This window comes from Mesocricetus auratus, unplaced genomic scaffold (genome assembly GCF_017639785.1).
Source record: "Mesocricetus auratus isolate SY011 unplaced genomic scaffold, BCM_Maur_2.0 Super-Scaffold_100003, whole genome shotgun sequence".
Taxonomy (NCBI): domain Eukaryota; kingdom Metazoa; phylum Chordata; class Mammalia; order Rodentia; family Cricetidae; genus Mesocricetus; species Mesocricetus auratus.
The window spans coordinates 35,047,859-35,119,947 of record NW_024429188.1 but is presented as its reverse complement, the minus strand read 5'-3'; the positions used below and the strand labels follow the sequence as shown (position 1 = coordinate 35,119,947).

General features: G+C 40.3%; 2 protein-coding genes and 1 pseudogene across 2 annotated transcripts; all 3 read left to right on the top strand.

Moving 5' to 3' along the window:
* Positions 1-25,237: 25,237 nt before the first annotated feature.
* Positions 25,238-26,266, top strand: LOC101831875 (melanoma-associated antigen B4-like). Its single transcript, XM_040743955.1, has one exon. The coding sequence runs from the start codon at positions 25,238-25,240 to the stop codon at positions 26,264-26,266; it is 1,029 nt and encodes a 342-aa protein (XP_040599889.1).
* Positions 26,267-43,107: 16,841 nt separating this feature from the next.
* On the top strand, positions 43,108-43,913 carry LOC101831604 (annotated as a pseudogene).
* Positions 43,914-57,993: 14,080 nt separating this feature from the next.
* Positions 57,994-62,497, top strand: LOC121139827 (melanoma-associated antigen B4-like). The gene is made up of 2 exons (XM_040743826.1): positions 57,994-58,068; positions 61,093-62,497. The coding sequence occupies exon 2, from the start codon at positions 61,132-61,134 to the stop codon at positions 62,131-62,133; it is 1,002 nt and encodes a 333-aa protein (XP_040599760.1). The 5' UTR covers positions 57,994-58,068; positions 61,093-61,131; the 3' UTR covers positions 62,134-62,497.
* Positions 62,498-72,089: the final 9,592 nt, after the last annotated feature.

Below are 72,089 nucleotides of genomic sequence, written 5' to 3'. Positions count from 1 at the left end.
GGCACTGAGGTTTTCATTTAATAATCTGGGGGTAGGGGAGTTGAGACAGAGTTTCTCTGTGTAGCCTTGGATGTTCTGGAACTTGCTCTACAGACCAAGCTTCAGACTCATACAGATCCACCTGCCTCTGCCTCCCAAGCCCTGGGATTAAGACGTATGCCACCACCACCACCAGCTTCATTCCATAATTTTATGGCCTCTGAGACTGTCCATTTCCATCCATGCAAAGTACCTTTTTTTTTCCTTTTCAATTGACCCACGTACACTAGAGTTGTAATGTAGGTGAAAATAAACATTGCATCTGGTTCTCTCTCCAAAGGCTGATTTGCAAATCTGAAAAAGAAAACATTCAGGGGTTAGCATTATGCCATTAATATACCAAAAACAATTTCCAAAGGATGGGCAGGACAAGACAACATCCTGAACCACCATCCCATAACAAATCGTGGGATAACAAAGATAACCTTGGTAAAGCATTCTCAAAGTCTGTTGTTCTAGCATCTGACCAAGTATCAGGTAATTCGAGAAGCTCACAACTAAGAAGCCTCTAAAGTGTAAGCAAGGTCTAACACAGAATGGAAAGGTTCCATATGTTTGTGTGCATTACTTCTTCCACAGATCAAGATTGGGTACAAAACATGGATAGAAGGTATAATGGTTTGATTAAGAATGCCCCCCTTCCCTTAGGCTCATAGATTTGAATGCTTAGTCCTCAGGGAGAACTGTTTGAGAAGGAGTAGGAGGTATGGCCTTTTTAAAGGAAGTATGTCACTGGTGGTGGGCTTTGAGGTTTTAAAGACCAAGCCAGAATATCTCAATCTCTCTCTCTCTCTCTCTCTCTCTCTCTCTCTCTCTCTCTCTCTCTCTCTCTCTCTCTCTCTCTCTCTCTCTCTGCCTCTCTCTGCTTCTCTCTCCCTCTCTCTCCCTCCCTCCCTCTCCCTCCCTCCCTCCCTCCCTCCCTCCCTCCCTCCCTCCCTCTCTCTCTCTCTCTCTCTCTCTCTCTCTCTCTCTCTCTCTCTCTCTCTCTCCCCCACCCTTGGATCCATATGTAGCTCTCATTTACTTCTCCAGCACCATGGATATGGCCATGCTCCCCACCCTCATGACAATGGACTGAAACTATAAGTCCCCAAGTAAATGCTTTCTAAGAATCGCCATGGTCATGATGTCTCTTTATAGCAATAGAAAAATGACTAAGGTGGGAGGTACTGACTTAATTTTCTCCCCACAATCCTCAGCCATTCTCTCTGAGCCATTGCATTTTGTATTCTGGAACTCTTCCATGGAGCCTCCCTATATTTCCGCAGGCCTGATGAACTCAGTGTGTCTTATTTTAATATGCCTACTCAGGGCCAAAGACAAACATGGCCTTGCTCTCCGCACTACACCTCCTGGCTCCTTGGGTCTAAGAGGCCCTGGGTTGGCACTGTGGTTATAGTTGTATCTCTAGGTGTTGCTACTGCACTTGGCTGTTGGGGGTGCTGATTGGCAAACTATCTCCAACCCTAGCATAGCCTTTAGCTCAAGGTAAATGTACCCCTTAGTCTGGGGGGAATTACCCACCCCTGGGACAGGCTTGATCTTGTATTATTCTATTACGGGTGTCTTCTGTGAGCTGTTCCTCTGGTTTTAAAGCCTTCCAGAAGCCCCCGAGCATGCAATTTGGCTTTCTATAATTTTTTTCCTTAGAAACTCTGGATTGACATAAATCTTGCTGTTTGTCTTTGAGAAACCCAGGCAAACCTCTTTCTCTGTTTTGCCTTGTTTTTCTATCCACTAGGTTGCTTTCTCACTTTCTCAAATGACTTTACACACCGGTCTAAGTCAATGAGATCTGCCAAAGCCATTCCAGCATCTTACAGATCTTGTCCCATCAAGGACTCAGAGCTCCATGCCTGCCATAAGATCAACCTATTTTTTAATGCCTCTGGGAACACAGTTCTCTAATCCTTAGTTTCCTCAATAGTGTCTGTCTCTTCTCCATTGTTTTCCATTCCTGGGCATTTGTGGGGACTTCAGATGAAGATACCAAATGAGCCTAATGGCTCTGAGAAACCAGTCTATCAGGGAGGGACTTATTTCCCTCACGCAGTCTCAGATTATAGAGCTTTTGCCTTTAGGAGGGATGGGCAGTTCATTACTCAGTTTTTCTGCCTCTACAGCAGTCAGACTGATCCCATCCATTCCCACATCTCATAGCCTCACAAGCCAGGCTGTAACAAGCTTTCATTGCTTGATTAAGTCTTCCCTAATTCTAGCAGATCAAGTGCTGAGTATTTCCTGATTATCATACTTTCTTGTATGGGATCCTTGTTAAGGCCTTCATCCTTTTTCCAGGTCACAGATTTTCCTTCCATTTCTACTGAAGGTCAGAGCTGCAGAATATCGTCTATGGCTTTTGCCACATTTCTCTTATCCTTTTATTTAATTTACTTGGCAGATCAAAGGCTAACATGTAGGATACCAACTGCATTTCCCTTTCTTGATACAATTGCTCCTTTAAACAAACAAGCTCATGCTTGGTCTACATCTCAGACAACATTGGCCAGATAATCCCCACCACTGCCTGCCTTTGTGTACTAATATCAAAGACTGCAATATTTCCTCTAAACCTTTAACTGTTTTGGGGGCACCTCCATATCCACATGGTGGACCCCACTTAGCAAGCAGGAATGCCACCCCATACCACATAGACAAAGACTGTCATCCTGGTATTCATCCTACAGACAGTCCTAATCTGGATGACTCAACCTTAGTTGCAGTCACTGTTATACAACAAAGGCACATTAACACACACCATATAGGAAAGGAAACTTATCAGAATATCTCCCACAGATGCGCTTCTGTCTGTTCATCCTCAGTTGCATGTCTTGCTAACTGTAGTCAGGACTTATGCATTCCTTTCTCCTCTTTGGTTCTGACAATACTTTTCCTGGGGAGACACAATACATGTCTACTCACCCTAGATAGGGAGTCTACAACAGACAAATATATGGATACCACCAAAGTTAAACTTGGGGAACCAATAAGTTTTATTGGGGTTATTTACAGAAATATGGGTGAAGGGTTACTTATAGGATCATAAATGATTCAAAGACAACTACATCACCGCAGCCTAACCCAGCATACTTGACAGTTTACCAAATCTGGGAACCTGAAGCACACTTCACAACCTACAAGAAGCTCAACAGGTTGGAGAATATCCTTCTCAAGTGCTCAGTTCATCTAAACCACTTCCAGGCAGTACAGCTCCCGGTGTCTGGTCTCCTGTTAGAGTCTTCTTCACAGCTTGGCTTGCATAAGAATCTTCTTTGCCATTTGACTCATTTGAAAGTGAATTCCATTTCTCTTCGTTGCTTACTCTGGAAGAGAGGGGCTGCCTAGTGAATCTGGTCATTTTCATGGATTTCCTGAAGCAATTTCGAACTGTTTCCTTTCAGTTTAAGGCGCTTTCCAGGAAGATGGAAAGTTTCACTCTTGGAGGAAAGTGCTCTGTAACAAGAATGAAAGTAAGAATTAGAAATACCATAAGTATTATTTGTCCTATCCATGAAGCAACAGTATAGTGTTATTACAGAGCACCATTGGATCAGTTTTAAATGCATATTGTAAACTCTGTGAAATCCACTGAAGATTTTAAATGTAAAATTGATATTCTAAGATAGGACATAAAATATTAACCCATAAAATGCTCAATAAAAATGCAGTAAAAGTGTCAGAATATGGTGATACATGCCTGTAGCTTCAGCATTTGGAAAGTGGAAGCAGCAGGTTCAGGAATTCAAAATCATCTTCCACTACATAATGAATTCAAGGGTAGCCAGGCAGTTTGAGACCCAATTTCAAAAGAAAAACAGCAATAAACAGGCAGCAAACACAGAAACTAAAAGACAACAAATAGAAACCAGTTATACGTAATATAAACATTAATATAACTATATTAAAATCATTTCATATGATACAGTTTAAATATAAAATTAATTGTTATTTTTTAATAAAAAGACAATCATTTTTTTTGTAAAGGATAGGGGGTTGGATAGATGCCTCAGAGTTTATGAGCTCTTGTTGCTCTTGCAGAGGACCTGGATTTAATTTGCAGCATCCACAAGGTGGTTCACAGCCACGCTTACTTAACTCAAGTTCCACGGGGCTCCAATGACTTCTTCTGACCCTCTTGGAAACAAAGCACACCTGTGGTGCAATACACACCTATAGGCAAAGCACAATTAAAACAAAATAAATATATTTAATTAAAGAGTTTTTTAAGATTAGAGAGACATGAAATAGGAGTATTAATTTGATGACAAAGTAATAATTTTCAAATGAGATCTGAAAGCAGACAATCAAATATATTGGTCGAAAACTGATCAGATGCCAGCAAAAAAATAAATACGTTACTGTAATTAAAAACTTAAATACTCATATATAAGGAGTTGAGAGTTCCCTAAGGTAACAAGTAAGTGTGGATATATTTTAATTTAATCAGTCAACCAACAGGATCTAATTGATATTTACAGAATAATTAATCCAAGAAGAGCATAATGCACGTTCCTCTGGAACACTCACGAAATGTTCACCCTTACCTGTATTGTCTTAGTTAGGGTTTCTATTGCTGTGAAGAGTCACTATGACCATGGCAACTCTTATCAAGGAAAACCTGGCTTACAGGTTCAGAGGTTCAGTCCATTATCATTGTGGGAAGCACTGCGGTTCACAGGCAGACATAATGCTTAAGAAGGAGACAAGAGCCGGGCGGTGGTGGCACACGCCTTTAATCCCAGCACTCGGGAGGCAGAGGCAGGCAGATCTCTGTGAGTTCGAGGCTGGGCTGGACCGACAGCCTCGAAAACAATACAGAGAAATCCTGTCTCGTAAAAACAAACAAAAAAATCAGTGCAGAGACAATTTAAATTAAGAGAGGAAAAGCAACAAGAAAATCAATGAAAGTAAAAGTTGGTACTTTGAACAACAACAAAAAAACAACAATAAAACTGGTAACATATAATCAAACTAATGACACAAAAGGAGAAAAAGGACAAATAAATAATAACAAAAAATAAACAAAATTCATAATTGTTATTGGTAACATTAAAAGTATACTAAAATAATATTTTTACAACTAGATGACCACAAACTTGTTAAATAAAAGGAAATGGTTTATTGCAAGGCATAACGTGCTAAAACTCACATCAGGAGAAATGTATAATCTGAATAGGCTCATCTCTATTAAATAGACTAAATAAATGATTAGTACCTTCCTAAGTACCAAGTACTTGTTCATTAATGTTTTCACTAGTAATTTTAAAAAACATAAAAGGAACAATGCCATTGCATTCCTATGATCTGCTTCCCCAAATCTAGCACTCTTGAGGCCTACCCATTCTTTGAAGTGAGCATCATCCTCAAACAAAACTAAGAAAACTACTGAGAAGTACTTCACATGAACACAGATGCAAAATTCCTTAATAAAATATTAGCCAAATAAATTAAGCAATGTAATCTAATCAGATTTATTCCAAGCAGGGTAAGTTATTTCAGCATTGAAAAATCAATCGGTATATCCCAGTATCAGTAGACAAAGGATTAAAAAAGTATACCAACCTATCAAATAGATGTAGGAAAAAAAATCTGACAAAATCTAATGCCCATTCATGATTTAGAATAATTGCCAATGAACAAGTAATAATTGAGAAGGGATAATAACAGCAAAGAAGCTGAGAGCAGTAGAAATGTTCTCTATGTTATAATCATGGACACATGTCATAATGCATTTAGAAATGCCCCCTCAAAAAAAAAAACACTATGTAACACAAAAATATTCCCTCAAATGGACCTGGTGTTACAAGCCTGTAATCTTAGTTACTTACACAGCTGAAACAAAATCTCAAGTTCAAGAACAAACAGAAGAAGTCTGTGAGATTATGTTTCAAAATTAAAAATAACAAAAGGGCTGCAGTCACAACTGAGTAGTAGGGTGCTTGCCTAACATACCTGAGGCCCTGGACTCAATTTTGATTGATTTGATTTGATTTCCATGTCTTCTTAAGCGAATTTTGAATTTTCCTTAATAACAATGTACAAAGATTAGATGACATTATGATGATGTCAGTATAAACCAGTACAAGGTGTTATAGAGGATTATTTCTTGGATGGAAGAGGATATGTGAAAACTGTATTTTCTATTAATTTACAGCAAACATAAATGTATCTCAGGAGGTCCACCCTCACACACATCTAAAGTAATTTTCAAGGCTCCTAGAGAGATGACTCAGAGATTACAGACACTGTTTCTTTTTCAGAGGAACCAGGTTTGGTTTACAGTACCCACATCTCAACTGATAACCAACCAATGACCTCTGCTGCCCTCTGTGGGTACTGCAAATACATGGTGCACAGAATGTAAAACGAAATTTCTTTAGCTGTAAATCAGTATCAAGAATTTGGTAGACAACTCATACCCTTCCTCTGTAACTAGCAAAGCAAATTGATCTTTGATTTTGACATGTTCCAGAATATGTCAACCTGTTCCCCTCATCTTTTTTCCTTCTCATGTGGGAAAGACCTTTATCTTCTTCAAGATCAAGTGCTATATCCCCATAAAAACTATTTCTAATTCCCCCAAATCTTAGGTAACAACATGCTCCATTTATTCTTATATTATTTTGAAACATGCATTTAATATTATATTATTAATTACTGTCTATTTATTTTTCTAGTAGTTCATAAGTTTCTCATTTGAATATTTTTATACTTAACTTGTATAATTTACTTGATATTTGGGGGAAAGCCTGAATGGAGAGGAAAACAAAAAGCTTACCACATGTCCTCCATATTCTAGTCAAATAAGGTTCTTTGAGCATGTGATAGTCCAAATAGATATCAAGGTTAAGCCAGAGCATTCTTTTACTTAATATTGTGTCTATCAAAATGAATTATATCATTGTTTATTGAAAAGATGTTTTCACCAGTCAGCTGAGGATTCTTTTTCTCAATTCAAACAAAATTTCTTTTTTTTTAAAGTACAGCTCTTTTTGATGGCTCTAGCTTTCAGCTCAAAGTGTTATCAGCTTTTAGTTTTACCAGCTCAGCTAGGAGTTCTATCTCTTCAACTTGAGATAAAAATCATAAAAGATGATGCTTGTACTTGGGCACAAGGGAGGCTTTGGGGGGGAAAGGGAGAGAGGGAGAGAGAGAGAGAGAGAGAGAGAGAGAGAGAGAGAGAGAGAGAGGGAGGGAGGGAGAGAGAGAGAGAGACAGCGAGAGACAGAGAGAGACAGAGAGAGAGAAAGAGAGAGAGAGAGGAAGAGAGAGAAAGAGAGAGAAAGATACCCCAGATAAGCTATCTGAGAATACAGGAAGTAAAACATATATAGGCAAAGAGGCCAATCTCCTATAGGCAGAGGGTAACTACACAGGATCACAGAATTTCTACTGTCCTGTCAACTTTTTTGCTCTCAACACCGAAGTTTGCACTTGCCTCAACAAACAACTCATGTATATTGTGACTGTCTGGTCATGAGCTGCAAGTGATGATACAAGTGTGCACCTTAGGAAGCTAAAAGAAAGCTTCAACGATTTTGTCAAACCTCAAGGGATTTTTGTCTACCAGATTAGTGACAGTGGCAGTTGTTAGAACAGAAGTAGGGGTAGCACAATAGTAGCAGAAAATGCCACATCAGAAAGGATGGTGAAAGCAGTGGCAACAGTGGCTGCAAAAGTATGGGACCCACAGCCTGTAGTGGTGAAATTCTGGCATATATTCCTTCCCATCAAAGCCTTTGAGAAGTGCCTGTATCTGACGCTCAGTATCTCAGTAGCATGCCCTTAGTCTGGATCTCTACTCCATCTTCATCCCATTCTGAAGGCCAGTGGGAATAGAGGCTTTACATAGGGTCACCTATGTAAACATGGGAAACAATCCTTTCTGGGAGATGAGACCTCTCCTACTTTTTCTCAGATTAGTGTATGTAATTTACCCATATTCTTACAGCATTGCATGAAAGTGAACATTTTTAACTAAAACATGTCATGAATAATTGAGACTAAATAGGTCATTTAGCATATTACCGGCTTTCAATTTTTTATTCTTTGAATTCATAAACATTTATTCAACATATCCCTAATCCTTAGCCACCCCACTCCCTTTCTCCAACACACTTCTCTCAAGACATCATGTCCTTTTAAAATATATAACCCAAAGTTCAATTATTATTCCCCACATAAACATGGATGTAGGACAATCCACTGGAACTTGGCTAACTCTTTCTCTTCCAGTAGCCATCAATGCTGCACACCACATAGGTACAGAAACTCATCACCTGAACTCCCATGCTACACCAGCTTTTTGAAGGCAGGAATAAGTAATACAAGTGATCTGACCCATTACAATCTAACATTCACTTAGTAAAAACAAAGATGAATAATTAAGGCAGAAGAAAGAAAGGAGAGGAAATCAAAGGAAAGGAGAAATTTGTATAGATTAATATAATCCAATAGAAATTTCAGTACTGATAGACATTTTCTGTATTTGTGCTGTCAAATATGAGAGATACATATGATATACATATGATCATAAAACATTTAAAATCTGCAGAGTAAAACTTAATAGAAAAATGTATTTAATTATTTTTATTCATTGAGAATTTCATAGTATATTTTGATCATATTTATACCCTGCTCTGTTGGGGACTGCTAAGAACCTTGAACAAAATGGAGTCTGTCAGCCATTTCTTGGCCTTCTGCCTACATGACTGCGGGCACACATGCCCTTGAGACAAAGGAAATAGCTAACCACAAAAGTTAAATTTACACAGGGCAGCCCACCCACCTAGCCAGGGGGAAGTAACCCTTATAGAACAATTACCTTTGTTAACAAAAGGTTAATGTGTTCCTTTGGATGCATTTTATCCCTCCCTATTTCCTGCACCTGGCTTACGCTGATAAGCATTTGCGGAATGCAACTGATGGAATATTACAGCTTCGTTTTTACCTTATTTGGTGTATATTTGAATTGAGACTTGATTGACATGCTTGTACCGCCCCCTGAGTTGCTCTACCTATAAAAGCTATTTAACCCCCAAGAATAAAGGCTCTTGATCAGCGAAAGTTGTCTTGAGTCTGTTTCCCTTAACCTCTTGAAGTTTGCTTTTTAAGATCAGATCTGTTCGTGAAGACCCCCAAATTAGTAGCGACCCTCATCACTTCATCCCCGCGGGTCGGGGGACCCCTCTGGGGGTCGCACTGCTCCTTCCAAATCTACCTCAACATTCCTCAAGACCACTTTGTAGTCTCTGATTTTTCTTTCATTAACACATCAAGTCTAATTTTTCCTGCCCATATATTCATTGGTATGGGATCATCCATTGAAGCATGGTAAACATTGCATGAGGTTTACATTTAAGGCTGATAGGTAAAAGAACACGCACACACACACACACACACCCCTACACTGTCAACCAAACCCTAAGCTTAAATAGTCTGTAGCAATAGAAAATAGGCCAAGGCCAAGATGCTTATTAACAAAGAAAAAGTGTAGAGGATGAGGCCATAATGTTTTATTGTTTTAAAAACTATAGTTCATGGAGAATACTTACCTCACAGCATCTTAAAAAGAAAGTGCTGGATTTAAACCGTATGATCAAAGAACCAGACACCTGTTGCTTGAATTTAGGCTCTACTATTATTAGTTATGGATCTCAAATAAATTATTTAGCTTCTCAATGTCTCGAAGGCCCTCAGAACAGGTTTCATGAATACTTTATCATGCATGCATTAATTTTCTCTTATTAGAAACATTTGTGGACTAGAGATATGGATCCACAGCTAAGAGTGTTTCCAGTTCTTGCAGAGGCCTAAGTTTGGTTCCCAATACCCACATGACAACTCACTATAAATTCAGTAGCAGGGAATCCAATACCCTCTTCTGTCCTCTGTGTGTACCAGACACACAGACAGGCAAACACTCATACAAATGAAGTAAACAGTTAAAAGTCATAAAAACATTTTGCTATTTTATCTTTGTAGAGTAATTAGTTGAACTTTAGTATAGAAAGAATATTGATCCTGACAGAATTTTGATGATTAAGAAACTAAGTTCTGGAAATGATAATAACCTTATGTCAGTGCACAGTCCTAAAACACTATATGAAGATTTCTAGTCATCATTTGAAAAATCAATAAGAACGATCAGTGATAAAATTGTTCAGTCCTGGCTATGGAAAGTGGTAGCATTAATCCCCTACTCCCTGTTTTGGGCCTGATAAATGAATCTTCCAGGGGCAGGAGGTGGCTCAGCAGGTAGAGACACCTGTTGCTGAACCTGGTGAGTGGAATTTGACCCCATAGACCCACATGGTAGAAAGAGAGAACTAACTCCCTCAAACTGTTCTCTGATTTCCACACATGCATCATCACATTCTTGCTAACAAAAACTAAGAAACTCACCTGGGACTTCTCTCTATATTCTAGAATCTCCCACTTCACTATTTCTAAAAGAATTTCAACATTCCCACAGAAGTACACCTAGTTCTGTAAGAACCAGCGTATAAATCAGGGCTCTTTACTTATTTTCTACATGTGACTCTTTTTACATGCGAAATTTCTATATGACCCCAGGAAAATAATATACATTGTAGGTGTACAAATCAAACATTTACTGATAATTTAGCATAAGGAAATTTATTTTAATAATTTTGTTTATTTATTTTATTTTAATTAATTTTGTTATAAAATGTTAACATTAAAGAATAAAGCAAATTAGCATATACACTTGTATATTTCTGCATAAAGAACTAAATCATTGGTTCTGCAAAAAGGCTCAGCGGGCATCTTTATTGGGCACCTACCACCAAACTTAGTAGCCCAGTTTCATTTTCAGGAGACTCATGGTGAAAAGAACCACATGTGAAGAGACAACCAAATTTCTCAAGTTGTCCTCTGACCTCCACACATGTGCCTTGGTGTTAACTCACACAAAATAAATCTATAAAATGTGAAAACAAGAAATAAAGAGATCTATAGAAATGCTGCAATTGGGATAGTCTTCCCCTGGGATGAGCACACTAATTGGTTAGACAATGACAAATGGTTAGCCTTGAAAACTTACATACATACAACTTACTTTATACAGACTGAGCAGCTTGTATTTATATTACATGGTACTTGAAAGTGCCATGCATACTGCTGTACTGGGAAATGCATGGAGTGAGTCACCTATAGTCGAGTTTAGCTTGAACCTTTTGAATTGCAATAATGACCTACAAGTTTCGGTAGTTATGTTGGTGAGACTTTATGGGTGTGGCTTCAGACAATCTCACAGCAAATTCCATTATCCTCTGCCTCTTACAATCTTTCTACCCCCTCTCCTGCAATGATCCCTAAGCCTTGGGTGGGAGAGTTGGATTATATATATATATATATATATATATATATATATATATATATATATATGTAATCTTTCTGTGAAATTCCATCTATTGCAAAGAGAAGTTTCCATGGTGTAGAATGAGAATTACATTTATCTGTGGATATAATAACAATATTTACAGTGTAGTTGGGGATTATGCTGGTTTAGTAAACTTCTCTTCAAAGATTCATGACTCTATCAGCCCTAGATAGTTGGCTATGGTTTCATTACCAGGCATGATTTCCCTGATGCTGAGTGGGCATTAAGTACAATTAGAGAACTATTTGTTGTGGTGAAGGTATGGATATAGCTACTGCCCTCTTAGTGTTAACATATCATGCTGTGTTGTGGTTCATAGGTGTCATACCTAGTAGGCAGGGTGTTTGGTTGCTTCCCTCCTTTGGAAGCTTGTATAGCACCTCCTGGTACCATGAAAGCTAGTCCTCGTGGAGGAGGCTTTCAAATCAGTTCCAATGCAGGGGCCTCTAGGTCCTGTGTCTGAAGCACACAGTGTCTTCAGCAATAGCTACTTACCTTCCACCTCTGTGGGACAACGAAGGGTGATAACAGTAGCCTATAATGTTATGGGAGTCTCCTGAACAATCCTGACCAACAACTTAAAAGAGGGCTTTCTCGTTACTTGACTTGGGTTTTTTAAGATTTTTTTTTAGCTATTGGAACATTGTCAGCACAGAATCACTTCATTTAAACTATATATGAATATTTATACACAGATTTATACTTATCAAAAATATTTTAGGTAGATATATAATAGTATGATTTCTTATGACTTTTTTTCTAGACACCATTGATGTTATTTTAGCCTCCTCTTAACTTTTTCTGTATATATCTTCCCTCCCAAAATAGAGGTCCTCTATTATTCCATTTCCCCTATCAGAACAATTCTATTGAGTTCTTCCCCCATCTCTATTGTTCCCCCAACCTCCAACCCTGGTAATGGTATCTTTTTATTTTCCTGGTTTCTGTCATTACTCCAGGATACACTTACCTCTGAAGATTTGTAGCTAGAGGCTCACATGAAAGAGAACATGTGACACCTGTCTTTCTGAGTCTGGGTTACCTCTGTCAAAATGATCTTTTCTAGCTCTGTTTTTGATACTACTTTCAATTGCAGTTAAGGCTATAAAGAAACTTTGTCAAAAGTATAGATGTGAAAAGACGGTGATAAAAATATGAAAGGGCCTTAAAATTGAATGAAGAAAAGTATCCTATGACCTAAAATCTGTTTTACTCTTATCTACCAAAAAACCTACAAGTGTTGATAGTGCTTTAGGTGGGTTCAACTAACATTTTGAGCCAATATTGCTTTATATACTTCTTTGATACTATATGAGAAGTTTAATGCCTGCATTTTAATAAATGTCCTTAGCCAGCTTTAAAAAACATGATTACTGAAAGTCTCAGAAATGGAAAATGATTGCTAGAACATATAATATGTTCCAGGATATCTATGAGCTTCTGATCATTACATTTAAATTTTTAAAAAATATTTTTCCATTTCTAAAAGTGCTGTCAAGTTATAAGAGAGGGTAACAGTGTGACTTTCTGGGACACAAGTCTATATAACTGAGATCCCTTTTTTTCTTTTTATTGAAAATGGCTTTCCCCTCATCATACAATATATCCTGATTATAGCTTCCCTTCCCTCTACACCTCACTGTTACTCCCCACTTCTCCTCCCATCTGGATCCACACCAGAACAGTACAAAAAAATACAGAAGGAAAAGAATCATAGGAAAGACACAAGAAACAGAAATGCAGAGACCCACTGGTTCATACACTCAGCAATCTCATAAAAACACTAAACTCTAGGGTACGAAAGAGAGAAAAATAATTGACTCTGTGGGCCATGTTCTCCTGGTGTCTTTGACCCTCTGGCTTCCTTCCCCTCTTCTGCAGGGTTCCTCTAGCTCTGCTTAATGTTTGACTGTGTGTCTCTGTATCTGTTCCCATCATTTGCTGGATGGAGCCTCCCTAACGACAATTGGGCTAGACACCAATCTGTGAGTAGAGCAGAGTATCATTATGAATCATTTCATTTTTTGCCAGTCGTGTTTAGTTCTATTCTAGGTCTCTTATCTACCCATCCTCTGGGTCCTGGCCTGGCAGACAGTGTCAGCAATAGGCTCCCTTTCATGGCATGGGTCTCAAGCTGAACCAATCATTGGTTCGCTGCTCCCACAAGTATTCTGTCACCATTACCCCAGTACATCATACACTCAGGACAAATTGTAGGTTAAAGGTTTTGTGATTGGGTTGATGACTCAGTCCCAGAAGCTGACAGAAAAGAAATAAACAGAGCTCATAGGGGCTCATAGAGTCTGATGCAACAACCACAGAGCCTGTATGGGTCTGAGTTAAGTCCTCTGCATATATTGTTATGGTTGTTTAGCTTGGTGTTCTTGTGAGACTCTTAACAGTGGGAGTGGGAGTGTCTCTGATTCTTTGATGGGAGTGGAGCATTTAAGTCTCCCACTATAAGTATAAGAGGATAAATATGTGATTTAAGCTGTAGTGGTGTCTCTTTTACTAATTTTGGTGCCCTTGTATTTGATGTATAAGATGTTAATAATTGCAGTGTTCTCTTGGTGGATTTTTCCTTTAATGACCATATAGTATTCTTGTCTAACACTTTTTCTGGGGGGAGGTTAGAGACAGGGTTTCTCTCTGGCTTGTGGAGGCTGTCCTGGAACTAGCTCTTGCAGACCAGGCTGGTCTCGGGCTCACAGAGATCTGCCTGTCTCAGCTTCCCGAGTGCTGGGATTAAAGGTGTGTGCCACCTACTGCCTGGCTTCTTGCCTAACCCTTGTGGTTAGCTTTTGTTTGAAATACATATTGTCAGATATTAAAATGGCTATACCAGGTTGATTTTAGGTCCATTTGCATGGAGTATCTTTTCCCATCCTTTTACCCTGAGGTCATGTCTATCCTTGATGCTGAGGTGAGTTACTTGTATACAACAGGAGAGTGGATCCTGTGTTTGCATCCATTCTGTTAGTTCATGTCTTTTACTGGGGAACTGAGACCATTGATGTTGAGAGATACTAATGAGCAGCGTTCATTGATTCCTATCATTTTGTTGTTGTTGTTGTTATGGTGGTGGTGGTGGTGGTGTATGTGTTTCCCCTCTTTTGATTTGCTAGTCCAGGACGATTTATTCCTTTTGTTTTCATGGGTGTGATTAACATCTTTAGTTTGAAGATTTTTCCCCCAGTGCCATCTGCAGTGTTGGATTTATAGATATATATTGTTAGTATTCAGGCATCTGTACTGACATGTCCTGGGGGTTCTAACAGGACAGGCCCTCTGCTGCAGCCAATAACAGCACTACCTGTGCATATTCACTACATTTCTTTTTGAAAGGGTCCTTCCCACCTCCTATCTTTTTCTCTTTCTCTTCCTCCCTTCCTCCCTCCCTCCCCCCCACCTCTCTCTCTCTTCCACCACCCTTGTCTCCCAGGACTGATATCTGCCCCCTCATGGCATTTTAAAAAATTACAACATATCTCTTAATTTGTTTTTATCATGGAATGTCTTATTTTCTCCATCTATGGTAATTGAAATGTTTCTGGGTACAGTAGTCTGGGCTGGCATTTGTGACTTTTTAGAGTCTATAGAACATATATCCTAGCCTTTCTGTCTTTTTTTTATTCTCCATTGAAATGCCAGGTGTTATTCTAATAGGTCTGCCTTTATGTGTTATGTAGCACAAATTCTAATTGTTCTTAATAATAAAAACAAACACTCAGCTGTCAGGGTATGAAAGCTGAAGAATTAGAGAAGCAGAGCCAGCCACTAGAGTTCTTATTTCTGCCAATGCTCAGACCAAAGGGACAACCCTGTCCTCAGGCTGCATTCTCAGAATGACTACTCCTCAGACTGAAACGAGCTCCTGTCTCCTCCCACCTTATATTCCTCTCTCTATGCAGCCATAACCTTTCCTGTCTCCACCTCCTTAGTGCTGGGATTAAAGGCATATGACTCCCAAGTGCTGGGATTAAAGGTGAGAGCCACCACCACCTCGTCTCTTTGCCTAACTAGTGTGACTAACTCCACACCCTGATCTTCAGGCAAGTTTTATTTGTTAGATCACAAACAAAATATCACCACACTTCCTCTTTTCTGTCTAAAATAAAAAGAAGGTTATGACTAATATAAGAAAAACTATATATAAGTGCAATAACTATATAAAATATATACAGGCAATAAATACATCAACAATGCCCAGTCTGCTTGAATTTGACAAATTCACAGAAAATACTGCATAACTATCCTATCTTGGTGAGTCCAAAAGGTTGTAATTCACTTTCTACTCTAATTTGCATTATAAAAATTATCTTTTAATGTCTCCCAATCAGGATATGCTTAGCCCACTGGGAACAGAAGCAGAGGGTGAAGAGGGGCACCAACAGTCCATCTGCCACTCCTGGGATGAAACTGGAGGATTATATTTGGAGGAGAATAGTGAGAGTGAAGATTGGAAGTCCACCTACCTGCTTTACTGGCCTCTTTGCTTCTCTGGCAGGTTTGGCAGATAGGCTCTCAGGGAGTGCCTGCTGGAATTGGGTGTGGTAGAATACTATTTTCAGGTATGTGACTTTGGTTTATGCTTCATTTATTTAACTCTGTGAAGAACATGATTCTTTGCCTGTATAAAACACCTGATTGGTCTAATAAAGGGCTGAATGGCCAATAGCAAGGAAGCAGCAAGGATGGACAGGGCTGGCAGGCAGAGAGTATAAATAGTAAGAGAGCAACCGAGAACAAGGAGAGGAGGACCTCAGGGTCCAGCCACCCAGCCACCAAGCCACCCAGCCACCTAGAAAACCACTGAGAAAGAAGGAAAGTAAGATACACAGAAGTAAGAAAAATGAAAGCCCATAGGAAAACGATAGACAGGATAATTAAACATAAAAGCTGACTAGAAACAAGTCAAGCTAAGGTCAGGCATTCATAAGTAATAAGACTCTGTGAGTGATTTAATTGGGAGCTGGGTGTTGGGGCCCCCTGAAAGCAAAAAGAGTACAAAACATAGTACTACAGTTGGATGCTGGCATAACAGGATGGATGGGGAGGAAGGTTGTAGGAAAAGATCTTTATGACACCAGAGATGGATGCAGAGGAGGGAGAAGCTGCCCAGGGTGGTCTGCTACAGTTGGGGATGCGAGCGCTTCCCTGGATTAAGTGGCCTGTGGGATTCCAGGAAATGCCTGCTATAACTGAACTTTCATGTCAGTGGCATCTGTTTCTCATTGATATTTTTATAGGTCTTGCATCTTTTGCTTGTCATCTAATATGTTCTGGATTTCAGGTACTCATTGGGCTTTGTTATCAAGGAACAACTGGTTTTGCTTACTCCTTTCATGAACTCTGTTTTGTTTTCCGCATTTTGATATAAACTATCTTCAATCAAGAACTTAAACCCATAGACAACTTAATTCTATGAATTCTTGGCTTGGTTGATACGTTTGACATAATCCAAAGTTTAAAGCCCCCTCTAACTCATAGGCATTTAATCTCAATATCTTAACTTTCAGTTAAAATGTCACCTCAAATCCACTTCATTAAATAAGGCTATAATGTGTTTAGGTTACCTGGCTATTGTGTGTTTAATTGATGTTAAAACTTGGAGGGAAAAATAATATTGGTTCCCTGGTGGTCTAGTGGTTAGGATTTGGCACTCTCACTGTCACAGCCCGGATTCAATTCCCAGTCAGGGGACTAATGCCATTAAAATGTCTAAGTTTACCCAGTGAGTCACTGAGTCCCGTGGGGGCAGGGAGTTCCTACACATGCATTTTATATATTATTTTCTCTGTCAATCACTGACAAAATTCAAATTGTGATTGAATTTTTTTGTTTTGTTTTGTTTCCTTTACTCTTTGAGTATTCTATGAAAATTTTGCGCAATTTTCTCCATAGGGGTCTTTCTTAAAAAGGAGAATTATTGCTAACAGCTTAAGCAAAACTTGCAACAGTCAAATCAATGCATACTCAGTGGAAGAAGAGGAAAAGAAGCAAGGAGCTGAGTTTCTTAACCCATCTACAAACTGAAAAGAAGAACCTCAATGGCAGGGTTCTGTCACTATTCATAGCTAGCTTGCTTATGCCAAGTTCTTTGTTCTAGACGTCTTCTAAAGTTTCCTAGTCACAAACACAAAAGAACTTGAAAATAGCAGCTTCCTCAGAGTGGGAAAGATTATGCTATTTTGGTTATTTGGCTTTACAGTTTGTTTTAAAATGTCCTGCCTCGTTTCAATGATAATTTTGAACTACAAACATTAATACTTTTGAAGAGCCTTTTGCTATGACGTGCAAAACTTTGGTAGAAGAAATATAAAAGAATTCTGTACATTTATGTGGCACTTTCAAAAATTGAAATCCATTTATGCATTGATGTTTAAATTTCTCCGTTTAGGTTCTTACTCTATGATGAAAGAATAGCATGTGGTTGCACAAAATTATAAAACTTGAAATTGCTTCCTACTTGAAGTGCTTACTCTGTGAATCTGTTTCAATGGCAACATTTCTTTTGTAAAATTGCAATAGTCTGCTGCAATTCCCTGATACTTTTCCAACATGTTGAAACTTTTTCTGGCCAAATATTATAAAGGAAAATTGTAAAACACTAAAATCAATGGAAGAGACACTACTAAAATGTATGCTGGAGGAACAAATTTTAGAAATGGTTATATTTAATATTTTTATTAATTAGATAGACTATTTCTAAAACAATATACTAACAAACATTCATGGATTTTATTTCACTGGGTGATGTAGGCATCAACATCACTAATATCGTCCAGCAGATGTGAAATTAGAGTCTTAAAAATCTTATTCATGACCCAGGCATTGGTAGTGCACGCCTTTAATCCCAGCACTTGGGAGGCAGAGGCAGGCAGATCTCTGTGAGTTTGGAGCCAACCTGGTCTACAGAGCGAGTTCCAGGCCAGGCTCCAAAGCAATACAGAGAAACCCTATCTCAAAAAAAAAAAACAAACAAACCAAAAAGAAAAAAGAAAAAAAACTTACGCATCTGCTGTTTTTTTAGTTATTAAGTTTCCTTATATTTAATAAGCCACCTAGTCTTTGAGAACCCTCGTCCCAGGGACCCCTGTGCCTTGATCTGAAGGAAGATGGTTTCAGGTCACAGAATGAATATCAAAAGAACTACCTGGAAATCACAAAAAGTAAAACTTACAAACCTGCATAGAATTCAAATGTTTGCTTTAGTGTTGATTTCTCGAAAAATCTGCAGATGGCTGGATAAGAACATCAAAACAAGACTTCTTTCTTCCTCCTTTAATACTTAGGGTGGCAAAACTGGAGATGAATTAGTCAGAGTCAACACAGATGAATGCACTAGCTAAAGCTAGTCACCGAATACTTTCCATTAGGCTATCCTCTCCCTTTTCCATGCTTTCAACCCATACTTCTGACTGTGACCAACCAAAAGATATCATGAGTATGCAAGCAACATTACCAACTATATGTACAAACAGCTGGTTCACAGGGTGATCTGAATCCCAGAGTGCCTGTGGTCGTATGTAGTGCTTGGCAGACGAGTACTGGCAGTTCAGGAAGAAGAAGTAGAAAATCTAAGAAACATGCAGGCTTCATCAAACAGAATTTTCTCAACTCTTCTAAATTAGAAAATGGTTTTATCATTTATGATTTCTTCCCTGTAATTCAATGAAAGAGGCATGTTAAAATGTCATAAAAATATAAAGGACACTTTCTGAGTTCCCTAGGAGAATTTTCAAGCTTACTCACCTGGTCTTCAAAGATGTAGTAAAAGGAGGAGGCCATTCTGTTGCCACTATCAGAAAACAGGACTTCATCTAGAGAATAGAATTTCCTCTTATTACAATGACAAAACTAGCTTCCTAATCACTGTCTTGAGTCTCATATTTGTATAGGACAATGGAGAAGATAATCTTGGAAGAACTAAATATAATGACAGTACACTTTGGAGAGCAGTATTTCATCTTTAGAGATCCCAGAAAGCTAAAGATTTGGTTCAGAAAAGGTCACTGGAGTATCAGCAAATATGTAATAGCGACCTCGCACATTTACAATTACTGTGGTGTTCAAGAACCCATACTCAAGGCAGGAAAATGAGAGGATTTAAAGTTACTGACACGGGACAAGTATCATAAGTGTATCTTGACATACTGGTCAAAGAATTTTCGAGGGATAGGGGAGCTTGAGACAAATTTTGGAACAAGCTTGGCATTACTGTCAAAACTGAAGCATGTTCCAGAACCATGTCCATCAGCTCCTTCTTTGTCTATTAAAAGCTATGGAAAAGTTTTTTAAACTATTTTTATTACTTTAATTTTAAATAGCTTGCTTCACATGTCAATCCCAGTTCCCTCTCCCTCCCCTCCTTCCGCACCCCCACCATCCACCCAGCTTCCCACCCTATCCCCACTTCCTTCCACATAGGGGATATCCAGAGTCTGTCATTTTGCTCGGGGCAGGGTCCAGGCACTCCCCCTAAGAGTCCATGGTCAGAGAGCCTCCCTCTTTGTGTTATGGACACACAAAGTCCGTTTGTATACCAGGGTTAAATATTGATCTACTGCCCAGGGCCCCATAAGTTGCCCAGGCCTCCTCACTGACTCTCACACTCAGGGGGTCTGGATCAGTCCCATGTTAGCCTCTCAGCTGTCAGTCTGGGGTCCAAGAGCTCTCCCCTGTTCGGATCAGCTGTCTCTGCTGGTTTTGCCAGCCCATTCTTTGCCAATTTGCTCATCGCTCCTTTCTCTCTGTCACTGGGTTCCTTGGGTTCAGTTCAGTGTTTAACTGTGGGTGTTTGCCTCTGCTTCCATCAGTCACTGGATGAAAGCTCCAGGATGGTTATAGACATCAAGTTCATTATCAGGAATGGGCATTCGAGGTGGTCTCTCCACTATTGCTTAGCTTGCCAGTTGGGGTCATCCCTTTAGATCACTAGAGGTGAGACCACTGGTGCCAGATCTCTCTTGTAACCTATGACTCCCTCTATTATGGTATTTCTCATCCTGTTCTGCCTCCCACTCAACCTTCCTGTTCCCCCATAACCTACTCTCTCTTCTTCTTCTCCCTTTCTAAGTAACACCTTCTTGGTTTACAGTTCTTTTGCTTTGGGGTTAGAGCATGTGATCAGGTTCACAAGACTAGTTAGTTAGCAGCAGTAATAAGACTAGATTACCAGTGTGAATTCTTCTTTATCCCACACTGTTCACTGCATACCCTCTGCACCCGAGGCACAGCTTACATCCCTTAATTCACATCTCTTTACAATATTCTCAAATAGAGCTACTCCCTTGTGGAGTATCCAGCATCTTACAGGAAATTGACAGTATTCAAAAAGCCAGCATGTCCTCACTTAATCTTAGTTTAACCTCCTTAAATGATTCTGAATATTTCTGTTTTTTATTCCGAATAATTCTATTCATAAAGCATTGAATTAGAGTACAGAGCTAAAGGAAATAAAAATATTACCATAAATGAAACTTTCAATAAAACATAGAAAAAAGATGATACATTGTGACAGTAGCATTACTCACATATATAATGCTAAGTAATTGCAAATTTAGGGATCACACAAAAAATTCTGCATACAGGTATTTTCCATGACTGAGGTAAATCAATTAAAATAGGGGTAGTATCAAATCCATGCAAATTGTTAAAAAGGAGTATACATTGCCAGCATTTTTCTCTGACACCTCAGTACCTGTAGCTCAGAGCCTGGCAACTTACATGGGGTTTTCCACACTTCACATTAGTCCCAAAGTGCCAGTGGTCAACTTCACTGCAGGGACAATATTCAAGAGGTTTCATGGACACTTCATTATCCAAGAATTCTCTAGGGAAAGTGAAAAAGAACTCTATAAATGAAAATTAAAAATATACCAGCACATCTAAAAATTATAGCCTCATTCAGCAATCCATCTAAACCTGCACTCAGTCCTCAAATGCCTAAGGCAGGATATTCAAACTAGGCATCTCCCTTGAGCCGAGACAGAACATTGGCCTAAGGTGGTAACTACAGTTTACCAGAGCTATGATCCTCAGGTTGTTGGATATTCAGTAAGAAACCTAAATTAACACTACTTGAGTAAGATGAAAAGTTGGGCCCCTTGTAATACTGACTCTACTATCATCTCTGGTAAGACATGAAGGTTCCTAGTCTAATGTGCCTTACCCAACAGGAGAATAGAGGGAAATCAATCCTACTGGGAAAGAACTCACCCGAGAGACAGTAAAGAACACATGGCCAGGCCCTGTTCTTAACTATGGAAGAACTCATGTGGGGGGATGACTATGTGCTTAGTTTTTTCTGGATGGTGTTTGGGAATAATGAGCAAGATGTAATAGTGTGAATTTAATTCTTCACAATCAGAAAGATGTCACTATATGGTGTTAAGGTGAGGAGCACCACCAGGACTCATCACCTTACACACCCTGAAAAGAGTGCTATACCAAAAGCATCTGTCCTAAGTCAAACAATAAAGCAAAATGTCCTGAAATGGACAAGTAGGGGGGGAGGGGGTGTTTATAGGGGCAGGAAGGAAGTAGGAGAGGGGCGGGAGAGAGTAACGAAGATATATTGTATATGGATATGAAAATGTGAAAGAAAATAACAAAAAGAAAGACAGGGCTGTTACACTGGAAACCCTGTCTTGAAACTCCCCTCTCCAAAAAGAAAGAAAAAGACAAAGCCTCAACTCTATTTCTGTACCATGAGGGTTGAGAAAACAGTCTTAAATGAGGCATGTGCACACTTCCACTCACATGAGTGAAAAGGTGAGGACTATGTTAATGGCAGGTGGCCTCAGGGAAGTAGAAGAAATCTCAGAATCCTCAGAATCTACTGTTGAGCCAGCACATAGAGTATGGGGTGCTTCCTATTTCTGCCTTGAAGATCCTGGCAAGGAGACTAATAGAATGCAAGGAGCAGGGCCTCAATTGTGCAAGGGAGAGTTCGTTTGAATCTCCAAAGACCCTAAGTGGGAATGAGAAGGACTGCCCCCAAACAGGGCAACTCAGAGTCCTGCTGTCAGGCCTTAGAAACAAAAGTTGTGGATTCATGTAAGGCTTGGCTAGAGTGTTTGTTCTGTGACCTAGGGCTTCCTGTGGAGGCTGGAGGGCTTAAATAAGTACAATGAACTGGGCAGTGGTGGTGCACACCTTTAACACTAGCACTCAGAAGGCAAAGGCAGACAGATTTCTGTGAGTTCAAGGCCATCCTGGTCTACAGAGCAAGTTCTAAGACAGCCAAGGCTAAACAAAGAAACCCCGTCTCAAAAAAAAAGTACAATGAAAAATTACTTGGGTCTGCTAGACCACTTCAGAATGAAAAGAAGACAACAAAAGTCCTAACCGTTTTCAGCACTGTGAGCCAGAGAGTAATCTGTTAAACTTTATGTCATATCTAGACTTCCACTCTGAGGATTAAGAAATGGGATGGTAACGTTTGCTGCTGGCAAATTTGAATCAATAGAGGAAAGGATTCTAGGACAAGAAAAAAACTGTTCCTAATTGTGATGTACCAGACAACATTGCAACCTTGTTGTTCTCGTACCTCTAGGAAACCAAAGAGGTTTATCTGAAAGCTGAGAAGAAAGCTCCAATTGGGAAGGGACAAACAATATAGGACAAGGCATACAAAATGAGGTGGGTTAGGAGGCTTTGAGAAATTGATGGAGGCACAGTGGGCAAAGTGGGACTTATGCTGCAATGGACCTCAGAGGCTCAAACAAGGAGCTTTGTGTGTCGTGGACTGAAAAGAGTGTGAAGGTTTGAGGAAGCTCGAGTACAGTGAGTAACTATACATTGCCTTCCATACTGAACTTTCAGTGGGGTTCCTTAGCAACCCGGCCCTGCTGTCAATCTTCAGAGCCAGCCCCTGCCCAGATGTGATCTACTCTCACTTCCTGTTGGAAAGGGAGAAACTGGGTTGTTGGTGCTCTTGGCAAAGGTGCTATGTGAGTGCCCATAGACCGGCTGTCAGCAAGTTCAAAAGGAGCCTTCAGTCAAGGCAAGGAACCTCAATTTGTACTAAGAAGAGCATACCCCTTGGATAAGCAAACAGGTTGCACTCAATTCCATCCCTGAGTCAGCGGGCTTACTCTGAGAAAGCCGTAGATTGCAATGTATCTTGGAAGGTCTCAGAACAGAGCGGGCATGATCTTGGAAAGGAGCCCTGACACTGAAAATGCCCTGATGATATCCTAGACCACAATTAAAGCCAAATTTGGGACCCTAAGTGATAAGGAATGCTCATTCCAAACAGTTGTGTTTCCACACTCAGCCCCACCCCACACCCTGCCCTTGAACTGAGCTCTAGAAGACACCATGCAGATTAGGCAAGTGAACATGGAGCAAGCTGACCTAATCTTCAGGTATTAGGGATTTTGTAGCACCCCCTCAACGCCCAAAAGAAGAAGAAAAATAAAACCCAAACAACAATAGTAAAGAGAACATCGTTTAAAAAAAAAAAGAAGAAAACTAAAAAGCCCCAAATATTTAGACAGCAAGTGTGTGGGAGGGATGTAGAGGCAGGAAAAGATAGCTTCAAAAGCCAAGGTCCTGCTGAATTGTGTAGTGATACAATGTTTTGAGTACAAGGCACAGAACAAGGAAAACACAGAAGGTTTTAATCCTTTATTTAAGAAACACATACAATTTTACATATAAGAGGTTTATGAGAAAAAGTCTCTAAAGAAAAGGAGGCAGGGCAAGCAGAGGACAATAGCCAATGAATATGCAATGAATATGATCAAATTCATATATATACACACATACACACATACATATGCGTGTGTCTATGTAAAATTCCATGGTAAATTACATTTTGTTGTATAATCAAAATATAGAAAAAAGAAAACAAGCATTAATTAGGACTGTTTAAGCATAGTAGTATGTTACAAGGGCTGAAAGACAAAATGAAGTATTGAAAGCAGTAAAGGACTTATTAAATCTTGTGATGGATCTGACAAAATAAAATATTGCCTCATTTTTCCCAGAGGTAGTTTCACAATATCAACTACCTTGGCCCCATGGAGTAGGTTCGCTTAAGCATTGGTTTGCAGTGCCTGACAGGAGCAAAGTGTATGACAATGAACTATGATGAGAGGACCACTTTCAGAAAGAAGAGGCCCATTTAGAGCCCCAGATTTGTTGTGAGCTGTGAACATGCTGCCATTATTAGCCATAATCATTGCTCTCAAGGCATTTTCACCTTCAGAAAGCAAAGAGACGAGCTGCCAGTTTCAACACTTCCCTCATCTCTTTATGTTAGCCCAAAGGGTGAATCTCCTCAGCCTAAAAAGTTTAACACAGAGTGGGTGATGCCAGAGCTTACTGGGAGCTGAGGCAAGGAATCTAAAGGAAGGTTGAAGACCCCAGAGAGCCCAAGCTAGAAAGGGCTTGCTAATTCTCAGCACTCAGTGTACCCAGTTAGTGCAGTGTACTGAAGCTCCCTGAAGCTTTCTCCCTTGGGGCTAAAAGGAACCTTTGAGCTGTCAAATGAGAGTAGCAGAGAGGAGTGACTCAGAAGCGAAAAAGAGTTGATATAATCCTAGAACTGAAGGTGCTCAAACACTACAAGACAGGGATCCTTGTTGAACCTCAGCACTGCCAGCAGGCTACTCAGGAGACCAGGAGCCCTGTGGGTTTGGGGAAAGTTAAAGGAATATTGATAATAGGCAATGTATTCAAAATATAATTAAGGTGCTTCTATTATCTCATTTTCTCTGTCCAGGTATCCAAGACACCTTCTCTACAATCTGCTCTTGCCTGCTGTGGCTGACCATATCCATCATGCCCAGGGGACAAAAGAGCAAGGCCCGGGCTCGTGAGAAACGCCGCCAGACTAAAACGGAGTCCCAAGGGCTTGAGGGTACTCAGACCAAGGCAACAGAGAAAAGAGAGTCGCCCTCGTCCTCTGCTCGTGCTTCTGGAGATGCTATGGCAAGTACCGCTGCCGATGTATTTTCCAAGTTGTTTCAAGGAATGCCTCATGCCACTACTTTCAGTATCTGCATTGCCTGCAAAAAGTCTGATAAAAGTGCCAAGAGCCGGCAGAAGAAAAATATGAGCTCCTCTAGGTCCCAACACTCCAGTAAGAGCCCACAGAAAGATCTTATAACAAGGAAGACAGGGATGCTGATTGCGTACATGCTCAACAAGTACAAACAGAAAGAGCCCCTGTTGAGAGAAGAAATGCTGAATGTTGTCAACAAAAGCTTCAAGGAACAGTTCCCTGAGATCCTCAAGAAAGCTTCCAACCGCATGGATCTGGTTTTTGGACTAGAGTTGAAAGAAGTTCCGCCCAGTGGTCAATCCTATGAGCTTGTCAGCAAGCTAGATTTTGAGGATGATGGAAGTAGGAGCAGTGAGCTGGGTCTTCCCAACAGGGGCATTCTGATCCCTCTCCTAAGTGTGATCTACTTAAATGGCTACTGTGCCCCAGAGAAGGAGGTCTGGCACTTCCTGAGTATGCTAGGAGTCCATGATGGAGTCCCACATCTCATCTTCGGGAATATCAGAAAGCTCATCACTGAAGATCTAGTACAGGAAAAATACCTGGAATACCATCAGGTTCCTAGCAGTGATCCTCCATCCTATGAGTTCCTGTGGGGGCCAAGAGCCTATTCTGAAACCAACAAGATGAAGGTGATGGACTTTTTGGCCAACATCAATAAAACTGGCTCCTCTACCTACCCATTCAGTTATGAAGAAGCTTTGAAGAAAGAAGACAGAGCCCAGGCTGAAGGGGCAGCCCAGAGAAGCACTACATGCAAGACCAAGAGACGTTCTAAAACCAAGTCGAGCTTTGCTACCTGCTAGTGAGATCTAAGGTAGTCTCCACTACATCACTGAAAGAGCCTACTAATCTTTATTATTGTGATGCTCAAATTAGTTATTAGTAAAGCTGTTTAGTGTTTTTTATCATAGTGCTCACTTGAAGTCAGAAGTTAAATAGAAAAATACCTAAGATCATTTATTTTAGAAAAATAAACAGATCATACCTTCCTTGTTGCTTACCAAGTTGAGGGTTGAAAGTTAGATTTGATGTGAAATGTGATTTGAAATTCCATAGTTAACTTTGGTGATGTACCATAAGGCAATATGGAATTACAATTTAAATGTGCCTGAGAGTAGGAGAGAAAAGAAGACATAGAAAAAATAATAGACTTTCAGTTCATGTTTCTTCTCCACACTTTCTTTTTTCAAGCAAGTAAGAGATGCATATTAAAGATGTATAAGAAACTAAATCACAGTAAATTGGATTTCTTGCTTAAGGTTTTTGTATTTTACTGAAACATTTAATTGACCATCTATTCTTGAGGAGTCTTGCTGGAGGTGTTTATAAAAATAAGACCCAAAACCTGCCCATACAATGATAGATTTTGGAAGAACTTCTTATTATGGAAATGTGGTCTACTTTCTAAAGGAAGAAACAGAGAAAAATGTATACTTGAATAGAAAACAGGGTTTCTTTTTTCATTTTTTATTGCTCTGTGACAGAATGTTTTTGTGTTTGGGGCCCCCAGAGCTATATATTTTATGGCATCTATGAGGGTAAACATGAATAGAAATAATTCCAGGTGTATACTGCTAATGAAACAGCTCAAAATGTTCACATTAGTGAGTACCATCCTTTAATAAGTACATGGAAGACAAGTGAGACACAAAAGCCACACATTCAACATGAATCTTACTGGTCCTAAAAAAAATGGACTCTTGATGGGGGATGTCCTTCTACATATATTTTTCTCTTATCAGTTGATGAGTAAAACACTGTTTGGCCAGTAGAGGCAGGAAGATGGGTGTAGGAGATGAGGAGAATGCTGGGAAGAGAGGCAGAGAGGCACCGTGAGGAGACAGCGTGTAACCAAAAAGGAGTAACAGGCCCAGGCATTCTCCGGTAAGCCAAGTCCATGTGGAAATACATAAATTAATAGAAATGGGTTAATAATTAAGAGAGAGAGAGCCAATAAGAAGCCCAAGCCATTGGCCAACAGTTGTATAATTAACATAGCATCTGTGTGCATATTTGGGACTAATCAGCTGCGGAGCCAAGCTGGAAAAGAAACTCTAGCAACAGACTCTATTAAATTCACTTCTTCTAGCCGGGTGTTGGTGGCGCACACCTTTAATCCCAGCACTTGGGAGGCAGAGGTAGGCGGATCTCTGTGAGTTCGAGGCCAGCGTGGTCTACAAAGTGAGTTCCGGGACAGCCTCCAAAGCCACAGAGAAACCCTGTCTCGAAAAACCAAAAAAAATTTTTTTCACTTCTTCTTAGTGGAAAGTTTGAGCATTACAGAATATCCATGTCCCCAAGTTTGCAGAAATAGTAAATACCAGAGTTCATACTTGGCCCCTGATCTAGAGCCTATGCTACTTAACTTATAAGCTGAAAACCCAAACTGAAGCTCTTATTTAAGTACTCCAACACACATTTTGATTAATGTAGAGAAGGAATTTGTGCTCACATTATGGGATTAGAATCCATAGCTAAAGCAAGAAAAGAGTGCCACAAAATGGAGAGCCTGCAAGATGGCTCAGCACCTTCCACCATGACTGACAACCTAGGTTTGATCACTAGGATCCATGTGGTGGAAGGAGACCAGATACCCACAAATTGTCTTCTGACCTCCATAAACATGCCATCCCATGTGCCTCCTCCCCCCTCCAAATAATGTGTTTTAATAGATAATAAATAATGAAATCAATTAAGGAAAGAAAAATGATTATTTAATGACAGTGTGATTATTTACATTTGAAATGTTATATAACTTCAAGTGATTAAGTACTTCAGGTCAGGATGGGGAGTACGTTATCATAGAGCAATTGCCTAGCTGACATGTAACCTTGTTTCATTCAACTCCCACTATGGACATCTTACTTACTCTATAAAGTAAGTGTCTTGTGGCAGATGTTAATGTAGTTCTACCTATGAAAAGAATGATCACTTTAATATGTTTTTGTTAAGTATCCTGGATATGCTGACCAACTCACATCACTGCTGGCACAAGAACCTATTCTCAGGAGGGTATATCAGGCTGAACTCACTCTAGACTTAAAAACATTTGACATTTGCTAGAATTATTCAATCTCAGAGACAAAGTCAAAAGATACTGAGATACAAACACACCTATAGAAGAATTGTATGTAATGGAGAGAACTATTCCACCTATTTTCTGACAGAGTGCCAAACATAATTGCCAGTCTGATGAATCTTGGTTTGCATATTCTTTTAAGGTTTAAAAGTCCCCAGGGCTTTGGGGACACCATGCTGATGTGAGGTGAGACAGGAAGGCTAGGCTTTGATAGAAATTAACTATTGAACTGCTGTGGCAGTGACACAAGACCCAAGGAAGCAGAACTGTTGAAATATGAACTTAAGGGAAAGCAGATAATAAAAGTAACTTCAAAAAATGTCACCTCTGTACCCCTAGAAGGAAAGTTATAGGATTGTCATGTTGAATTTCTCCCTTCTTTGTGGGTGAGGTGGTCTCAAGTGTAGGATCTCCTTGGATTGATGAACTTAGGCTCCCCATAGAAGATATGGGATATACTATGCAGAACAGGAGTCAACACAGTAATACAAAGCATGAATGAAGGGAATGAGACATGGTTAAGGTGATAGCTCTTTCCAAGGGATCACAGAGACAAGTGTGCTATCTCATATTAACAGAGGTCAGGTTTCCAGACTGTGTTAGCAACCTGTCAACTCCTTACATGTAACAGGACAACACAGACTCCTATCAGTTCCCACTCTAGGTGAACGGGGTAGTGCAAGGATTGATTCTAGGATTGCGTCCCACAGCAACTGAGGTGGGAATATTGGTATCGCCAATGGTTCGGACTGACACACATTTGTTACTACCATCATAAGGCTCCAATCTGTGTGTCATAGTTTTCATTCTAGTGATATTATTGACAATTGTGTAACCAGAAAATGTCCACTTCCCTTCCTTCTACTGGATCTCAGAGAGCCACAGGCCTCATATACAGGACATATCTTATACTTCAGTTTGAGAGGAACACAGAAGGAAAGACTACTCAACTAGTAAATTGTTTGTGGCACACAAGTGAGCCCCAGAGTTCAACCCTAGCATGTGTATTAAAGAAGCTAAGTGTGTCAACATGCTCTTGAAATAACAGTGCTTGGGTACAGGAAACCAAAGGTCTCCTGAGGCCTTCTGACAAGCCATTTAGTTAAATTGGTGAGGTCAAGGTTCAGTGAGAGACCCTGTGGCAAAACATAAGCTGGGAAGCAATTGGAGAAAACATCCCACATAGACTTCTGCCCTCCATGTGCATTAACACAAATGCAGCAACACAAAACAGCCTCCCATTCTGTCAAAAGACAAATGAAGTAATCTGGGTGGGGACTGAGATGCCCATTTATCTTTGATTACAGATGATAGAAATGTCGTACCCTGCTTTTCATCACCACACTGAAATTATTCAGGTAAGGCTTCCTCTGTTTCCTTTATATAATATCTAAGGTAAGAAAGAAAAATCAATGCATAACATTAGAAACTGTAGCCAAGTGACAATATAAGAGATCCAGTATACCAGTCACTGTACTAAGTACTGTCCTTTCCTTGTACACCTAGACCATTTAAGAAGAGAGAGCTCACCAAAGCCATTTCGACACAGTAGGCAAGTGACAGAGCTGGGACATCACTCAAGGATAAGATAATCCAAAGCCACAATTATTTTAGTTCTAGACTGTGACTTACTTGATGTCCTCAATTATTTTTTCTTATCATAACAAGAAAATGCTCTCTCTTATCTCAAAATATTGGATGCAAGATCAAGAGAAATATGATCACCAAGGATTTCATACTATAGGCCAGTCTACCTTAGAACAACTCACTGTGTAACCATGGCTAGCCTCTAATTCTTAGTGATATTCAAGCCTTTCATTCCCGAATTTGAGGTTGGAGCTATGAACCGGAACAAAACTCCTGATTAACTGTGAATTGTGAAGAAGCCAAACAAGAAGACATTTATTGGTCACAAGATTATATATGTCTGTGATCCTACATAGTTTCAAGGGATCAAGTTTTAAAAACCTAAATCTGGCTCAATCATCTAGTTTTTTTTAATTAACATTTGAGAGGAAACCTGCTAAGTCAGGCTAGCTGACTGAAAATGTAATTATATGATATTTTTCTTTCAATTTTATTCTGTCCATTTTCTATTTTCCTTTCTTCTTTTTTCCTTTGGTGTTATGGTGCAGACAGCATGCTACTTCATAGGTAAGTCCTATGTAGATAGAACTCAGGCAGTCAAGGCCTGGCTTGAACTCCCTATCCTCCAAGCCCTTATAAGCTACTTTGCCCATCTTATTTTGGGAGATTTTGGTTTTTACATTTATTCATTGGGGGAGGGGCACATGTATGGGGGTGAAAGGACAGCCTGCAGGAGTCAGTTCTCTTCTTTTACCATGTGGGTTTAGAGGATCAACTCAGGTCATCAGGTTTAGCAGCAAGCACCAGTACCTGCTAAACCATGTCATTGGCCACTATTATTCTATCAACAAACTGAGAATTCATAGAAATCTACTTATGGTTGTTTGAATAAAAATGCCATCCCCCCATAAGCCCATAGGGAGTGGCATTATTAGGAGGTGTGGCCTAGTTGAAGAAAGTGTGTTACTAGGGGGCAGGCTTTGAGATTTCACAAGCTTCAGTCAGGCCCAGTGTCTCTTTCTCTTCCTGCTGCCTGTTTATCTGGATATAAAACTCTTTGCTCCCTCTCCAGCACCATGTCTGCTTGAATGCCACCATACTTCCTGAAGTGATGACAATGGACTAAACCTCTGAAATACAAGCTAGCCCTAGTTAAATGTTTTCCTTTTTAAAAGCTGCTGTTTTCATGATATCTCTTCACAGCAACAGAAGCCCTAAGACACCACTCATAATCAAAAAAGGAAAGATAATTATGTAAATAAGATGCATTTTGTGAATTTAAGGTATAAGTTACTATGTTTTTGTATATGTATGAATGACCAAATGATTTCTGTAAGTAAACGGTTTAAGATACGCATTATCTCAAAATTTTAAGGTAGTTTTTTGTGATAAGAATACGTAAAGTCTATTCTATTAGGAACATCCAATATACAGAGCAATAACATAAACTAATAGAGTGAACTTGAGCCTTGAAAGTTATGAAGAATGGCTCTATAAATTTAAAGAAAAGAGAACCATGTTTATTCATCAGAACACAACCACTGAAAGGAGTAGCACCACAAAAACAAACCTCATCATGTTTCTGGGTATGTGAGGGCTGAGAAAAATGGTTGTTGTGTTAACAGTCTTCTCCAAGGTTGAAAAATTTCATTGTTCAGAGAAGTTTTTAAACCAGAATGTAAACAACTCCCAGAGTAAGCAATAAAAGCCAAGAGTCCGTCTCAGAATAGCAGGGCCAAGCTGCAAAGACTAAGACCAGGCAGCCACCAGTAAGAAGCAGAAACCATCTGAGTTGCCTAGACTAGACCTACTGATACACCTGGGAAAGATACTCTTCAACTTGTTGATCTGCCTTCCATTATCACATTGCACTGAGAAGGTTTTATATGAGGTCTATTAGATGAGAGTACCTAATTTCCTTTATATCCGGTCTAAGGTGAAAGGAGAAATCACTGATTAGAAACTGATGGCATCAGATAGCTGAAGAGAGAAATCTGAAATATGCTAGTCACTGTGATGAGTACTATATTTCCTCACATTTCTTCTACCAGTTGTGGAGGACAAGGCTTATCAAAATCATCCCATAGAGTTGGAATCAGAAGCTCAGAGAGTTTCTCAACTTACAGTTAACCAGTCTGATTAGAAGATCAGCTAGGTCTACTTCCATAGTGTAAGATAATCTAAAGGCACAACATTCCATTTTGTCCAATATGAATCTTATGTCTCAAGTAACTTTTTCTCAGTATTGGGAATATATCATAATCAATAAAAACTCTTTCCTTAAACTTCTGCATGTAATTAGAGTAAAACCAAGAGCATCAAAATCAATGTGAGGGTTTTGTATTTGTTTGTCAATGAGACAGGATTTTATAATGTAGCTCAGGTTCCCTGCAACTTCTATGTAGTCAAGACTAGCCTCGGAGATTGGCAATTCTTATTTCTGAATAAAGGATTACAGGTGTAATACAAACCTCCTGGTCAACAGAAGTATACAGAAAGGTAAAAAGAGTACATTTAGTTGTAATAAGATATATATATATGATGACAAAATCAAAATGTATTTGAATAAACCATTTTTAAGAAAATAAACACTTCAAAAGGAACCTGATGAGTCAAGCCAGCAAAAGACAGCACATTTCATCATGAGGTTTGTTTTCTCCTTATTTAGTTCTCTTATTTTTTTCCTGCTCCCCACTCTGGTCCTCTATTCCTCTTGCATGTTCAGGTCTAGATAAGGCAGCACTTGAATAAACGTGACTAATCTTACTGGCATGGGCTACACTGAACATAATATTTTGTGTTCTTTAATTTGGGGTGTGTGTTGTTTTATAGCCTACCCTCTAATTTCATACCCTTGTTTTGTGATGTCCATTTCCATATCAATTCCTTTCCCCTCGACAGATGTCTGCTCTGGAACATCAGGAGAGAAGAATCTGCTCACAATTGCAGATGAAGCAATGTTTTCTAAGAAGCACTTACGATGCAGGAGAAAAATTCTATACTCCATTGCTAAATAATAAAAATATACACTGACCTCAAACAGATGATCATTATTCAAATCTATTTATCACGTAAATAATGCTGCCAAACAGTAGGTTCCTGCTATGTATCCTTTCTTGTACCAATTAAGATCTTTAGTGTGCAGAAGCTGACCTAAATACAGCAAGAGCGTCCTCACATAGTATAGATATTCAGATGGGAATCCTGAATGGGGATTTTGGAGTAACACCCATAGTTCTGTTTGCTAGAATTCAGATTACACTGTGTGAGAAACATGGACTCTTCATAAGTGCACTAAAGACTTGGTGTAGCAAAAGTGGGAGTATTTATGTTCTGACCTTGAAAGGGTGAGTGTGTTACTCTTCTATTGATGTGAAGACATACCATGACCAAGGCAACTCCTATAAAAGAAAGCATATAACAAGGGCTTGCTTACAGCTTCAGAAAATGAGTCCATTGTCATCATAGCAGGAAGCAGACAGACTTGGTACCAGAGGAGTCGCTGAGAACTTTACATCCTGTTCCACAAGAAGCAGACAGAGAAGAGGTGACGGAAGGGAGGGAGAGACACTGTGTCTCTCAAAAGCATTGACCTTTGAACCTCACATCAAGCAACACATCTTCTCCAACAAGGCCACACCTCCAAGTCAACCCTGAAATCATTCACAAACTGGAGACTACACATTCAGATATATGAGCATGTGGGACCCATCATCATTCAAACCACTCAGTGAGCATCAATCTAAAATGACAAATGCACTTCTTGTTAAGCACAGAGAATAGACTGATGGCCCTGACACATACCCCTTCTCATTTTCCTCATTGGACATAAGGACAGTTTAGTTTTACATCATCATCTAGGTCTTATATTTCCCTCTAATGCTTTCGTTTTTCTTTGTATCAATTAAAACCATCTCTACATTTTACAAACTACCTATTTTTAAGTTTATTAGAAACATGACCTTGTCATGTCTGCTGACCATCAGTTAAACATTGCAGTTATTAGTTTTCTACTCTAAACCTTTAGTATGGGTGGGAGAGAGTTACCTGCATTTGGACTTCAAAAAGCTCAAGGAACCTTTGAAAATGGACCTTTAAAAATTAGATCCATATCTTAGGCCTCTCACTGGCTCCAGATGCCGCTACCTTAATGTGTTCTATAGAAAATTACTTGGAACATTTGAATGAAAAAAGAAGCCAATATGAGTGGGTAACATGCTAAAGAGGAGAGGGTAAATACCATTTGTGTTTCTTGAGAGAGGAGGAAGTTACCATCTTAACTATAACAGAGGAAATAAAATAAAAAAAATAGAACTCACCTGACAGCTCAGCTGCAAAAAGCTCTTGATCGACAAGACTGATTGTCTGAGTTCAACCCCTGGATGCTACAGTGGAAGGAGAGTCCCTAATCCCAAAAGTGGTGCTGGAGAAGTAGCTGAAAGTTCTATATCCAGATTGGCAGGCAGCAGGAAGAGGGAGACACCGCACCTGACATGAGCATTTGAAACCCCAAAGCCCATCCCGTGTCACATTTCCTCCAGCAAAGCCACATCAATCCCCAACAGGGTCACACTTTGTAGTAGTATCACTCCCTAATGACCAAGCATTTCAATACAAGAACCTATAGGCGCCATTCCAATTCAAACCACCACACGCACTGTGGTGCAGAGCCATGAAAACACACACACGCACACATGCACAGAGGGAGACGGAAAGGGAGAGGTGATAGTAGGGACAGAAAAGTGACTTGGCCTGCCTATGAGGCTCTTCTATCATCTTTATATCAGATCTAGGGGACTGCAAAATACAGCCACTAAAAATTTCTAGTCTATGCCAGTTACTGTGCCAATTACTTTGTTTGATTACACACCTTCCACAGATTGTAGAGTATAACTCACCAAAATCACTTCATAGATTTGGAATCTGAAGTTCAGAGAGTTTAATAACTTGACACAGTTTGCAGTTGGTTAAGAGAGTGCAGTCAGATATCATCTATATTTTGAAACAATCTAATGCCTCAATTTTTCTACTATTCTCATCCAGAGACTTACCAAATCCTCCTTAATTCAAGTTTTGTTTTCACTTTTGTTTATGTGTAATAATAGATAAGACTTGCATACTAAAAATACTGCATATACTACATGGTGCTAGCAATAAAACCACCAAAATTTGTGTTCCAGAATATTATTTGTTTTTTTTTTACAATGGACATTAAACTATAGCCCAGACTGCCCTGTAATTTACCTTGTAGCTGAGACCAGTCTCAGAGTCTTGGCAACTTGAGTGAAGAAATTACAGTTGTGAACCAAATATGGCTAACCTGAGGACAAAAAAAAGGAAACAAAAAAGAACACACACATACACAAACACACACACACACCAAAAACTTTAGGGGATTTAAAAAAATCTGACTAAGACATCCTTTTCATTTTATAATTAATATCTGAAATGAAACCTACTAAACCAGGCTGGAGTAAACTAAAGATATAAACAAGGATTCTTCTAGATCCTACTTATTTTCTCCTCTACCAATTCTTCCCAGACCCTCCTTACTTCCTAAACCACTCAAATCCACACTCTTTCCTTGTCCCTCTAATTAGAAAACAAACAGGCTTCTAATAATAAAATAAAATCAAACAAACCAGTGTGGGACAAAACAAATGGGAGGAAATAGAAACTGAAGAAATAGCATGAGAAACACATACAAATACTGAGACACACATTAATTGGTGCTTTTGTCTAAACAGAGTGTCACTCTTTAGATAGTTTTTTGAGATTATAATAAAATTACACCATTTCCTGCTTCCTTTTCTCCTTCAATACCCTCCCATACCCCTCTCCTTGCTCTCTTTCTAATCCATGACCTCCTATTCCATTAATCGTTATGTACACATATGTGTACACACACACACACACACACACACACACACACGTGCGCACTTTTCACTGCTGACCACTGGGTATTGGATAACAATTAGTGTGTTCTTCCCTGAAGACAACTGTTCCCATTCTCAGTATTCTTCAGTTGCTTATAATTCTTTTTTTAGGATTGAGACCTCATGGGCTTTTTCTTTTCTACTTTGGCATATCTATTAGTGTCATTCTTGGTCAGTTTATATTTAGGCAAACATGTTGTTGAAACTTTATGTGTGTAGCTTCTGACTTTGCTAGGAGACAATCTCGTAGCAAAATCCCTGTTCCTTTGGTTCTTATAATATTTCTTTCCCCCTCTTCCACAATTATCCCTGAACCTTAGGTTTAGGACTTATGTTGTAGATGTCCATTGGGACTGGGCTCTATACCTCTGTATTTTGATTGGTTGTGGTTTTCTATAATGGTCTTCTGTTGCAAAGAGAAGTTTCCTTGATGTTGGGTAAGGACTACACTTACATGTGGGTACAAGGTAACTATTTAGAAGGTAGTTAGTGAGTGTAGTAGTTTGGTAGAATAGTAGATGTAATATGTTCTTATGCTGGTCAATTTTATGTCAACTTGACACAAAGCTAGAGTTATCTGAAAGGAAGGAACCTGGATGGAGAGAATGAAGATTTGGCTAGAAAGTTGTGAGCAAGCGAGAGCTGTCCCTATTACCTATCTGTCATATGGTTACATGGGTGGGAGAGAGATTCCCTCCCAGCAACATCTGAGGCAGGTGGGAGATCTGGCCCTAGGGTCATAAGAGCAGGAAAGCTAGCTGGACCTGCCCCTTATCAGCTGCAGCACAAGGGAGAGAGGCCCCTACTCCATGCCTGGGTAATACAGTAGAGCTGGCCTGAAGGTGTTGGCATGGGATATCAGCCCCTGAGGACATGAAAGCAGGAGAACCAGCTCTGCCCCTTGCTTATCACTGCAGGTGGTGAAGTCTCCAGGGAAGTGCAGGAGAGCTCATCCCCCGTGGTGAGAACAAAGGAGAGCTGGCAGGCTGACCATCCCTGGAACTACCCAGGCCCAGAACCAGGGTTATCCTTGGAATATTGGCCCACTCTAACATCCAGCCCATCTGTGATATGCTAGAGCATGTGAGGGGACCAAAGCTGCTGGATCTCCACAACACAGGGCAACAGCAGGATAACCAAGAGGAGTTCCTGTGAGGACCCAGCATTGGTAGTGTAGCAGAAACCGGAGGTCTTGAACGAGACTAATGACTCTTTGCAATAAGCACTTCTAAGTAAAGTTTTATAGATTAAAGAGAAAAAAAAAGATCTGGCTGTAGCGCATTTTCTTAATTAGTGATTGACAGTAGATTGCCCAGTCCATTGTGGGTATTGCCAAGCCTGGGCTGGTGTTTCTGCCTTCTATAAGAAAGTAGACAGATCAAGCTATGAAGGGCAAGCCAGTAAGCAGCATCCCTCCATGGATTCTGTATCACCTTCTGCCTCCAGGCTCCTGCCCTGTTTGAATTCCTGCCCTAATCTTCTTTGATAATGAACTGTGATGTGGAACCGTGAGTGTAATAAACCCTTTCCTCTCCAAGTTTCTTTTGGTCATGTTGTTTCATCACAGTAATAATAACCCAAACTAAGACAGTTCTCCTTCAAGATTCATGGCTTTAAAACTTGCAGAAGAGTCCCTGAGCCACAGTGACCACCATGACTGCCATGGTTGCATGGAACCAATTTTATTCCTATATCAGCTGAGGGCTAAGGCAGGTACTTTATTGTGATTGCCAGATATTAACTTTCTAAGTGATGAGGCGCTCATTTGAACCGGAGAATAACATGCTGAACTTTTCATTCTTATTTTACTGGAATAACTACAAGTTTTTTCTTTAAAATATAATCAGCTTATATAGAATTATTTACTGAGTGAGTAATTAAGTAACTAGAATTAATTCAGAATTAATTACTGAAGTACTTGTGAATTTTTAGAAATATGGATCATTCTTTGACTATTTTCTATTTATAACATAATGTTATTATTTAGATCCACAAACTGAGAATCTTTGGATGTCTTTTTGTAGCCAAAAAAGGAAAACATTCTGTAAATAAGTATATTACTTCAGGAGGGTGTGTTGGGATCACTCAGCAGGTGGAAGCATCTACTTCGAAGCCTAATATCAGAGTTTGATCCCTAGAATCCATATGGGGGTATGTCAGAGGTGTTATTGATTGTACCCTTTCCTCCAGAAGTCCACTACTGCACATGCACTAAGCAAATATTTAGAAAAATTTTGTTTGTATTTAATAGATATATTTTATATTCCTCAAGATATTTACTAAAAATTTAATTTAAAAAAATTGAAAATAGTACTGTTGAGACAAACACTCTTGCCTTCCAAGCCGAGTACCCTGAGTTCTAGCAGCAGGACCAAAGAAAAGATGGAAGGGCAGAATGGACTGTAAAATGTTTTATTCTGAGTTCTATATGTGCATGGCATGAAGACACACACACACACACACACACCATGCACTCACATATACTACATACATGCACAATAAAAAATAAAAAATTTATTACTTGTAATTTGTGAATTTAAAGTATATGTAGTCATATTTTTGATAAATGTAGAGATAATCTATGATTTATATGGGCCAACCACTTAAGGTATGCATTTCTTACATTTTTATGTGACTTTTTTGTAATAAGAGCACACAATAAAATTTGTTCTGTTAAGGGATGTCTAGTACAAACTGCAAAATCATTAATGATAGAGTGATCTTACCTCTTTAGAATCAGGAAGCTTGATCCTAACTGGAGTAAACATGAGAAGGGCTGTCATAGAGAATGAGTGCTGAATAGAACAGCACCTAAAAAAAAACAACCAAAAAATCCAAAAAGCCTGTTTCTTGTGATGACTCCAAACTGATACTAACAGAACAGTTGGACTGAGGAAGGTGAGGGTCTGTTTGTAACAGATGGAGATGGGCTCAGATCAGTGGAAGGAGCAAGCTCAGGACCCCAGAAGCCACTCCATTAATCCAGCAAAGAGATTGGGTTGCTCTCAGGTTCTGTCTGAAACGTAACAACAAGAAGCATAAGCGACTGTAATGAACGGAAACACAGTTATATTAGGCAAAGTTCTAATTCAAAACCAAATTCAAAAGGAGAGACCTGTGTGGGGATTAGAGGAAGTGTCCCCAAAGCGGGAAGGCTTACAGAGTAATGGCCCTCCGGTCAGGCCTGAGAAGTCAAACTGTGAGCATCACATGAGGTTTGGCCCGATCACCTTCCCTGGGACTCCTGTGGAACTTTTGATCAGTACAAGGAAGAATCATTTAGCTTTATGAGTCCATTCTCGAAAAGATAGGGACATTCAAAGATCCAATGCCATTTCCCGTCTTGTGAAGTCCAAGAGAAAAATTGTAAATCTAGACTTCCTCTCCAAGGGCTAAGGAAGAAAAGGGAGATGTTTGTGGCTGACAGACTTAGGTTCATTGAGGCAGGGATCCTAGGACACATAGAAACTATTCCTAGCTGTGAGGGACCAGAGGGAGCGTTAAGACTGTGATGCCCTCATTTTGCCCTGGCAGGAATAGGATACCAGAATCCTGCATCTGTGTTAAGCTTCAAGGTGTCTGTTGAGTGTGTGGGGGTGGAGGGCCCGCATGTACCAACAGGGATGTGGTTCGCTAAATGAAGAGGTGTTGGGGTCTAAGAGAGTGGTAGGAACATGGCAGGATGGGCAGGATATGTGGTACTGTCCGTCTTGAGAGGTTTCGACTGTGTGCGGTGAACTGAGGAAGGAATTAGAATTGGGGCGCCTAGGAACGTTTACAGGGGGACAGTGAGGAGTTCGAGAGTTTTTATGATATCAGGCCCATATAGTAGTGGGAATTCATTACCAATGTGGCCTTGATATCAATCTTATGGGCCTGTTACCACCAGGAAGTAGTTTATTTCTTCCTGCGCACTCAGCACAGACTACCTGTACGTACATGTAGATTTGCAGGCAGAATCCTTCTAAAAGAGGTCAGAAGTCAAGGTAAGGATCCCAAATAGATACTAAGAACATACTACGAAGTCCTTAGAAAGGAGCACTGACTCAATACATGGCAGAGTCTTAAACCACAAGTCAAAGTTTAGGCTCTGAATTAAAAACTCTAAATGAATGTGTGCCCATTATGAACCCTCGCATAACCCGGGACTCTAGCATGCCTTTATGTCTAGAGCATGAGGAAAGTTGAGAGCACAACTTCATTCCGAGGTTGAGAAAGAGAAGTAAGAAAATGAACAAAGTGTTACAGAATGTAAAACAAGGGTTCACTTGGTGGGCCATTAGCCACGCCCAAAGCATGGCACATGACAGGGCCCCAGGGAGAGGCCTCTGCAGAATGGGAACCAAAGGCAACTGATATTGCGAGATTTGGGTAGCATCTTAAAAAAAAAAAAAAAAGGACGAGGTCCAGGTACCATCCTATTTTGGGGTCGGGGGATTTCGAGGCAGTGTTTCTCTGTATTGCCTGGCCTGGAACTAGCTCCTGTAGACCAGGCTGGCCTCGAACTCGCAGAGATCCTCCTGCTTCTGCCTCCTGAGTGCTGGGATTAAAGGCATGAGCCACCAACGCCTGGCTTTGGGTGCCAGCCTTAAATAAACAAAAAGACAAGTGATATCGCGAGGTTTGGGTGTCATCTTAAAAAACAAAAAGGACAAGTGATATCGCGAGGTTTGGGTGTCATCTTAAAAAAAAGGGACAAGTGATATCGCGAGGTTTGGGTGTCATCTTTAAAAAAAAGGGACAAGTGATATCGCGAGGTTTGGGTGTCATCTTTAAAAAAAAGGGACAAGTGATATCGCGAGGTTTGGGTGTCATCTTAAAAAAAAGGACAAGTGATATCACGAGGTTTGGGAGTAGCTTTAAAAACAGGAAAAAAAATCAAAAACGCGCAGTGTCTTACCAAACTACTACTACTGCTGCTACTGCTACTAACATAAATAAATAGGGTACACACTGGAAAATTAGCTCAGTGTTTGATTAGCACTCTTGAAACCCTAGGTAAAGTTGCAAAGACGGCAAAAGCAGACATAGTTAAATATAAATAAATACGTGAAAGAGTTAAAGCCTCCTTCCAAAGCTCTCATGTACTGTTAGAAGTGAGGGGACAATGGGAAATTGACCAGGATGGGGAGAAAAAAAAGTGAGGAAATGCGGCAGTGGGTGAGGAAAGTGCGGAGAGTATGACCAGCGTACAAGGTATACGTGATGGAATTTTGCAGCAATTCCCATAACTTGGTAAAACGGATGCAGACAAAAAGTGTCCCTTTGAAATGTTTGAGCAGGCTCCTAAGATCCTGGTTGAATGCAAACTGAAACTTGGCGCATAGCATCGCGATATTTCACGTGCTCCTGAACCCGGGCCCCTCTGCTCCTCTGACGGAGTTCTCCAAGGAGGGCTACCCTGGTCTCTTATAGGCCCACGTTAGCCTGGGAATCCAGAGCCTGACATCAGCGAAAATCTAGGAAAGAGAGGGAACGACTTTCAAAACTAATAGGGCCGCTGCAAGCTCGGGCACCATAGTGTGACGTGTAGGTGTGGTCCTGATTAGCCACAGGCACTGTACTCAAGAGGAAAGATAAGTGTTGTGAGTTTCAGCACCTCCCTTACATCTTTGTGTCTGTTTTCTATCAGTGTGCATTCTGCACTTTTGTCTTTTTCTATTTATTTATTTATTTATTTATTTATTTTTTAAATTTTACATACCAATCCCAGTTCCCCCTCCTTTCCTCTCGCCCACCCCCATCTACTCCCTTCTCACCCCCATCCACTACTCAGAGGGAGTAAGGCCCCCTTGGGAAGTCAACAAATTCTGGCATACCAATTTGAGGCATGACCAAGCCCCACCCCCTGTATCTAGGCTGAGCAAGGTATCTCACCATAGGGAATGGGCTTCAAAAGCCAGTTCATGCACTAGGGATAAGTCGTGGTGCCACTGCCAGGGGCTTCTTGACACAGGGAACTGAGAAGCTTTTTCTATTTTTTTTAAAGACAAGTTTTCTGTTTATAGCTCTGGCTTCCCTAGAACTCACAGTGTAAACCAGGATGGCTTTTAACTTACAGAAATCCTTCTACCTATAATTCCTGAGTGCTGTGATTATTTTTCCTTTTCTCTCTTATTATTTCATTTATGTGTACTATATTTATATTATTTTCCCCTTCCTCCTCTTCTCTCTGATATAGCTCCCCAACTCCCTCTCAAGTTTATGACCTATTTTCTCTATTATTGTTAAATATGTAACAATGTATAAATACATATATATTATATATTGTTATGCATACCAATAATATGAATAATGTAAGTAATAAATATTATAAATACATATATAAACATGTAAATAAAGCCTGTTGAGTCTGGGTAGTGTTTCTTACATGTTTTTTAGGACTGACCACTTGGTATAAGAAAATCAATTAGGGTGCTTATGGCTACAGAAGACTGATTCTCCCCATCTTAACAGCCACTGTCTATGTTGTCGTGTGAATTGGTGTTGTCATTCTAGTTCAAGTCTTATTTAGGCTTTCTTCCTCCTGCATTCTGGGAAACATTACAGTAGCATAATTCTAGATGTGAGTAGAACTGAGAGTGTTCAAACACCAGAGAAAGGAAGTCATACTTTACCTCAGCAGTATATATAAGGTGACCAGAAGGTGAGAACTACAGTGAGTTCTTAGAACACTGATGTCATTATAATCTGAGAGAAGGAGGGAAAAAGAATTGGTGAAAGCCAGAGTGTTTTCAACATGTTCAAAGTGCTCATAGTACATTATTTTCCTGATTCAGGTATCTCAGTTACTTGTGCTACCAAGACTCTTTCCTGCTGTCCCCTGACACTAACCACCATGCCCAGAGTAGAGAAAGGTAAGGCCCATGCTCATGAGAAACGCTGCCAGGGGCTCAGGGATGCTCAAGCAAAGGCAACTGAGAAAGGACAGTCACCTGCTTGCTCTGAACAAGCTTCAGGAAATGCTAAGTCAAGCACTTCTACCGCTGGCTTCCTACAGCAGTAACAAATCTCAGCACCCAGTACCACTGCCAGCAAAGGAATGGCCCAAAGAAGTTCTGATGAAGGTGACCAGGACCAAAGGGATGGAAATGGGAGTTTCTCTGGGGCTCTACTCTCCACTGCAAGCATACAGATGGATCTTCTGACAAGGAAGACAGGAATGTTGTTGGAGTATATACTCTGCAAATACGAAGTGCAGCAGCCCATCTGGAAGGCAGCAATGCTGAAAGTCATCAACAAAAGGTTCAAGGAGCACTTCCCTGACATCCTCAAGAAAGCCTCGTATCGATTGGATATGGTGTTTGGCCTTGAGATGAAGGAAGTCCAGCCCAATGGTCAATCCTACATGCTTATCAGCAAGCTAGATTTCGAGGATGATGGAAGTAGGAGCAATGAGCTGGGTCTTCCCAACAGGGGCATTCTGATCCCTCTCCTAAGTGTGATCTACTTAAATGGCTACTGTGCCCCAGAGAAGGAGATCTGGCACTTCCTGAGTATGCTAGGAGTCCATGATGGAGTCCCACATCTCATCTTCGGGAATATCAGAAAGCTCATCACTGAAGATCTAGTGCAGGAAAAGTGCCTGGAATACCGTCAGGTTCCTGACAGTGATCCTCCATCCTATGAGTTCCTATGGGGGCAAAGAGCCTGTGCGGAAACCAGCAAATGAAGGTGATGGACATTTTAGCTAAGGTTAGTGAAACCATTCCTGGGGGTTACTTATCTCGTTATGAGCAGGCTTTGATTGAAGAGGAAGAGAAAGCCCAAGCCCAAGCTGCAGCCAAGCCTGGCACTAAGGGCAAGGGACATACTAAGACCAAGTTGAGCCATCCTAATCCCAAGTGAGATGTAAGGTAGCTTCTGCTATATGATTGAAAAGGTCTGTTCATCTTTTAGTAAATAAGTTGTTGATAAATTTTGGACATCTTTTAGCAAATTGTTAACTTGGACTTGCAATATATACTGATAAATTTTGTAAACCATTCCTTCATGGCTGCTTACCAAGTTGAGTGCTCAAGATCTTTGGATTAATTTTAAATAACAGTTTACAATTTGAAATGTTCTGAGTATTTGAGAATGTTTAGTAAGATACTATGGAATTAGATTAAGAAAATGCTCTGAAATATGAAAGAAAAATATTCAAAAAGTGTTAGCTTTTCAGTGAATGTTTTCTTTCAGCCCTTGCCTTCTTTTCAATGTTGTCAGAGATGTACACTGACTTTTGTTTCTAGTATTAAAGTATGTATAAGAAATTGAAGCACAGAGAAGCATATCTCTTTTTAAAAGTTCATCCTTTACCCAAACACATTCTGAATATCTACTCTTGCAGAACTGTCACCCTCTGTACTGGGAAACGTTTAGTAAAAGAAACAGCAGGTCTGGAATAGCAATGATATATTCTCTGAGAAGCTCTCGTTATTGGAGAGAAAAGTATTTTTCTATATTCATTGCTAGTTATCTTCAGAGTGAAGATCTTGGTTGTGCTTTTTGTTCATGACCTGGCATACAGCACTTTCTGTAGAATCTTTTAGGCAAAACATTAAGAAAATATGGATAATAATGAATTAGATTATAATGCTCACATTAATAAATGACACTTTCTGAGAAGTCAGTATGAGAAAGGTTCGAGCACAGATCCTTTATATTATACACACGCATCCTCATTTTACAAGGCAGAAGTTGTCAAAATCACTTCTCAATGGGCAGCATGAATCTCATGAATCTAAATATTACCTTGTTTACATGGCCAGTAAGTGAAACAATTTACATTAGAAATGTGATTTAGAGACCACACTACTCCATTCCTTGAAGCGTGATCCTAATTAGTCTTAATTAAAAAAAAAAACAGAGTCAGATACAGTGGTAAAATCTAAAAGTTCGGAGAAGTAAATGACCAGCCAGAGTCACCTCTTACCTCTCCAACTCCTCAGACTGAAAAGAGTCAGGCTCCTGTCCATGCCCTGCCTTATCACTTCCTCTCTCTGCCCAGCCATATCACTTTCTGTCCTCCTGTCTGTACAGACCTCCAGACATATATAGTTAACTAGTCCCTAGCTCCACCCTCTGGTCTTCAGGCAAGCTTCATCTGTTAGAACACATACAAAATGTCACAACAATTCCTCTTATGTTGGGGCACACACTGGCTCTTATTTCAGTTTTATTTTCAATATTTCTAAGTGTGTCTTAATTGTTCACACTGCCTCCAGCTCTAGAAGATCTATGCCCTTAAGGCATAAACGTATACCCATACAAATTCCAAGGAGCATCTTTCTCATGTCAGGTGAGAAAGGAGTGCTGGGCTTTGATAGGAATAAGCTAATAATCCCTGAAATGAGGATCATGCAAGCCCCAAGTAGAACAGAAATGCTCAAAAAAGCTACATTCTGAACCTAAAGGTAAACATAGAAGGATGATCATCTAAGAAAGCGGCATCTTTCTATCTCTGGAAGGTCATGAGAACTGTCTGGTAGATCTCACTCTTTTGTGCAGTAAGAATTTTGTTTCAGTGATAGGAGCTCCTTGGATTTATAGGGATAGGTTAAATTGGAGAGACAGAGACAGAGACAAAGAGAGAGAGATAGAGAGAGAGAGAGAGAGAGAGAGAGAGAGAGAGAAATACTGCCCAACATAAGCCAACACAATCCCAAGTGTGAATGAGGAGAATAATACAGAAAGAATGGTCAAATACATGAGTTCGGTACATAGTGAATCATGTTCACTTCCATCTGGGACATCACAGAGCCTTAAAGAACAACAAAAAAGTGTTCTATCTCAGGTCAGAAGAGGCTAGGTTGTACCAGGAACCTGATAATTCCCTATACACATATTTCTTTAACCGTTATTCACTTTGGGAGCTCTTGAGTAATAGAAGACAACAAGGCAAGTTACACTTCTACCTAGAGAATATCTGAGATTTGAGGCTGTTGGAATGAGACCAAAGGTCTCAAATGAAGTCAGAGTATAGCAGAATATCTTTAGAAATCATTTCATTGGTATTTTGTTGTTGTTGTTGTTGTTGTATTTGGTTCTACCCTAGGTCTCTGGGCTATCCAGTTTCCAGTTCCTGGCCATCCAGGCAGTGTAGGGCACGGGCACCTGCCAGATTGTGTTAGGAGTTGGGTTGATAAAAAGAATGTGTGGATATTTATCTCATATTGGTGAGTGACATATAGAATGGCTCTATTGTCACCATTTGGGACCAAAGGGTATGACAGGCAGAGAGGCCAATCAGTTCAAGACTTGCTTCTAGGGTTGTGTCTCACAGCACCTGAATTGGAAGTATTAATACTGCCTATGCTTTGAGTGGAGGACATTCTTTTCCTGACCTGTGATGAGTAACCAATTGTAAAGCCTTGATCTACTTTTCACAAATTTCTTTCTGGTATGTAGCCAGGAAAACCCCTTTTCTTCCTTCTGCTGGGTCTCAGGGAGACACAAGTCTCATGTAGAGTACATACCACAACATAGAGAAGGAGGGGAGCATGACTAGGGAAATGGCTTAGTTGGTAAATTTTGTGTGGCTCAAGCATGAGTACCTGAATTCAATCCGTAAGCACTCATCTTAAACACCAGGTATTTGAAGCTCAGTGCTTCATAGATAGAGAAAGACAGGACATTCCCTTCGGCTTAGCTGACCAGCCGGACTAACAAAACCAGTGATATCTAAATTAGTGAGAAGTCCTTTCTCAACAAATAAGCTGGGAAAAAGTTGACTTCTAGCCTCTACACGTGTCCAAAGACAGTCAAGCATATTTAACATCTAACATACATGCAAAGAGGGAAAGACTACAGTTTTACCAGGAGGCAAGTCAGGGTTACCTGGGTGGGGCCTGAAGTGACCATATACCTTACAATCACAGGGACAGAAAAGGGTATCTGTTTTTCATTATTGCACTGAGATACCTTAGAGCAGAGGTGTCAAATGACTTTTCACATATCTTCTTTATATCTATTATAAGGTCATAAGGTCAAATATTGTTTGACAAGCTACAATCCACAGCCCCAGAGAAATCCGTTGCCTAGGAGGACCCTAAGAGGGACACATGGATCGCCCTGGGAAGGGAAAATAAATGAGATCTCCTGGATAAACTGGGGGCTGGGCTGGGTAGAGAGGAGGGAATGGGAGATGAGAACATGAGGGAATGCAATGGTCCAGTTGTCGGCAGGACAGAGAGGGAGAGTAATGAAAGAGGGGTCCATTATGGGCTTAGGGAGAAACCTGGTGCTAGAGAAATCCCCAGGAATCCATAAGGATGAGCTCAGATAAGACTTCTAGCAATAGTGGAGAGTATGTCTGAACTGGCCTGAATTTGGTTTGGTTAGTCCGGCTGCTCAGCTAAGCCAAAGGGAAGGTCCTGTTTCTCTCTGTCTATGAAGCACTGAGGTTCAAGAGTCCACCACATTACCTGATTTTTAAGATGAGTGCTTATGGATTGAATTAGGTGACTACTCTAAGTGTCATCATACAACCTTCATCCAGTAACTGATGGAAGCAGATGCACAGATCCACAGTCAATCGCTGTACTGAGCTCCGGGAGTCCAGTCGAAGAGAGAGAGGAGGGTCAAGAGCATCATGGGGAAATCCACAGAGACAGCTGACCTGAGCTCCTGGGAGTTCATGGCCTCTGAACTAATGGCTGGGAAGCCTGCATAGGACCTCTGCATGTGGGTGACCGTTATGTGGCTTTTTCTGTTTGTGGGACCCCTGGCAATGGGACCAGCATCTGTCCCTGGTGCATGAGTTGGCTTTTTGGAGCCGATTCCTTATGGTGGGATGCTTTGCTCAGCCTTGATGCAGCAGGGAGATGTTTGGTCCTGCCTTAACTTGATGTGCCAGGCTTTGTTGACTCCCCATTCAAGGCCTTACCCTTTCTGAGGAGTGGATGGGGGCTGGGGTGAGGGAGAGGTGGGAGAGAGCTGTAGGAGAGGAGGGAGGGAGAACTGTGTTTAGTATGTAAAATTTAATAAAAATTGAAAAATCTTTTTTGAAATTTGCAGCCATGAGACAGCAAAAGGAGAATATCTTAAATGTGGCAGTCATGCTTTCAAGTGCTTTCCATTCCTTACACAACTTCCATCACTTGCAGAGAACAGGGTTTGCCAAGCCAACTGTGAATGTAGAACCTGCGGTTCAGACAGTTTGAGACCTTGTACATTTTGAGAACATTGTTGTTAGCTGACAGAGCTGACAACACTTCATAATGTGAGGTAATCTAAAGTCATAGTATTCCATTTCAGCCACAGACCCATGTCCTTTTAATCAGTTTTTAATAATTTTTCCTATGACCGTGCCAAGACTTTAGCTTAGGAATTTTATGAGCACCTGACGGTCAAACACTAAAGAGAAGAGAGACTTGTTCCCTTCCACCCAAAAGTACAGAGGTGTCAGGAGAAACATCACACAATGTGCAATGGCTTCATAAAGAAACCAAACAAACATATCCCATTCATGGTTCAGAAGGAATTTTATTGGCTTTCCCAGGAAGACATATATGAGGGATTGGTTACCTAGTGTCTAGAGGCCCCTCATGTTTGGATAAGCAGGCAGGATAATTCCAAGACCTAGTAGGAGAAGGAGCTTGCAGCATAATATCTGAGAAAGGTAATTCTACAAGCAGTACATAAAACTGACCCCAAACACATTCCTTAGCTGGCATGGGCAGGTAACTTTTAGGATAGAAGAAAAATATGCATACATACATAGATACGTAAATACATGTATATATAAACAAAAATGGGGAAATGTTTGAATGTTTGGAGATATTACCATCAGGTCCTCTAGCTGGTTTTATATGTGATAATTACTAACCTGCAAGTATTTGGGGGGGGGAAGGAAGCTCTAAAGATAACTACCTCTAAAATTATTTATCATGCACACTTAAGAGAGTCCTAGGTAAAGGTTTAAAAAAGTCACAAACAGGCAATCTTCTTTATTTAAAATGTAAAATATCTGTTAACAAAAATAACTCATAAAATTGTTAATTCATTGTAAAAGAGAGAGCCCTTAAAATATATGTGAGTTTAATGAGATGCTAAAATGAAAAAAAATAAAAACCTTTTTAGAGTTGGTATCCTAAGGATAAATTCTAAAATGGTTTTCTATTTATCACTTTCTCTGCCCTTGTTTCTTTATGACTTATACAGTTTTCCTTGAGCAGTGTTCTTCTCCTTTTAACTCCCATGCTTACTTTAAAGTTTTTTTATTATACAATTCAGTCCTAAAATTCCTTCCAACCTTAAAGCTCCGAATCTCTGTTTGGCCTGAGTGGAGGTCCCTAAAGCTTAGGGGAACTCCTCAGACTGTAAAAGACAACCAGCTGAAGCTAGGGCTGTGTCCCACCACAGCATCACTGAGGCTTTATGCTGAAACCCTATTCAAGCATAGTTGGGGATTCCCTGTCTGCTATTCGACTGACCATCCTTCTAAACTTCTGTTCTGTTTTCCTTTGCTTCTGCTTTTCCTGACATGAAACCCATTAGATGTCTGAGTGTCACTAACATCAAAAATAGACATTGCTTAGATCCATCCATAGTCTGCTACTGGACCTGCACAGTAACACACAACTTTTCTGGGGAATATCTTAATAAAACCTGTTTGCCCCTGCCTCATGTAACAGATATGGCAGATACAAAGATTTTAAAGAGGCATATCAAAGAATGAGTCTTAAGGATAAGGAGGTTTTCCCAGGGTTTCATTCTAGGGAAAAGAAGAGAACCAGTCAGAAAGCGAATGCCCCTGAAAGAGATTTCCAACGGTTCTAGTAACTTATCAAATCACCTTACATAATGAGACTAAAACCCAGATAATAATGAGTCAATGGTGGGCATAACTGCAACTTGACCAGGAATGCATGAATGTGAATATAAATGGCCCTCCATTTAAATTTTGATCTCTCTTCAGGACCCTGAAGATGGGCTTAATGGATTCACCAAGTATTTTAGGCCCCTCCCTTCCCACTATGACCACATTAAATCTTTGCTTTCTGCTTTTAATTTGGTTCTTTTAATTGACTTGTTCTGGAAGTATCGACAGATGTGACTTGGCATGAGTTATGACCTCAAGTTACCTGCTCGAGTGCAGTCTGGAATACAATAAAAATAATTTTCCTTCCTCAGCCATTTAGAGAGAGAGAAATTGCTTTGTCTACAGTACAAGCTTCACCTTTTGATTGTTTGTGTTACTAAGCCTTTTTCACATGCTAAAGAAATAGGATACACTTTCTAGCATTTTTTCATAACTGGGTACATCTAATTTCATGTAATTTTGTCATGTGCTTTTGATAATTGTTTTTGTATATTTTTTTGTTTTCATATGTTGTTTGTGTCAAAGATTTTAACATACTGGTGACTTCAGTTCTCTTTTTAAATTCATTTTTGTTCTGTGCTAAAATTATTCTTTTGACATGCCCAGTTAAGATGAGTGTGAAGATTAAAATTTAAATATTTCGCCGGACGGTGGTGGCGCACGCCTTTAATCCCAGCACTCGGGAGGCAGAGGCAGGCGGATCTCTGTGAGTTCGAGGCCAGGCTGGACCGATAGCCTCCGAAACAATACAGAGAAACCCTGTCTCGTAAAAACAAAAAAACAAAAACAAAAACAAAAACAAAAACAAAAATAAAAACAAAAACAAAAACAAAAAAAATTAAATATTTCATTCATATAGTAAGGTCTGATAAACACATACTATCTTATAAATTTGAGCACTATTAAAATGATACATTTGAGCATGTTAAATATTTCATAAAACTTTAATTTTATATACATAGATTTTGATAAGGATTTCCTTTCAAAACAAGTTCCAGCTCATGTAATAGGTAACATAAAATTCATGTGCTTTCTTCAAAATAAAAATATAAAACTATGAAATACAAGATTTTTATTAAGATTAGACTATATAAATTAATAGATTTATGAGGTTACTAAACAGCTCTACATCAATTTTCCTTTTCACACTGAATACTACAGAAAATATAATCCAAACAAATAATAACGTTCAAAATCTTGGTTTATTAAAATATATCTTATGTGTGATTAGGTATGTAAACTATGTAAGATTATGGTTTGTTTTTATATAATATACTTAATGCCACATTGGCTTTTAAGTGAATGCTTATGGAAACTGAAATTCTTAACTTGGTTTGTGACAGGGCAAGAGAGTACAGTTTCCTCCATCTTTGTATTCTTGCTGAGGCCATTTCAGGTTTAACTAGAATTTGGTCTCCTTGTTAGAGAATCCTATGGGAAATGTCCCAACGCTCTTCTAGGACCCAAGGCTAAGACACCCCAGCTAATTTATTGTAACTTCTGCTAAACCTGAAGCCAAGACACTCCAAGTAACATCTTAGTTTCTGTTAAACTGCTTGCTAGTGTGAAGCTATCCCTGCAGCTGCAAAGGAAAATACCAGGATGTGGGTTTTGTTTTGAAAAGCCTCTTGCTCTAAATCAGTAGTTCTCAACCTTCCTGATGATGTGACCTGCCAATACATTTCCTCATGCTGTGGTGACCCCAATCACAAAATTATTTTCGTTGCTACTTCATAACTATAATTTTGATACTGTTATAAATTGTAATATAAATATCTGTGTTTTTTGATGGTCTTAGGTGACCCCTGTGAAAAGGTCATTCCACCCTAAAGTGGTTGTGACCCACAGGTTGAGAACCACTGCTCTAACTGCTTGAGGCTATACTTAGGTTCCAAATACTTGAGTGTGGTCCCAGCCAGCTGGAATAAATACTTTGAATTGACTATAAGTTGTATGTGAGTGGTCATCTCAGTGGGCTCCCCGTAACAGATTAAGCTTTACTTTGGCTCACAGTAAACTAAAATTTTACTAAACAAAATAATGATAAAAGACAAAAAAGTACATTTAATAAGTGTGACCACATAAGTAAAACAAATAGAGATTGGTAATGGTTCTAATTTTTTGGGGGGGACAATTATCATGAGCTTTTTTAAATCCAACATTTTAAAATTTGCTTTTAAGGACAAGTCATACATAATTATACAACAGTGGTCAAGATGCTATCTTCTAGATCCTTATCCCAATTGTGGGGCTACACCATGGACTCTTGCTTGAGGGTATAAATTAACCTTAAGACATGATTGCTTCTACTCCTGAGTCAGTTTTCCTTATCAGACAATTGCCCTGCCTTGAGATACTAAACTCTTTATTCCAAAGGTTAAAGAATAACTTAAGTTAGTGTATATATGAACATAAATGTTTTAAGAATTTTAAGGATGTAAAGAAAATCACCACTGCCACTTGAAAAACAAACAAGCAGGTTTTTCAGGATTCTTACTTTAGCCAGGTCTATGTAAGAGAAAACCCTAAAGAAATTTAAATTGTCATATTGAAAACTTACTTTGAGGTTTACATAGACATCTTAGAGTTTACAGATCATCTTAATGTGTTAGTCCAGAGTGATATACTTTTAAATTCTTCTTTTGTTCTTAGTTAAAAATTAAAATTATAGGCACAAATGCCAAGCTTTATGAAGCTCTACATGCCTCGTCTGACTTTTGATGCCTCATAAACACTAATAAAAAGTAAATGCTTTTCATAAAAATATTTTCAAGATATCTGTTACAGTAGCTTAAATCTTTTTACAAGTAATTAAAAATTAGTTAAGAAAACAAAATCTATTAATATAGTTTACCTATGTTTATAACTGTTGTGTAAGATACCATGTCTTCTGTGTTTTAGATACCACCAACTGAGTGCTTTCATTTAAAACTACCTCATTAAAGTTGTTTTCTATATTTTGTAGTTAGCAATCATAATGTTAAGATTAAAGTATGTTGTAAAAGGTTGTTTAAAAATAAATATGGTTATAACCAAGTTAAAATAATATGTAGGTAAAAAATTTTAAATGTTATTTCAATAACCTGAGATATAGTGCTTGATTTTATACCACAATATTTTATTTTGTTGTTTGTGGCTTTTTTTTAGATAGGGCCTCTCTGTGTAGCCTAACTGTTCTGGAACTTGCTCAGTAAACCAGCCTGGCTTCATACTCTGCCTGCTCTGTTTACTGAGTGCTGGGATTAAAGGTGTGTGCCACCACTGCTATGCTAACAGTATTCTCTTAAGTATTGATCTCTTCTTAGTATTCTTTCACTAAACGAACAGTTAAAACCTATCACTAAATTTTAGGTTTTTAAATATGTTTTCCCATTGGACAAAGCTTTCGTTGTTTGAATTGTCAGTCATTGCTTTAAGCATAAAAATAATGTGTTTAGTGTGTGATAATTACTTAAAATATGCCTAATCAATTACATAATGACAGTAAAGCTTGTTCTACTGGACAAATATTTAAATATGTATATAAATTTTGGTCTATCAGATAAATAACGTATAGTATTGTAAAAGACTTTTAATCACAGTAACTAAAGTTAAAATTAGTTACAAAGTCTTCAAAGGAAAACAAAAGATGATCTCATCAACTAATAGTCAAAAAAATAAAGGATATCACATCAAAGACTCCATTCTGATGTAAAGATCAGGACTGTCTCTAAGTCCTTCTTATTCACTCTTAGGAGGTGGTGAACTTTCTCTCATCTTCTAAGAGCACATTCTTGTGCACTGTAAAACTGCTGCATGACACTCATCTTCAACACCACTAACACTTGAGAACCCTTAAATATTTTTGTAATTAGATTTGAAAAACATAATGACATCTAATATTCTACTTGGTATATTTATAAATGATAAAATAATATTAGTCTTGATTTTAATGAAACTACAAATGAAAATATCATGTTGTTTCATCTGATCATAACTTTTTGTTATAACTGTTTGCTTACCCTAAACTCCTACCTTATACAAAACTAATGTTTGAAATAATCAAATTTTTCATTGTCATTATAAATATATGCATATAATATATTCTTATTATTCAATATAATTAGATAAAACAAAAATTCTAGTTTTCAAATTGAATTTTAAGTCTATTTACTCTAGCTTTAGTTACTCAAAGATCTGAGTTAATTCTTATTTTGAATTCTTATTTATACATTATAAATAAGATTATACAAATTATACAAAAGGCATCAATGTCTAGCAACCACAAAATTTATGATGTTTTATATCTTCGATATTGATGTTTCTTGATTTAATTAGTATCTAAAATGTTGTATAGTACAATTAACCATGATTTAAAATTTAGACAATTTTGTATTTACTAATAAAAAGACAATACTACAGTGATTACTTTGAAAAATCCCATTTCTAATCATTTAAATACAAGTATAGTTCATTGAATACAAATAACTGTAAATACAAGAACTATATAGTAAATCTTTTTAAAATTTTGGTTTCATCTGTTACTAGTACTTCATTAGGCCCAACTGTGTTCTTGATTATTTAATTTTAAGTATCATTATTTTATGTCACACATCAGATACAGAGGATGTAAAAATAATTCAGATCTGTAACATAATGGTTAATAGTTTTGATGATTCAAGACTTTCTTTCTTAATGCCTTATACCAGCTATTCCTCTCTCCTGGAGATGACTGTCCTACCCACTGCTCAGTCTCATATACATCACATCCTAGGAATGGGCCTTCCTAGTTGCCAGGAACCTTATAATATTTAATAAATTTTAGGTGGCCCTTGCATGCACGAATTAGGATGCTTGAATTACAGGAAGAACCATGAATGATAATTCCGGAAAAGAAGTTGTGTCTGTCTGTGAAAGATTAACTCCCAAAAGGAAATTGTCTACAGACTGTTTAGCTGATTAAAGTGTCATTACTGTGGAATGTTGCAGGTCCAGAAGCTAATTACCTTACCCTGGGCAAGTTTATTCCTCCCGAACAACCATTCTTTGCCTCTGTCTGTGTCTGAACTAACATCTTGTGACTGATAGAAATCTGTTGGCCACTTGCTTTCACTAAACCAAAGCACAATGTCATCAGGTAGCATTTTAGGACCATAGAAAACTTCTGCCATCTTGCTGTACCTGACTCTCTGACGTTCCCATCAATGCATTTTAAATTTGTCTTGATTTGTGACTTTCCTTGTTCTATAAAACTATCAAAACATACTTCTTCCACACTGGAACATGGAATTTTGGATAACCAAATCTGTGTTCCAAGGCCATGGATGCTCAAAATAGGTCCAGAATAAACTATCTTATTCCCTTGAAAATATTTTCTAATTTTTATTTTTATGAGTATGAGTATTTTGCCTGCATGCATGTAAGTGTAATTACTACATGCATGTAGTGTCCAGGGCGGTCAGGTCCCCCTAAAACTACAGAAGATTGTGAGTAGCATGTGAATGCTGGGAATGAAACCCAGATCCTCAGCAGGAGCACCAAGTGGTTTTTAATTGCTGAGCTATCTCTCCTGACCTTCCCTTTTCTTTTTAGTACTGTAACAGCATCATAACAAGTAAACCCTCTGATCTCACTATGTGGTAATAGCACATAGCGAGATAAATGAGGTCACTAAAATAATCGTGAAGACTTCTTATTTGTTTGTGTATTTTAGAGGAAGAGGTTTGCACTGCAATGCAAACTGTCCCAGGGCATACCATGCAGTAAAGGATGTACCTGTAGTCTTGGCAATCATCATATCTCTCTTCATGAGTGCAGGGATGGAAGGTATGATCCAAAATATCTGGCTAAATATAAGGTATGGAAGTAGAAAAACTAGAGTGTGTTTGGTGGTGATAGAAATGTGTATGTATGTGATTTTGGACAGCTTTAAAAGATAAGGGGCTTATACAAATCTAACTGAGCCATCCAATTAAAAAAAAAAACAAGTTTAAGAAGCTGACCGAAAGGGAAGGCATAGATAGGAAGTTTTAGCTCCTTCTGTACTTTGTATTTAATTTATTTTTAATTTTTTCTTTAGGGATTTGATCCAGACCAGGTGTTCTCAAATGAGGCTGACATTGAAATCATTATATAGTTTAGGCTTGACCTGAACTTTTCATTCTCCTGGCTTAACAGGAATAAGCTACCCTGTCAATCAGGCATTTTTTATTATATTAAAAAAGGTGGTTTGAAGGCCACCTCCTGATTTTGAACACCTGCCGTATGTTGCCCATTTCCTGATGTTATAAGGAAATGGGGGAAAAATGTTATCCTTGCGTCAATTATTACTGAAAATGTACACGCAAGAAGACATCATTTGAACATCTGCCCAAAAATATCATGCCCAGGAGTCCTCAGAGAATAGATACATGCTATACAGTCTCTCCAACCCACTGAGAGCATTGGCCAAAAACCAGTGACAGAAATACAGAGAAAAGTATCCTCAGATTTGATAGTCAGATAGTAGCCATAATGAGGATTTGAAGGGAAAGTATAGTTGTTTCCTAGAATTCTTCCTCTGCTACTGGTTTTTCCAAAATACAAACACTCCAAATCTATGTAGCCCACAAGAATTTCTACCTGGAAGATTTCTCCAAAGAAAGGAAGCAGAGTAAATAGCCCAATAGGGAGGGGAAAAGGAAATTTAGGTTTATTGAGAGAGAAAGTGATCACTAAGTCACAAACATGGGACTGGATTAATGTATATGTATATATATGGTTAATATAAATATAGGCATATGAATATTTATACTAAAATTAAAAGACTTTAAGAACTGACAGCTGTTGTTAGGCTTGGCAGAGCTGTGGGGATGAACTAACCCTCATTTTTCTCCTGAAGGATGTGGAGTGTGAAAGACCATGACCTTTAAGAGTCAGGAGGCTTGGTTTTCATGAGTACAAAGGTGAGAAGAGCCAGGAATAATTACAGGAGGACCAGCTACCGAAAGAGTGATACCTCAAAACCCTCAGCCACACTTCTGGCTGGAAAGGTGAGGGATGGGAAATGGGTCCTAACTGGGGTGTGACTAGATTTCCACTTCAGGTATGGAGGGGGTGAATTCTATGCTAGAGGCAAAGGGCCCAAGATCAGTAGATGAAAAGATGCCAGCAACCCCAGAAGTCAGGCCGTTGAGCCAACACAGAATTTGTGGTACACCTCACCTCTGTCCACAGTGTCACAGCAAGCAGCCTAATAGGTTTTAAGGGTCAGGATCCAGTTCTGCAAGGCAGAGTTCCTGTTCAAAGCCAAACTGAAGCTGAGAGACCCTCTGTGGAACGAAAGGAATTGTCTCCTAAGAGAAAGTGTGGGCTCAGAATCCTGGCCCTGCTGTGGGGCCCAAGAAACTCAAGAAGCCTTGAGCACCATGGGAAGAAGTTTGCCCAGATCACCTCCTCTGGTACTCAAGAAGGTGTGGCTTCCTATGGAGACTGGACCTTAACCTGAGGCATTTCTTAGCTCTGGAAAAGAATGGGATGCAGTAATCTGAGATCCAGGACAAAGCTGTCAACCTTCGTTGTAAATGAGTGAATACAGACTTCCACTTACAGGGCTGAGGCAAGGGAGGGCTATGTGTGTAGGTGGCAGACTTGGGTGCATACAGGGCGGGAGCCTAAGATTCACTGTTCCTAGTTGGGAGGTTGTGGCCTTGTAACCTTCATTTCCCTGCATCGCCCCACCTCCCCGGTGGGGGATAGGGGTCCAGGAAAGCAGAGACATGTACCTGAAAGTTGAGAAGTAACTCTGGGTCAGGGCATGCAAAGTGTGCTTATGTGGAGGGGCAGTCAGGGAGTCCGGTATCCTATGGGGGGAGATGGAAGTATGGCGTGCTGGACGGGGCATGAGTTACAGTGGGGCTTCAGAGGCTCAGGCTTTAAGCTCTGTGTGCTTGTGCAATAGCCCGAGGAAAGTGTGGGGGGTGGGGAAGGCTAGGTGTCTTAGGGAAGTACAGTGAGGAAACCAGACTCTCTCCTTTATGCAGCCTCCACAGCAGTGCAGTTCCATAGCAACCTGACCCGGCTGTCAATCTTTAGAGAGCCTGCCCCTAGCCGGATGTGGTTTACCCTCTCTTCCTGTGAGGAGGGGAGAAACTGGGTCTTAGTGCCCGTGGCACAGACGCTGCCATTTGTTGCTCCGGACCAGCTGCTCGCAAGTTGTTGCAGAGGTCTGCGGTCAAGGTAAGGACCCTAAATGCGTACCAAGGAGCGAATATCTCTGAAATAAGCATAGAACCTGTTAGCAATGTGACTTGTCTTGTAACTGAATGTTTCTGGGAGGAAACGGGGACCCCGGTCTTAGGAAGTAACCCAGGTTCTGAAAATGGTGGCTTCCTAGGTCACAGTTAAAGCCAAACTTTGGTTTCTAATTGGTAAGGACAGAACCTTGAACGCAGTACATGTCCACCATGAGCTTTCCTGGCACTGGGCTCTAAAATGCCCCCAGGAAGAGTTCACCAGCAACCGAAGTGGACCGGACTTATCACCAGCAAAATAGGGAGTTAATATCTAAAAAATGAGAAATGTAAACATAACAGAGTAGAAAAAAACACTAAAAAAATCCCTCATGTCAGTGAAATGCCTCAGCGAGTGTAAACATTGCCCACTATACTCAAAAAGTGAGTTGGATCCTTAAAACCTACATGGTGGAATTAGGGAAACAACTCCCGCAAGTTTTGTTCCCATTTTTAAATGCTTGAGATGGTGCTTTGCAGCTCCCACTTTGGAAAGACAAAGAACCTTTAAAAGCCTAGAAAGGAACAGGGTTAGCAATGCCCAGCACGGGGTGGTGGGAGGTTTTGCGGAGCCAAAAGGAAGAGATACTTTGAGGCTCGGGATAGCCAAGGCCAGCACGTGGAGGTCAGGGGAAGCCCCACAACCAGCTCCTGGAAGTAAGAAGGGCCCCTTCTCGGGGTAGCCATGCCCAGCACGAGATTCAGAGGAAGCCGAACTTTGAGTAGCCACGCCCACCAAGTGGGAGTTAGAAAAGGCCTAACTTCAGGTAGCCATGCCCAGCAAGTGGGAGTCAAGCCTAACTTCGCTTAGCCACGCCCAGCAAGTGGGAGTCAAGCCTAACTTCGCTTAGCCAGGCCCAGCAAGTGGGAGTCAAGCCTAACTTCGCTTAGCCAGGCCCAGCAAGTGGGAGTCAAGCCTAACTTCGCTTAGCCAGGCCCAGCAAGTGGGAGTCAAGCCTAACTTCGCTTAGCCACGCCCAGTGCGTGGGAGTCAGTCTAACCTCGTGTAGCCACGCCTAGAAAGTGGGAGTCAAGCCTAACTTCGCTAAGCCACGCCCAGTACGTGGGAGTCGGAGTAAGCCTAATGTTGGGTAGCCAAGCCCAGCACGTGGGAGTTAGAAGCCTAACTTTGGGAAGCCGCGTCCAGCACATGGGAGTCTGAAGAAGCCTAACTTAGGTAAATATGCCCAGCAAGTGGGAATCAGAGGAAGCCTAACTTCGGGTAGCTGCTCCAGGCACGTAGGAATCAGGAAGCCTAACCAGGTACTATGCCAAATTTACGGTGGTCAGAAGGAACCACACGCCAGAAATACCTGGAGGACCTTATATTCTCTTGAATTATATTAGAAAGTCAGAAATGTAGCGCATCTAGGGAATAGTGTTGCTTAGGATTCGTGAAGCCATGGGTAAAGTTACAAAGCCGGCAGAAGCAGATGTTGTTAAATACATAAAAGAGCAGTGACACATGGCTTTAATCCCAGCACCCAGGAGGCAGAGGCAAGGTGGATCTGTGCTTGAGGCCAGCCTGGTGAGTTCCAGGCCAGCCAAAGATACACAGAGAAACCCTGTCTCAGGGGGAAAAAAAGCCTCCTTCCAAAGCTCTCATGTACTGTTAGAAGTGAGGGGACAATGGGAAATTGACCAGGATGGGGAGAAAAAGAAGTGAGGAAATGCGGCAGTGGGTGAGGAAAGTGCGGAGAGTATGACCAGCGTACAAGGTATACGTGATGGAATTTTGCAGCAATTCCCATAACTTGGTAAAACGGATGCAGACAAAAAGTGTCCCTTTGAAATGTTTGAGCAGGCTCCTAAGATCCTGGTTGAATGCAAACTGAAACTTGGCGCATAGCATCGCGATATTTCACGTGCTCCTGAACCCGGGCCCCTCTGCTCCTCTGACGGAGTTCTCCAAGGAGGGCTACCCTGGTCTCGTATAGGCCCACGTTAGCCTGGGAATCCAGAGCCTGACAGCGAAAATCTAGGAAAGAGAGGGAACGACTTTCAAAACTAATAGGGCCGCTGCAAGCCCGGGCACCATAGTGTGACGTGTAGGTGTGGTCCTGATTAGCCACAGGCACTGTACTCAAGAGGAAAGATAAGTGTTGTGAGTTTCAGCACCTCCCTTACATCTGTGTGTGTGTGTGTGTGTGTGTGTGTGTGTGTGTGTGTGTGTGTGTGTGTTGGGGGGCGATCTGTGTTTTCTTAGTGCATGTGTGTATGTGTGTGTCCCAATACGTGAGTGCATGCTTGTGGAAAGAAGCCGAACTCTAGGATATTGTTCCTCAGGAGCTATCCATCTTGTGTTTAAGATGGGGTTGCTTCATGGCCTGGATCTGGCAAATAGGCTAGCAATGCTGGGTATAGAGCCCCATAATCCTTCTGTCTCCACCCCGGCACTGAGATTACAAATGCAATCCACCATACTTTGCTTTTTACCCATGGATTCTAGGTTTAAAGCTCAGGTCCTTGGGTTTGCCGAGCAAGCTCATCATGGATTGAGCTACCCCATCCCAGCCCATCAGCATGTCTTTATTTCAATCCAGAGGTAAAATTATTTGTCTGACGTTGTGAGCCCCGGTGAAAAGGAGGGTGGTGGTGCTCTGCTTAACATGGAGCCTAGGGAAAGGAGCTGCAGATGGGTTTAAAGAAACCTGTGATGTGCTGTTAGAGAGTTTTCTCAGCACTCCTTACCCCGTCATTTCAACAGAGGGAGCTTTCTGAAGCTCTTTTCCAGGCTCCTAGGAATCTTTCCTATGGCAAAGAGAGTAGAACACTTCTGGATATGAATAGAACTAAATGTACTCAGACACCTCTGTAAGTCAGAAGCAATGGAAGCTAGTCAGGAGAACAAAAGCCCAGTGTATTCTTTCAGCAATGTTCTCCTCAAAATGTGGAAAAAGAAATGTTAGGGAAAGCCAAGGTGTTTGGAATCTGCAAAAAGTGCTTATAGTGTGTTATTTTCCTGATCTAGGTAACAAGATCACCTGCTTCCCAAGCCACTGCAGCCACCATGCCCAGAGGAAAGAAGAGTAAGGCCCGTGCTCGAGAGAAACGTCGCCAGATCCAAGATGAGACCCACAGGCTGAATGATGCTCAGGCAAAGGCAGCAGAGAAAGGAGAGTCATCTGCTTGCTCTGGTCAAGGTTCAGGAGATGGGAAGCCAAGCAATTCTCCTGCTGACTTCCCGCAGGGTAAGGCACCCACTGTCACTGCTAATAAAGGCATGGACTTTAGGTCAGGCCAAGAAGAGAAAAATGGGCAATCATTTAGGGCCCCACAATCCACTGAAAGCTTACAGATGGACCTTTTATCAAGGAAGGCAGGACTGCTAGTGGAGTACATGCTCTCCAAGTACAAAACTAAACAGCCTGCCAAGAGGGGAGAAATGCTGAAAGTCATCAACAAAAGGTTCAAGGAGCACTTCCCTGACATCCTCAAGAAAGCCTCGTATCGATTGGATATGGTGTTTGGCCTTGAGATGAAGGAAGTCCAGCCCAATGGTCAATCCTACATGCTTATCAGCAAGCTAGATTTCGAGGATGATGGAAGTAGGAGCAATGAGCTGGGTCTTCCCAACAGGGGCATTCTGATCCCTCTCCTAAGTGTGATCTACTTAAATGGCTACTGTGCCCCAGAGAAGGAGGTCTGGCACTTCCTGAGTATGCTAGGAATCCATGATGGAGTCCCACATCTCATCTTCGGGAATATCAGAAAGCTCATCACTGAAGATCTAGTGCAGGAAAAGTACCTGGAATACCGTCAGGTTCCTGACAGTGATCCTCCATCCTATGAGTTCCTATGGGGGCCAAGAGCCTGTGCTGAAACCAGCAAGATGAAGGTGATGGAGTTTTTAGCTAAGGTTAATGATACCATGCCCAGTGCTTACATGTCTCGTTATGAGCAGGCTTTGATTGAAGAGGAAGAGAAAGCCCAAGCCCAAGCTGCAGCCAAGCCTGGCACTAAGGGCAAGGGACATACTAAGACCAAGTTGAGCCATCCTAATCCCAAGTGAGGTGTAAGGTAGCTTCTGCTATATGATTGAAAAAGTCTGTTAATCTTTTTGCAAATAAGTTGTTGATAAAGTTTTGGGGGTCTTTTAGCAAAATATTAACTTGGGATTAGAATTTGTATAGATAAATTTTGTAGACTGTGCCTTCACTGCAGTTTGTCAAGTTGAATGTTGACATTTTGAAGTAAGAATTTTGTATATAACTTTAGTGGTGCTACATCAATATTCATGGCATTTATGGAGGAAGAATCCTGGAGATAGGAAAATATGTGAAAATGGCCAAGAGTGAAAGTTGTTGTTTACTCAGTTACTTTTTCCAAACTTATAGATGTACACTTGTTTTTGATATTAAAGAATGCATGAGAAATTCAGTCGCAGTGAATCAGATCTCTTTTTTAAGGCCCGTGCTCTACCTAAACAGAAATTAAACATCTAGTCTTTGGAAGTCTCCAGACTATACTAAATTTGTTTACTGAAATTAGATGTAGCATCTGCCCATGCAGTGGTAGATTATAGGAGGAGGTCTCATTATGGATGACAATAAAAACTGATTTTCTTCCCAATGAAGGAAGAAACAGATTTTTGTGACATTGGACAGAAAGCATGTTTAAGCTGCTTTTTAAAAGATTTTTTTCTGATTATTTTATTGCAATTTAAAATGCTGTATACTCTGTGTTACCTCACTTTAAACATGAAAAATAATGTCAGGTCGATGGGTAGCAATGAATCAAAATCAAAATGCTTATATTAATAATTCACACTCTTTTTTTTACTTTTTCACACCTGAGTTTTTCTTTTTTTTTTTTTTTTGGTTTTACGAGACAGGGTTTCTCTGTATTGTTTTGGAGGCTGTCAGTCCAGCCCGGCCTCGAACTCACAGAGATCCGCCTGCCTCTGCCTCCAGAGTGCTGGGATTAAAGCCGTGCGCCACCATCGCCCTGCTCGCACCTGAGATTTTATTGGTTGAGGAGCAGAGTACACAGACATTTCCATTCTTAAAACATGTACCCAAATACATTGTATTCACATACCCAAAAGAGCTATGGGTTGTTTCCAGTGGTGTTCCAGCCTACAAATTGGCAAATTTTCCCTAAGACCTCACGTAACAATCAAATCTCATAATCCTTAATTCCACTGACTCACAATTTTATGCCACAAACACGGTACACACACAATTTCCATATTGCACAGCACATTGTCACAATTATTAGGAAAATGGACTGCCGTGACCATTTCTGACAGGGCACAAACTGAGGAGTAGATTTTTTAGGAAACAGTTCTATTAGAAATACGAGACCAGAAAATATTCCAGAAACAAATGTACAACTGATACTCCAAATTACCATTTAGTATGCTTTGTGTTGTAGGATATAAAACCAGTCCCCTTCATGGAATGTTATGATGACCTTCCCCCAGGTAGTCAGAGCCTGTTGTTTTCTGGTTATACTAAAAAATAAACAACCAGCAAATGATTTAACCTCTTAAAAATCATTTACACTTAAAAAATGGGATAAGGTGTGGTTTTCTTCCACTTTTTAAAAATGTTTCTAGAGCTATTACAAAATAGTTGATAAAAATATTCCTCTGGACTGGGCAGTAGTGGTGCACACCTTAATGCCAGCACTCTGGAGGCAGAGGCAGGCAGATCTCCCAAGTTCAAAGTCAGCCTGGTCTGCAGAGCAAGTTTCAGGACAGACTCCAAAACAATACAGAGAAACCCTGTCTTGAAACCCTCCTGAAAGGTTCAGGCATTACGCTGGCCTACCCTGTTACCTGGCAGGATGGCTCATGCAATACTCTGGTCAGCCCAGGGTTCCGTGAGTAGTCTGCACACAGGTGTATGCCTTCTAATTTTAAACAAAAGAACAACACCTCCCCTCCAAGAAAAAAAAAAAACAAAATACTCCTCTGGATGGTACAAGAAGTGAGGCAGGGACCACTGACAGATGTTGTGATGGTTAGTCAGACTTGGCTCCTTTCTCCTCTACCTCAGAGGATGGACTCTGGTTTGCCATCTCTCTGTTTTCCACAGGCACATGTGTGGTTTGCTGGTCAGCCACTTAGCCTGTTTTCCTTTGGCTCCCCTCTTTTGTTTGCACATTTTGTCTGGTGATTTTTCTTTTCCTGAGGCCATTTCTGCTTTGAGTCAGACTTTGCAGAGGTGGCCTTGATCTTGCAGAGCCTTGCTTGGGCTCCACCTTGCTGCCCCATACTCCATCAGAGCTAACCTTCCTCTCAGGCATCTCCGAAGCACTGGCCAGCTGAACCGGAGGAACTGCTGCGGCCCACCATGGAGGCTGACTCCCACATTTCTATGAAAGTCATACAAGGCAGGTAAATGCACAAATGCTGTCCATTCAGTACTGTTTTCTCAGTCCTGAAAGAAGAAAAGTCACAAACTCATTGTTTGCATCACAATTTTCCCCCCTGTGGAGAAACAATACATGCCTATTCACCCCAGATAGCCCACAACAGACCAAAATACAGATAACGCCAAAGTCCAACTTGGTGAGCCATGAGTTTTATTGAGGTTACTTACAGGAGTATGGGTGAGGGGTTGCTTACAGGAGAGGAAATGACTCAAAAGATAACTCATCACCAAAGCCGTCCCTCCCCCCAACCTGTACCCCAACTCCCCACTCCCATCCCTCCCCACCTACAAGTGACCAAAATAGCTGAGAACTTGGGACACACTGCACAGACTGCAGACAGATCAACAGGTTGGAGAGTGTCTTTTCCAGGTGATCTAAAACCCTTCCAGCAGCTTGTCTGGCTTCTGCTGCTTCCAGGCTGCTGGCCTGGACTCTGAGTCTAAGCAGCTTTTCTGCTTTGAAAATCACAGCAGCACAGCATTCGGCAGTTTGGTTCTTCTGAGAATCTTCTTTGCCCCTCTGCTTCATTTCCCCTTAAGAGACTTTTGTTGTTTACTCTGGCAGGGAATGGCTTAGTGAATCTGGTCAATTTCAGAGACTTCCTGAAGGTACTGAGTTGTTTACCTTCCGGCTTAAAGAGCTTCCTGAAGCCATTTGAGTTGTTTACCGTCCTGCTTAAAGTGCTTCCTGTAGGATGGAATGTTTCATTCCTCCAGTCCTAGGAGGAAAATGTTGTACAACACTGGAGAATGAGAGGCTTAGAGTGTTTTTTAATAGTTTAAAGTTCACAGGGCTAGTGAGTTATGAGTTGAGACTAGGTCCCTGTTTTAGAATCCACACTGCTCCGTTCCTCCTGTTGATTTGTATGCTGTGGCACTTACCGCAGTTTTTTTCCTCAGGATTTGTTCTCAGTATTCCATTATGTGTCTGATATAAAGGGATGACCTTTTTATCAAACAACTGAATTAAAATACATAGCGCAAGATTCTCAAAAATGTATATGTAAGCAGCAGAAAATAAGACTATTAATTGACTACTCATATTTACATTTTCAGTGTTATGTATCCTCAACTGATAAGGGGCATCAGGTCAGTCTGGGGAGAACTTTATCCTAGAGCAATTGCTAGTTCATGTGTTCCCTCAACTACATGTTCTTTGGCTAAGGGATTTTTAGGATTGCCTCAATATATCTCTGGGACAGTGCATATTTTCTTCTTCCTAATTTATAAAACTCAGGTAGCTTTTGTGGTACATAATTGGGCCTTCTTGGAAGGGACATAGTAGCCACTGTAGGGTGACAGGCCAGTGGAGAACCATTCTGCCCCTGGTCTGTCCCCAAACTTGGAACTTGGAAATTCTGACCCCAATGACTTGGTTAATGGGCAATCAATTATTTGCACTAACTCACTGCACATGTTCCAAACTCCTGCAAAACCTGTCCTTTCTGCCCAGCCCACTACCGTCTCTGTTCCCAGAGGCAGCTGCCATTCTGTTTCTCTCCAATCAATCTCTTATGTTAGGTTTGTTGCATGGTATGACTTTGTGATATTCCTTGATTCCAGATTGCTAGATACCCTTACACTGGAAAACCCTTTCAGCCATGGTCTTAAAGCTCACCCTTAAAGGCCTTTCGTGGCCTGTCTACAGTTGGCCTCAGTATCAGTGGCCAATAGTAAATCATTTACATACTGTAAGAGGATAACCTCTTGGTAATTCTTCCTAAAGGCGAAGAGATACCCACTTGTGTGCCTCATCAACCAGGGTGGGTGAATTTTTAAATCATTGTGGCAATTTGTCAAAGTATGTTGTCCATTAAATAACTTTTCTGGATCCATCCATTTAAAAGCTAAAAAAAAAGGTTAGCTTACTTTGGCTAGTGGCAGACTGAAGAAAGCATCCTTCAGCTATAGAACAGTGTAGACTTGTTTTGGTGTGGTGGGGGAGAGACTGAGGATATACAGGTGTGGAAATGTGGGATAAATAATTTCTACCCATTTATTTACTTCATTTAAATCTTGGAGAGTTCTGTAATTGTTAGTGTTGTGTTTTTGAATTGGAAGGAGAGGAGTGTTCCAAAGGAACTCAAATGGTAGCTAGCCTCCCTGATTCTCTGGATATGAATTGCAATTCCCTTTTCCCCTTCCATTCCCATGGGGTATTGTTTTACTTGGTTTGGGGTTGTGGTGGTAGTTAATTGAAATACTATTGAAGATTGATGTCTTACCAGTCCAGGTAGATTTTTTTCTGCCCATACCCCAGAAATCTTGACTTAAAATTCAGCCAGGTGTGGGGTGTATTCCAGCTAGACTGGGGATGGCTCAGATAATAACTGGTATTCTTCCACAATTGGAAAATTAACTTGGATCTTAGTGGGGAGTTTGCAGTCTAATTCTGTCATGCCTTCCATAAAGGTGATGGTGCTTGTAGTTTCTGTAACAGGTCTTGGCCCAGTAGGGAATAGGGCATTCTAGCATAACCAGGGATATATGGGTTATGGTATCTCTTCCTAAGTCCTGACTGGATTACCCTGTTGCATCTTGGACTTTTATTTTATCTCTTTTTGCTAGGAGTCTGTCGAATTTCTTTAGGACTGAAAAAAATCACCCCAATGTCTACCAGGAAACTGTCTTACCCCCAGTTATTTTTTGATAAATTTTTGTTACTTTTTTGTATTTTTCCAAACAGGGTTTCTCTGTGTAGCTTTGTAGACCAGGTTGTCCTCTAATTCACAGATTCACCTGCCTCTGCCTCCAGATTCACCTGCCTCTGCCTCCCGAGTGCTGGGATTTAATGGTGTGAGCCACCACTGCCTGGCCTTTTTTTAAAATAATTTTTTATTTAAATTAGAAACAATCTTATTTTACATATAAATCCCAGTTACCTCTCCCTCCCACCCTCCCTCAGCCCCCCCCCATCCACTCCCCAGGGAGAGTGAGGCCTTCCATGGGGGATCATCAAAGTCTGTCATATCATTTCGGGCAGGACCTAGGCCCTCCCCCATGTATCTAGGCTGAGAGAGTATTCCTCCATGGTTTCTCCCAGTTTTTAAGGTAACCCTTGACTTGTGAGAGTTTAATCTAAGTGGGCCCTGCTCCCCCAGGCATTTTCGGTTTCTTATTGGAGCACTTTTACCTCGGGTGTTTCCGCCCAATTTTTCAGACATTCATCTTTCAGGTGTTCTTTTTTTTTACAACATGCCCATTGATTTCAGGCTAGAAGAGGTCTGGGTGGTCTTGCTACATTCCCTGGTTGCTTCTGGAGACTTTGTCCATTACCTTTTGGTGAACTATCCATCCTTGTTTCTCTTGGCACAATTGCCTTTTCTAATCTTTTTGCCTGCCTATCTTCTGGCAAATATCTATTATTAAAGACTCTCTAAGCTACTTTCACTATTTCTGACAGTATCCCTCAAGTCCTTCTAGCCCCTGGAACATCTTTCTAATATCCAGGGTCAACTGGGTGATAGAGGCTATGTTTATAGCCCTTCTCTTTTCTGGGGCTTCTGGACTAATGGGTGCACAGGTGAGGTAGGTTTCTAACAGCCTCTTCAGAGATATAACAGGAGTTTCAGCAGGTGCTTGCAAAACTTCACTAACCTTAGACAAATTTGTGAGCTTCTGTGCAGCATTGCAGGCAGAGACCATTCATCAGAGTCCGTCAGTAGATAGCAAGATTCCCTTTACCTTGTTCAGTGTTAAGGTTCCATTGAGGGCTGCTAGAAAGAAAGATAGCTTCCTGAACAGGGTGTCCTCAGGGGCTATGGATGTTCTTGTTTCCCTTCAGATATTCTTTCTCTTCTGAGGTGCAGAGTTTTTGGAAGAGTTTTGGCAGTCATTGTGGTAGGCTGATGAGTGTAAAACACTGTCTCACAAAAGAGAAATTAAACCTTGAGATTTGTCAGGAGGGATTTTGTTTTTTTTCAGATATATATATATATGCATATATATATACATATATATTGCTCTAGGAAAAGTGAGCATAGATCATAAATGCAGCCATAGGAAGGGTGTCATCATCACCACTGTTTTCCCTTGGAGGGATACCAAGGACCGAGAGGGGCAACTGGGCTGGAGGTTGGGCTATACCTGGGTCTTGGGAGTACAACTCTGGAGAGAGATCTTGCATAAAATTGAGAGTAGGGAGGAGCCACTGTAGGGCTGGGAAGGACTAAGAATAGAATCAAGGGGTAGGTTCTGCAGGACTCACAGGCAGGGATAGAGTGGCAGTGGAAACTCGGATCAGGATCCTCTGGCAGTAAGGGAAGAAGGCTTTTTTCTCCTGCATTTCTAAGATCTTCAGGATTCCAAGTTTGTGGTACTCTGCAACCAGAAAGGTTATGTTTCCAGGATTTCCAGTCAAATTTGAATGGCTGGAAGATAGTTAAACTGACCCAGGTGTCCAGGTCTTCCTTGAAGAATAGACTGAACCCTGGCAGCAACTTTGATATCATGTGACCTTGTATCTTGCCAGCTCATACAAAAAGCTAGTCAATCCAGTTCACAAAGTAAGTTGAGAGTTCCCTTGGAGAAGTGGACTCCAAACTCTGATTCCCATGCTTTGAAACCTCATTTAAAGTTTTGTAAATTGGATTTCTAGAGGGAGGTTGAGAGTATCAATATAAGTTGGCTTTCCATGTCTTCCTGTAATTGGAAAGGATTAATGAGGGCACAGAAACACAAAAATGAAACCAACAGACAGAGGGAATAAATTGATGGCCACCAAGACAAACCAGAACCTGAGGGTATGTAGTGATGTTTCAGCCACAATACAGACTTGGGATATTTTAGGCTACATACTGTTTTTTTCCCACAAGTCCCATGATTGGCACCCCAAACTGACCAGAAAGCAGAAACTTAGGTTTAGCTTACCTTTGAAAGTTCTGAATTCAGGAACACAGGTTGACTCCTTCAAAAAGTTTTATGGGGAAAGTTGGTGAGGGGGTAGTTGATTCCTGAGGCCAAGGCATATCCTCTCAGTTGCAAACCCTGGGACCAACAGCCCTTACCCTTTCCTAGAAGGAGCCCTACCTCAAGGGCTGAGGGTTTTTCTCTTCAGGTATCTTGGTGGGACCTCCAAAATATTATGGGGTACCTGAAGAGAGACCCCCTGAGAAGCCCAAATAAGTCAAAAGATATGGAGCCTTTATTCTTTGCTGGTGGGACTGTCACATACAAAGTAGCAGGGAGCAGTATCGACTTCCAGTTTGCTTGAGCTTTAAAGCATAACCCACAATTATGTGACATGTACAGAAAGGCAGCTATGGACACCTGCAGGAAGGGAGCAAGTGTTGCTCACAGAAGTGGAAAGGTAGCAATTAAGAGGCAGGCTGTTCTCATATCCTTGAAGTCGAGGTCAGGGACATGTGTAGATATTTATGCCTGGTCTACGTGACTAGTGACCAATTTACCCACGATAATTTATCATTTAAAGTTTTCTTTAAAAAACTTAAGAAATGGCATAACTATAGTTCAGCATATATATAGTTCACTGCACTACTCATTTTAAACAGTGTTAACAAACTAAAAAACAATATACCTTTGAATCAAACTGAGAAGGTTTGCTTTCAACAATGTTTACTCTCCTTTTGACAGGACTGGGTATTTCCCAGACCTTTATGTCAAGACAGTTGTTTAAAATCTTGAGAAATAAACACACATAGGGAAGAAATATGGACAGCAACACCTCAGAATATGAAGTGTGTTACGGAGAGACCGATTCCACAGCCACTCCCTGACAAATTCTTGGTGAAATTGCCAGTCCTAGCAATATCGCTTCACATGCTCCTTTAAGATTCTCAGTAATCTAAAGGGACCAGGGGAGCATTGTCATGTCAAGCAAGAAAGGATTTTCAGGCTTTGATAGGAGTAAGGTAATAAACCAAAATGAGAGTGATAAAAGACCCAAGCAGAAGAAAATGTGTGGGGAAAAGCATCATGACCCTAAAGACAAACAAGGCAGAACAGTAACTTTAGAAAGCCTTACTTCTTCACCCAGGGGAGGGCACTACCAAGACAAGGCTTGAACCTAGCCCTTTGTGAAGTGGGAAATGGCTTCAGACAAAATATTCCTTTGAAGAGATTAGGTGGGGCTCTACTTAGAAGAGGGAGAAAGCTCACTGCCTAAAAAGTATCAACATGGTGATACCAAATGTGAATGATGGAGTTGTGCAGGAAAAATAGTCACATAGAACTTGGGTCCTTTCGTCAGACCTGAAAGACATGTACTGAAATCATTGACAAGCATTTACCCAGCAGTGTTCTCTTGCCTCCTCCTCCTACTGGGACTCATAGTGGATAAAATATTTTCAAAAGGAAGGGACCCTCCTTTTCTTCCAGAAGGCAAATCAGGGAACTTGGATAAGGACTGAGCTGACAATGTGCTTTTCAACAGAGTGTGTCTCACCCTGTCCTTCCTTAACACACTAAGAAGGTTTTAAAGCAGGCATGCGGATCCCTCTATCTTTTTATGTTGTTGTTTTGTTCATTCTTGTCAGTTAGTTAGTTTTTTTGTTTGTCAGTTTTCCTAGCTTGGCTGTCCTGGAACTCACTCTTTAGACCAGGCTGACCTCAAACTCAGAAATCCACCTGCCTCTACCTCCAGAGTGTTAGAATTAAAGTTGTACCACCTCCCCACTTATGTTACATGTTAAGTGTGTGTGGGGGGATCTTTTGGTTGGTACCTGCAACCAAGAGACAGAACAAGTGAGAGATTCAATATATGCTTGTCAGCATATCAAATACTTCCCATTCCTTGTGGCTAGTAGAAGATAGTGTTACCAAAACCATTTTACAGATGTGAAACCTGCAGCTCAGAGAATCTGTGAATTTGTACAGCTAGTAAGTAACAGTATCTTCCGCAGTATAAGACAATCAACACCCACAGTATTTATTTCACTCCTCCCAACCTGAGATTTGCTTTATGCTTCTGGATTCCTTCTTTTTCCTGTTATTATGAATGTTATAGGTTATCATGGAAGCAAAAGGCTCAAGGTTAGGGCTGTGTCCTACAGCAAAACAGATAAACTCTCAGTATTCAAACTACTGGATATAATACCCACCGTAAGCAGTACGATCACCAAAATGGGAGAAATCTTTTTTTTATGTGCTCACTTGACTTTGGAACAAACATCTCACACTATCAGACCAGACTGGCCTGAGAGTCTGGAATTCTCCTATCTCTCTTTCCTGAGTGCAAGGATTTAAAACATGAAGCAGAACTTCCCTGTTCTCCATGAAGTATGAAGAAAAACAAATAATATATTTAGGAGTTATATGATGACATAGATATATGATGTCTGAAGGCTTCAAAAGTTCATATCATTTGTAGGAAGGTAGATGGCACTGGAGATCATGATTTTAAGTACTGTAATGTTTTCTGAATATCAAATAACCACATTTTCTCTCACTATATATATATAATATATATTTTAAAAAACCTTAAAGGTAAGAGGAAGATCAATTGGGATAAAGAAGGCTATAGGAGAAGTGGATAAGAGCTGGAAATGGGGGTTCATAAGTATTAAGATATAACATGAATGTGAAAAAGCCATGAGACCTTTTTATATTTAATTTATGCTAAAATACAAAG

Coding starts and splice junctions, on each gene's coding strand:
- LOC101831875 (XM_040743955.1), top strand. CDS start 25,238: ATGCCCAGGGGACAAAAGAGCAAGGCCCGGGCTCGTGAGAAACGCCGC.
- LOC121139827 (XM_040743826.1), top strand. CDS start 61,132: ATGCCCAGAGGAAAGAAGAGTAAGGCCCGTGCTCGAGAGAAACGTCGC.